The 60,948-nt window shown below is 49.2% G+C and overlaps 1 protein-coding gene across 1 annotated transcript; it reads right to left on the minus strand.

The window, feature by feature from the left end:
- Positions 1 to 35,368: 35,368 nt before the first annotated feature.
- LOC141107393 (transmembrane protein 182-like) lies at positions 35,369 to 60,719 on the minus strand. The gene is made up of 5 exons (XM_073598096.1): positions 60,439 to 60,719; positions 51,065 to 51,182; positions 47,800 to 47,898; positions 40,380 to 40,517; positions 35,369 to 35,907 (listed from the first exon to the last, which is right to left on the minus strand). Exons 1-5 carry the CDS (start codon positions 60,580 to 60,582, stop codon positions 35,678 to 35,680), a joined length of 729 nt encoding a protein of 242 aa, XP_073454197.1. The 5' UTR covers positions 60,583 to 60,719; the 3' UTR covers positions 35,369 to 35,677.
- Between the last annotated feature and the right edge of the window lie 229 nt (positions 60,720 to 60,948).

A 60,948-nucleotide genomic window follows, 5' to 3' on the forward strand; every position in this document is an offset into this window, starting at 1 on the left:
AGTTGTGTTTGTTGTGTGGTGTGGCCCCTCTCTCCGTATTCCACATATACAGTATACATGAGATTTGTTCTCGTATTGTGTATTTGGAATGTGAAGAATTGCCAGCGCACAGGAAAGTAATTGGGCTCCATTGTCTGACTCTGACAAAGTCTCCTTTTGTTGTTGACTATTTGAAATAAGGAGACCACTTACCGTAATGAACCCCATGGCTCCCCACCCCCGCGGGCCCAGATTCAATGCGGACTGACAGGACTTGTTGACCCCGGCTCGGGGCCCGTCGCTCCTAATGAAGTCGGGGAATTTGATGTTTGTGCAGCAATCAGTCGGCATTGTGAGCGGAGCGCCGCGCTCGCCTCTTCAGCTCTTTTGACAATCAGCGCGACGCCACTTAGTATCTGAAGTGTTAATCACGGGGGGAGGGAGACGCTTCTGCGGGATATTTGTCTTTAAAAGAAATTTTGTCATTTCTTAAATGTCATATTTGTTAGAGCGCCAATCCTAAAAATCAAGTGGCGCCAATTTCCTCATCATCTCTGGAGACGCCGCGCCGGCTGAGAGCCTTTCAATAAAGGAGATACGACGTTCGTTCACCGAGAGAACGAATCAACTTTTATATGGAGGGAAAGTTTTACTTCTGCGGAGATTCCGGGATGGAGATGATGGAAAGACTCCATCCCACCCTTCTGGAGATTGTCATTCTCATCCTCCACAGTCTACATCATCCTCATCCTCTGCATCATCCTCTACATCATCCTCATCCTCTACAGTCTACATCATTGTCTACATCATCCTCATCCTCTACAGTCTACATCATCCTCATCCTCTATATCATCCTCATCCTCTACATCAAACTCATCCTCTACATCATCCTCTACATCATCCTCATCCTCTACAGTCTACATCATCCTCTACATCATCCTCATCTTCTACAGTCTACATCATCCTCTAAATCTTCCTCATCTCCCACGTCATCCTCATCCTCTACATAATCCTCATCCCCTACATCATCCTCATCCTCCACAGTCTACATCATCCTCATCCTCTACATCATCCTCATCCTTTTCATCATCCTCATCCTCTACGTCATCCTCGTCCTCTACAGTCTACATCATCCTCTACAGTCTACATCATCCTCATCCTCTACATCATTCTCATCCTCTACAGCCTACATCATCCTCATCCCCTACATCATCCTCATCCTTTTCGTCATCCTCATCCTCTACGTCATCCTCATCCTCTACAGTCTACATCATCCTCTACGTCATCCTCATCCTCTACGTCATCCTCATCCTCTACAGTCTACATCATCCTCTACAGTCTACATCATCCTCATCCTCTACATCATTCTCATCCTCTACAGCCTACATCATCCTCATCCTCTACAGTCTACATCATTGTCTACATCATCCTCATCCTCTACATCATCCTCATCCTCTACGTCATCCTCATCCCCTACATCATCCTCTACGTCATCCTCATCCTCTAAAGTCTACATCATCCTCTACATCATCCTCCACAGTCTACATCATCCTCTATGTCATCCTCCTCCTCTACATCATCTTTACATCATCCTCTACATCATCCTCTACATTATCCTCATCCCCTACGTCATCCTCATCTTCTACATGATCCTCATCCTCTTCATCATCCTCATCCTCTATGTCATCCTCATCCTCTACATGTCTACATCATCCTCTACATCATCCTCTACATCATCACCCTCTACATCTTCCTCATCCTCTACATCATCCTCTACATCATCACCCTCTACATCTTCCTCATCCTTTACATCATCCTCATCTTCTACGTCATTCGTATCATCTACATCATCCTCATCCTCTGTGTCATCCTTTTCCCCTACATCATCCTCATCCTCTACATCATCCTCTACATCATCCTCACCCTCTACGCCATCCTCATCCTGTACGTCATCCTCATCCCCTACAGTCTACATCATCCTCATCCTCTACATCATCCTCATCCTCTACGTCATTCTCATCCTCAACATCATCCTCATCCTCAACATCATCCTCATCCTCTACGTCATCCTTATCCCCTACGTCATCCTCTACATAATCCTCATCCTCTAGTCTACACCATCCTCATCTGCTAGGTCATCCTCATCCTCTACATAATCCCCATCCACTACATCATCTTTATCCCCTACATTATCCACATCTGCTATGTCATCCTCATCCCCATGTCATTCTCATCCCCTACATCATCCTCATCCCCTATGTCATCCTCACCCTCTATATCATCATCTCCCACGCCGTCCCCATCCTCTACATCATTCTCATCCTCTACATCATCCTCATCTGCTACGTCATCCTCACCCTGTACATCATCCCTATCCCCTATGTCATCCTCATCTGCTATATCATCCTCATCCTCTACATAATCCTCATCTCCTACGCCATCCTCTACATCATCCTCATCCCCTACGTCATCCTCATCCCCTACGCCATCCTCTACATCATCCTCATCTGCTACGTCATCCTCATCCACTATGTCATCCTCATCCCTTACCATAGGGGTGCGCACAGGGTGTGCCAGGTGTGCCTGGGCACACCCTAATCACCCCATGTGGCACAGATTCCCCCTGTTTAGACTCCTGATATTTCACCAAAGCCCCCTAAAGGGACTTCTAAAAAAATGTTAAAAAAATAATTAATAAAATAAAATTGTAAAAAATATTAAAAAATAAAATTAAAGAAATAAAAAATACTGACACCAATCTCTGCCCTACTGACACAGTCTATTGCTCTTCTGACACTGTCTGTATATATACGCATGCACACAAACATGCATATGTGTTTGAGCTTTGGGGTGCACACCCTAATGCAATAGGCTGTGCACACCTATGTCCCCTACATAATCCCCATCCACTACATCATTCGCATCCTCTACATCATCCTCATCCTCTACATCATCTTCATCCCCTACGTCATCCTCATCCTCTACATAATCCCCATCCACTACATCATCCACATCCTCTACATCATCCTCATCCTCTACATCATCTTCATCCCCTACGTCATCCTCATCCTCTACATAATCCCCATCCACTACATCATCCACATCCTCTACATCATCCTCATCCTCTACATCACCTTCATCCCCTACGTCATCCTCATCCTCTACATAATCCCCATCCACTACATCATCCACATCCTCTACATCATCCTCATCCTCTACATCACCTTCATCCCCTACGTCATCCTCATCCTCTACATAATCCCCATCCACTACATTATCCGCATCCTCTACATCATCCTCATCCTCTACATCATCTTCATCCCCTACGTCATCCTCATCCTCTACATAATCCCCATCCACTACATAATTTTTATCCCCTACGTCATCCTCATCCTCTACATAATCCCCATCCACTACATCATCTTTATCCCCTACGTCATCCTCATCCTCTACATAATCCGCATCCTCTACATAATCCTCATCCACTACATCATCCTCATCCTCTACATAATCCTCATCCACTACGTCATCTTCATCCTCTACATAATCCTCATCCACTACGTCATCCTCATCTTTTAAGGAAACTACAGAGTATGGAATATGTAACATGAAGATATATTACTAAACTGCACTATACAGTCATAAATAACAATACTGACATACACACTACACTACACTACACTGTACTACACTACACTGTACTACACTACACTACTCTGTACTACACTACACTGTACTACACTACACTACTCTGTACTACACTACACTGTACTACACTACACTACACTACTCTGTACTACACTACACTGTACTACACTACACTACTCTGTACTACACTACACTACTCTGTACTACACTACACTGTACTACACTACACTACACTACACTACACTACTCTGTACTACACTACACTGTACTACACTACTCTGTACTACACTACACTACTCTGTACTACACTACACTGTACTACACTACACTACACTGTACTACACTACACTACTCTGTACTACACTACACTACTCTGTACTACACTACACTACACTACTCTGTACTACACTACACTGTACTACACTAAACTACTCTGTACTACACTACACTACTCTGTACTACACTACACTGTACTACACTACACTGTACTACACTACACTACACTACACTACTCTGTACTACACTACACTGTACTACACTACTCTGTACTACACTACACTGTACTACACTACACTGTACTACACTACACTACACTGTACTCCACTACACTACACTGTATTATACTACACTACACTACTCTGTACTACACTACACTGTACTACACTACACTACTCTGTACTACGCTACACTGTACTACACTACACTCTACTACACTACACTGTACTACACTACACTACTCTGTACTACACTACACTACTCTGTACTACACTACACTACACTACTCTGTACTACACTACACTACACTGTACTACACTACACTACTCTGTACTACACTACACAGTACTACACTACTCTGTACTACACTACTCTGTACTACACTACACTACTCTGTACTACACTACACAGTACTACACTACACTACACTACTCTGTACTACACTACACTGTACTACACTACACTACACTACACTACACTACACTACAGAGGCGTAACTAGAACCTTCAGGGCCCCGGTGCAAGAAACCATAAAGTACCCCCCCCCCCCCCCCGGTCTCCTGGCTGGAGCTCTTCACTCTGACCCTAATGGCAGAACGCCGGTACCTGGTCACAAGTGCAACCGCTGCGACCTCGTAGTTCCACCACTGGTGTCAACACTTTTTTATTTTATGTTCATTTATTTTACTATTTTTATTTATTTATTTACAATAGAAATGTTTAATTTTTTTTACAATTTTTATGAGCCCCGTTGGGGGGGGGGGTGCTTTAGTGAGATATGAGGGGTCTAAACAGACCTCTGATCTTCCACCTTTGAGACAGAGAAAGGAGATTGGAAACGCAGCCCTCAATCTCCATCTCTGCATCTTCAACTTCCCATTTATTCACACACTGAAGCATAGTAAGACCAATTTACTATGTTTTAGTAATGAATGGACATTGGTACGGATCACTGACTCTATTCATTCAGGCAAGGAAGGGGCCAGTAAATAACACATTTACCAGCCCCTTCCCCACTCCCCATCCTGACAGCATCCCCCCTGCAGAAGCCACTGGCAGAGCTGCGAGGGAGGGCGCGGGGGGGGGGGCCACAGCCCTCATTAAGACGCTGGATAAGAGGGGTGGCAGGGACGGCGGCATAAAAAAGAACCGATCCCCTCCCTCCTGCAGCCGCTGAATGCCTGCAGGAGGAAGAGGAGGAGAAGCAGGCATTCAGCGGCTGTAGGAGGGAGGGAATTGGTTCCACTTTATGCCTGGAGCATGGGGCTGGGTCGCAATTGCGACCCCTGTGACCCCTGTAGTTACACCCCTGCCCTTGACCCATCAATATTCCATAAAGTAAAGGGCAGCCATTGAATAGCTGCCCCAGTGTACAGCTCATCTCATGTCCACCTTCATGCTGGACAATCGATGTGTTGCACCCAAAGGAAGGAAGGATGGGGCTGGAGATCCAGACTTTAGGGGCAGCTCTCTGCCAGCCGGGGTATCTTTGGAGAACCCCGGAGTTGTCTAATGAACGTTGAAAGGATGAGAGTGCCACAGATCTAATCTGAGTCCAGTGTATCTTTATAGACAAGGTGGTTAGAAGAACATCAGGGGCTCCACACTTCATGTATTTTTTTTTTTTTTTAAATAACATTTGGTATTATTAGACATGTGCAATTCTTTCGTCCCGAATTAGTTTTTTAACGAAATTCGACAAATTCGTTAATTCGGAAATATCAGAATTACCGAAAACCTGTTTTAACGAAAATTCGTAATTCGAACACCCGAAAACTCGTAATTCGAAAACCCGACAAAGCGTAATTCGAAAATCCGAAAACCCGAAAATTCGAAAATCTGAAATAATAACTAATAATAATAATAACTATTACTAACTATTAAATTATAGGTATTGGAATTCCCTTTAAAATTTGGACGTAACGAATACGAATTTATCTGAAGTTACGAATTATCCGAAATAACGAATGCCGTATCTAAACGAATTGAACATAACAAATTAATAATAATAAACAACAATAATAATAATGTTACAGCAATGGCACGATGTTACAGGTAATACACTTCTTCAGGCAGAAGAGGGCGCTGTTCATCAACAATCGTCCTATAATATGTACTTACAGATTACAGAATGCTGGAGGAGAACTTCCCTGCATAGGTGCTCAACCTGTCGCCCTCCAGCTGTTGCGAAACTAGACATGTGCAATTCGTTTCTTCCTGAATTCGTTGTTCAACTAATTTAGACAAATTCTTTAAATCGGAAATATCCAAGTTTCAGAATTTTTCGAAATTTCCTAATTTTTCCGAATATTCGAAAATTCGAAAATAACGAAAATTCGGAAACCTGAAAATTAAAAAATCTGAAATAATTTGGCTGTTAGTGAACGTAGCGAATGCAAATCTATCCGAAGTTACAAATTATCCAAAATAACGAATGGAACCAAATTAATTATTAAATAATAATAATATTAATAAAAAGTTATTATTATTATTATTATTTACTAAAAATAACTTTTTATTATTATTAATTTATTCGGTTCCTTTCGTTTAGATGCGGCATTTGTTATTTCAAATAATTCGTAGCTTTGGATAAATTCATATTCGCTACGTTCACTAACAGCCAAATTTGAAAGGTAATTCCAATACCTATAATTTGTTAGTTATTGTTAGTTTTTGTTTTTTTTGTAATATTCAGATTTTCTAACTAACTAACAATATTTATTTTTATAATAAAATATAAATATATATAATATTTATATTTATATATAAATATAATATTTATAATTATTTTGGATAATTCGTAGCTTCGGATTAATTTGTATTCGTTAGTGAATGTAAAGAATACAAATTTATCCGCAGTTATAAATTATCCGAAATAACGAATGCTGCATCTAAATGAATGGAACAGAATTAATTAATAATAATAGTAATATTAATAAAGTTATTAGTAGTAAATAATAATAACTTTTTATTGATATTATTATTATTATTTATTATTAATTTATTTGGTTCCATTCGTTTCAATTCGGCATTCTTTATTTCGGATAATTCGTAACTTCGGATAAATTCGTATTCGTTGCATTCACTAACGAATACAAATTTATCCGACGCTATGAATTATCCGAAATAACGAATGCCGCATTGAAAAGAATTTAACCGAATTAATTAATAATAAATAATAATATTAACAAAGTTATTAATAGTAAATAATAATAATAACTTTTTATTATTAATATTTATTATTAATTAATTTGGTTCCATTCGTTTAGATGCGGCATTCGTTATTTCGAATAATTCATAACTGCGGATAAATTCGTATTCTTTACATTCACTAACAGCCAAATTTGAAAGGAAATTCCAATACCTATTACCATTACACCCCCACCACCACCACCAGCCTGAACCGGTGATATCCCATCCCCCACACCATTACACCCCCACCACCAGCCTGAACCGGTGATACCCCATCCCCCACACCATTACACCCCCACCACCACCACCAGCCTGAACCGGTGATATCCCATCCCCCACACCATTACACCCCCACCACCAGCCTGAACCGGTGATACCCCATCCCCCACACCATTACACCCCCACCACCACCACCAGCCTGAACCGGTGATATCCCATCCCCCACACCATTACACCCCCACCACCAGCCTGAACCGGTGATACCCCATCCCCCACACCATTACACCCCCACCAACGGCCTGAACAAGTGATATCCCATCCCCCACACCATTACACCCCCACCACCAACCTGAACCAGTGATATCCCATCCCCCACACCATTACACCCCACCACCAGCCTGAACCGGTGATACCCCATCCCCCACACCATTACACCCCCCACCACCAGCCTGAACCGGTGATACCCCATCCCCCACACCATTACACCCCCACCACCAACCTGAACCAGTGATATCCCATCCCCCACACCATTACACCCCACCACCAGCCTGAACCGGTGATACCCCATCCCCCACACCATTACACCCCCCACCACCAGCCTGAACCAGTGATATCCCATCCCCCACACCATTACACCCCCCACCACCAGCCTGAACCGGTGATACCCCATCCCCCACACCATTACACCCCTACCACCAACCTGAACCGGTGATACCCCATCCCCCACACCATTACACCCCCACCACCAGCCTGAACCGGTGATATCCCATCCCCCACACCATTACACCTCCACCACCAGCCTGAACCGGTGATACCCCATCCCCCACACCATTACACCCCTACCACCAACCTGAACCGGTGATACCCCATCCCCCACACCATTACACCCCCACCACCAGCCTGAACCGGTGATATCCCATCCCCCACACCATTACACCTCCACCACCAGCCTGAACCGGTGATACCCCATCCCCCACACCATTACACCCCCACCACCAGCCTGAACCGGTGATATCCCATCCCCCACACCATTACACCCCCACCACCAGCCTGAACCAGTGATATCCCATCCCCCACACCATTACACCCCCACCACCAGCCTGAACCGGTGATATCCCATCCCCCACACCATTACACCTCCACCACCAGCCTGAACCGGTGATACCCCATCCCCCACACCATTACACCCCCACCACCAGCCTGAACCGGTGATATCCCATCCCCCACACCATTACACCCCCACCACCAGCCTGAACCGGTGATACCCCATCCCCCACACCATTACACCCCTACCACCAACCTGAACCGGTGATACCCCATCCCCCACACCATTACACCCTCACCACCAGCCTGAACCGGTGATATCCCATCCCCCACACCATTACACCCCCACCACCAACCTGAACCGGTGATACCCCATCCCCCACACCATTACACCCCCACCACCAGCCTGAACCGGTGATACCCCATCCCCCACACCATTACACCCCCACCACCAGCCTGAACCGGTGATATCCCATCCCCCACACCATTACACCTCCACCACCAGCCTGAACCGGTGATACCCCATCCCCCACACCATTACACCCCTACCACCAACCTGAACCGGTGATACCCCATCCCCCACACCATTACACCCCCACCACCAGCCTGAACCGGTGATACCCCATCCCCCACACCATTACACCCCCACCACCAGCCTGAACCAGTGATATCCCATCCCCCACACCATTACACCCCCACCACCAGCCTGAACCGGTGATACCCCATCCCCCACACCATTACACCCCCCACCACCAGCCTGAACCAGTGATATCCCATCCCCCACACCATTACACCCCCCACAACCAGCCTGAACCAGTGATACCCCATCCCCCACACCATTACACCCCTACCACCAACCTGAACCGGTGATACCCCATCCCCCACACCATTACACCCCCACCACCAGCCTGAACCGGTGATATCCCATCCCCCACACCATTACACCCCCACCACCAGCCTGAACCGGTGATACCCCATCCCCCACACCATTACACCCCTACCACCAACCTGAACCGGTGATACCCCATCCCCCACACCATTACACCCCCACCACCAGCCTGAACCGGTGATATCCCATCCCCCACACCATTACACCCCCACCACCAGCCTGAACCGGTGATACCCCATCCCCCACACCATTACACCCCTACCACCAACCTGAACCGGTGATACCCCATCCCCCACACCATTACACCCCCACCACCAGCCTGAACTGGTGATACCCCATCCCCCACACCATTACACCCCCACCACCAGCCTGAACCGGTGATATCCCATCCCCCACACCATTACACCTCCACCACCAGCCTGAACCGGTGATACCCCATCCCCCACACCATTACACCCCTACCACCAACCTGAACCGGTGATACCCCATCCCCCACACCATTACACCCCCACCACCAGCCTGAACCGGTGATACCCCATCCCCCACACCATTACACCTCCACCACCAGCCTGAACCAGTGATATCCCATCCCCCACACCATTACACCCCCACCACCAGCCTGAACCGGTGATACCCCATCCCCCACACCATTACACCCCCCACCACCAGCCTGAACCAGTGATATCCCATCCCCCACACCATTACACCCCCCACCACCAGCCTGAACCGGTGATACCCCATCCCCCCCACCATTACACCCCCACCACCAGCCTGAACCAGTGATTTCCCATCCCCCACACCATTACACCCCCCACCACCAGCCTGAACCGGTGATACCCCATCCCCCACACCATTACACCCCTACCACCAACCTGAACCGGTGATACCCCATCCCCCACACCATTACACCCCCACCACCAGCCTGAACCGGTGATATCCCATCCCCCACACCATTACACCCCCACCACCAGCCTGAACCGGTGATACCCCATCCCCCACACCATTACACCCCTACCACCAACCTGAACCGGTGATACCCCATCCCCCACACCATTACACCCCCACCACCAGCCTGAACCGGTGATACCCCATCCCCCACACCATTACACCCCCACCACCAGCCTGAACCGGTGATATCCCATCCCCCACACCATTACACCTCCACCACCAGCCTGAACCGGTGATACCCCATCCCCCACACCATTACACCCCTACCACCAACCTGAACCGGTGATACCCCATCCCCCACACCATTACACCCCCACCACCAGCCTGAACCGGTGATACCCCATCCCCCACACCATTACACCCCCACCACCAGCCTGAACCAGTGATATCCCATCCCCCACACCATTACACCCCCACCACCAGCCTGAACCGGTGATACCCCATCCCCCACACCATTACACCCCCACCACCAGCCTGAACCAGTGATATCCCATCCCCCACACCATTACACCCCCCACCACCAGCCTGAACCGGTGATATCCCATCCCCCCACCATTACACCTCCACCACCAGCCTGAACCGGTGATACCCCATCCCCCACACCATTACACCCCCACCACCAGCCTGAACCGGTGATACCCCATCCCCCACACCATTACACCCCCACCACCAGCCTGAACCGGTGATACCCCATCCCCCACACCATTACACCCCCACCACCAGCCTAACCCGGTGATACCCCATCCCCCACACCATTACACCCCCACCACCAGCCAGAACTAGTGATACCCCATCCCCCACACCAATACACCCCCACCACCAGCCTGAACCAGTGATACCCCATCCCCCACACCATTACACCCCCACCACCAGCCTGAACCGGTGATACCCCATCCCCCACACCATTACACCCCCACCACCAGCCTGAACCGGTGATACCCCATCCCCCACACCATTACACCCCCCACCACCAGCCTGAACCGGTGATACCCCATCCCCCACACCATTACACCCCCACCACCAGCCTGAACCGGTGATACCCCATCCCCCACACCATTACACCCCCCACCACCAGCCTGAACCGGTGATACCCCATCCCCCACACCATTACACCCCCACCACCAGCCTGAACCGGTGATACCCCATCCCCCACACCATTACACCCCCCACCACCAGCCTGAACCGGTGATATCCCATCCCCCACACCATTACACCCCCACCACCAGCCTGAACCGGTGATACCCCATCCTCCACACCATTACACCCCCACCACCAGCCTGAACCGGTGATATCCCATCCCCCACACCATTACATCCTCACCACCAGCCTGAACCGGTGATATCCCATCCTCCACACCATTACACCCCCACCACCAGCCTGAACCGGTGATACCCCCTCCCCCACACCATTACACCCCCACCACCAGTCTGAACCGGTGATATCCCATCCTCCACACCATTACACCCCCACCACCAGCCTGAACCGGTGATATCCCATCCCCCACACCATTACACCCCCCACCACCAGCCTGAACCAGTGATATCCCATCCCCCATACCATTACACCCCCACCACCAGTCTGAACCGGTGATATCCCATCCCCCACACCATTACACCCCCACCACCAGCCTGAACCGGTGATACCCCCTCCCCCACACCATTACACCCCCACCACCAGGCTGAACCGGTGATACCCCATCCCCCACACCATTACACCCCCACCACCAGCCTGAACCGGTGATATCCCATCCTCCACACCATTACACCCCCACCACCAGCCTGAACCAGTGATACCCCATCCCCCACACCATTACACCCCCACCACCAGCCTGAACTAGTGATATCTCATCCCCCACACCATTACACCCCCACCACCAGCCTGAACCGGTGATATCCCATCCCCCACACCATTACACCCCCCACCACCAGCCTGAACCAGTGATATCCCATCCCCCATACCATTACACCCCCACCACCAGTCTGAACCGGTGATATCCCATCCCCCACACCATTACACCCCCACCACCAGCCTGAACCGGTGATACCCCCTCCCCCACACCATTACACCCCCACCACCAGGCTGAACCGGTGATACCCCATCCCCCACACCATTACACCCCCACCACCAGCCTGAACCGGTGATATCCCATCCTCCACACCATTACACCCCCACCACCAGCCTGAACCAGTGATACCCCATCCCCCACACCATTACACCCCCACCACCAGCCTGAACTAGTGATATCTCATCCCCCACACCATTACACCTCCACCACCAGCCTGAACCGGTGATATCCATCCCCCACACCATTACACCCCCACCACCAGCCTGAACCGGTGATACCCCATCCCCCACACCATTACACCCCCCACCACCAGCCTGAACCGGTGATATCCCATCCCCCACACCATTACACCCCCACCACCAGCCTGAACCGGTGATACCCCATCCCCCCCACCATTACACCCCCCACCACCAGCCTGAACCGGTGATACCCCATCCCCCACACCATTACACCCCCACCACCAGCCTGAACCGGAGACATCCCATCCCCCACACCATTACACCCCCACCACCAGCCTGAACCGGTGATATCCCATCCCCCACACCATTACACCCCCACCACCAGCCTGAACCGGTGATATCCCATCCCCCACACCATTACACCCCCACCACCAGCCTGAACCGGAGACATCCCATCCCCCACACCATTACACCCCCCACCACCAGCCTGAACCAGTGATATCCCATCCCCCACACCATTACACCCCCACCACCAGGCTGAACCGGTGATACCCCATCCCCCACACCATTACACCCCCACCACCAGCCTGAACCGGTGATATCCCATCCCCCACACCATTACACCCCCACCACCAGCCTGAACCGGTGATACCCCATCCCCCACACTATTACACCCCCACCACCAGCCTGAACCAGTGATATCCCATCCCCCACACCATTACACCCCCACCACCAGCCTGAACCGGTGATATCCCATCCCCCACACCATTACACCCCCACCACCAGCCTGAACCGGTGATATCCCATCCCCCACACCATTACACCCCCACCACCAGCCTGAACCGGTGATATCCCATCCCCCACACCATTACACCCCCACCACCAGGCTGAACCGGTGATACCCCATCCCCCACACCATTACACCCCCACCACCAGGCTGAACCGGTGATACCCCATCCCCCACACCATTACACCCCCACCACCAGCCTGAACCGGTGATACCCCATCCCCCACACCATTACACCCCCACCACCAGCCTGAACCGGTGATATCCCATCCCCCACACCATTACACCCCCACCACCAGGCTGAACCGGTGATACCCCATCCCCCACACCATTACACCCCCACCACCAGGCTGAACCGGTGATACCCCATCCCCCACACCATTACACCCCACCACCAGCCTGAACCGGTGATACCCCATCCCCCACACCATTACACCCCCACCACCAGCCTGAACCGGTGATACCCCATCCCCCACACCATTACACCCCCCACCACCAGCCTGAACCAGTGATATCCCATCCCCCACACCATTACACCCCCACCACCAGCCAGAACTAGTGATACCCCATCCCCCACACCATTACACCTCCACCACCAGCCTGAACCGGTGATATCCCATCCCCCACACCATTACACCCCCACCACCAGCCTGAACCCGGTGATACCCCATCCCCCACACCATTACACCCCCCACCACCAGCCTGAACCGATGATACCCCATCCCCCACACCATTACACCCCCCACCACCAGCCTGAACCGGTGATATCCCATCCCCCACACCATTACACCCTCACCACCAGCCTGAACCGGTGATATCCCATCCTCCACACCATTACACCCCCACCACCAGCCTGAACCGGTGATATCCCATCCCCCACACCATTACACCCTCACCACCAGCCTGAACCGGTGATATCCCATCCCCCACACCATTACACCCCCACCACCAGCCTGAACCAGTGATACCCCATCCCCCACACCATTACACCCCCACCACCAGCCAGAACTAGTGATACCCCATCCTCCACACCATTACACCCCCACCACCAGCCTGAACCGGTGATATCCCATCCCCCACACCATTACACCCCCACCACCAGCCTGAACCGGTGATACCTCATCCCCCACACCATTACACCCCCACCACCAGCCTGAACCAGTGATATCCCATCCCCCACACCATTACACCCCCACCACCAGCCTGAACCAGTGATATCCCATCCCCACACCATTACACCCCCCACCACCAGCCTGAACCAGTGATATCCCATCCCCCACACCATTACACCCCCACCACCAGCCTGAACCAGTGATATCCCATCCCCCACACCATTACACCTCCACCACCAGCCTGAACCGGTGATATCCCATCCCCACACCATTACACCCCCCACCACCAGCCTGAACCGGTGATACCCCATCCCCCACACCATTACACCTCCACCACCAGCCTGAACCGGTGATATCCCATCCCCACACCATTACACCCCCCACCACCAGCCTGAACCGGTGATATCCCATCCCCCACACCATTACACCTCCACCACCAGCCTGAACCGGTGATATCCCATCCCCACACCATTACACCCCCCACCACCAGCCTGAACCGGTGATACCCCATCCCCCACACCATTACACCCCCACCACCAGCCTGAACCGGTGATACCCCATCCCCCACACCATTACACCCCCCACCACCAGCCTGAACCGGTGATATCCCATCCCCCACACCATTACACCCCCACCACCAGCCTAACCCGGTGATACCCCATCCCCCACACCATTACACCCCCACCACCAGCCTGAACCGGTGATATCCCATCCCCCACACCATTACACCCCCACCACCAGCCTGAACCGGTGATACCCCCTCCCCCACACCATTACACCCCCACCACCAGCCTGAACCGGTGATACCCCATCCCCCCCACCATTACACCCCCCACCACCAGCCTGAACCGGTGATACCCCATCCCCCACACCATTACACCCCCACCACCAGCCTGAACCGGAGACATCCCATCCCCCACACCATTACACCCCCACCACCAGCCTGAACCGGTGATATCCCATCCCCCACACCATTACACCCCCACCACCAGTCTGAACCAGTGATATCCCATCCCCCACACCATTACACCCCCACCACCAGCCTGAACCGGTGATACCCCCTCCCCCACACCATTACACCCCCACCACCAGCCTGAACCGGTGATACCCCATCCCCCCCACCATTACACCCCCCACCACCAGCCTGAACCGGTGATACCCCATCCCCCACACCATTACACCCCCACCACCAGCCTGAACCGGAGACATCCCATCCCCCACACCATTACACTCTCACCACCAGCCTGAACCAGTGATATCCCATCCCCCACACCATTACACCCCCACCACCAGCCTGAACCAGTGATACCCCATCCCCCACACCATTACACCCCCACCACCAGCCTGAACCGGTGATATCCCATCCCCCACACCATTACACCCCCACCACCAGCCTGAACCGGTGATATCCCATCCCCCACACCATTACACCCCCACCACCAGCCTGAACTGGTGATACCCCATCCCCCACACCATTACACCCCCACCACCAGCCTGAACCGGTGATACCCCATCCCCCACACCATTACACCCCCACCACCAGGCTGAACCGGTGAGATCCCATCCCCCACACCATTACACCCCCACCACCAGCCTGAACCAGTGATACCCCATCCACCACACCATTACACCCCCACCACCAGCCTGAACTGGTGATATCCCATCCCCCCCACCATTACACCCCCACCACCAGGCTGAACCGGTGATACCCCATCCCCCACACCATTACACCCCCACCACCAGGCTGAACCGGTGATACCCCATCCCCCACACCATTACACCCCCACCACCAGCCTGAACCGGTGATATCCCATCCCCCACACCATTACACCCCCACCACCAGCCTGAACCAGTGATATCCCATCCCCCACGCCATTACACCCCCACCACCAGCCTGAACCGGTGATATCCCATCCCCCACACCATTACACCCCCACCACCAGCCTGAACCGGTGATATCCCATCCCCCACACCATTACACCCCCACCACCAGCCTGAACCGGTGATACCCCATCCCCCACACCATTACACCCCCACCACCAGGCTGAACCGGTGATACCCCATCCCCCACACCATTACACCCCCACCACCAGGCTGAACCGGTGATACCCCATCCCCCACACCATTACACCCCCACCACCAGCCAGAACTAGTGATACCCCATCCCCCACACCATTACACCCCCACCACCAGGCTGAACCGGTGATACCCCATCCCCCACACCATTACACCCCCACCACCAGCCAGAACTAGTGATACCCCATCCCCCACACCATTACACCCCCACCACCAGCCTGAACCGGTGATATCCCATCCCCCACACCATTACACCCCCACCACCAGCCTGAACCGGTGATACCCCATCCCCCACACCATTACACCCCCACCACCAGCCTGAACTGGTGATACCCCATCCTCCACACCATTACACCCCCACCACCAGCCTGAACCGGTGATACCCCATCCCCCACACCATTACACCCCCACCACCAGCCTGAACCGGTGATACCCCATCCCCCACACCATTACACCCCCACCACCAGCCTGAACTGGTGATACCCCATCCTCCACACCATTACACCCCCCACCACCAGCCTGAACCGGTGATACCCCATCCCCCACACCATTACACCCCCACCACCAGCCTGAACCGGTGATACCCCATCCCCCACACCATTACACCCCCACCACCAGGCTGAACCGGTGATACCCCATCCCCCACACCATTACACCCCCACCACCAGGCTGAACCGGTGATACCCCATCCCCCACACCATTACACCCCCACCACCAGCCAGAACTAGTGATACCCCATCCCCCACACCATTACACCCCCCACCACCAGCCTGAACCGGTGATACCCCATCCCCCACACCATTACACCCCCACCACCAGCCTGAACCGGTGATACCCCATCCCCCACACCATTACACCCCACCACCAGCCAGAACTAGTGATACCCCATCCCCCACACCATTACACCCCCACCACCAGCCTGAACCGGTGATATCCATCCCCCACACCATTACACCCCCCACCACCAGCCTGAACCGGTGATACCCCATCCCCCACACCATTACACCCCCCACCACCAGCCTGAACCGGTGATACCCCATCCCCCACACCATTACACCCCCACCACCAGCCTGAACCGGTGATATCCATCCCCCACACCATTACACCCCCCACCACCAGCCTGAACCGGAGACATCCCATCCCCCCCACCATTACACCCCCCACCACCAGCCTGAACCGGTGATACCCCATCCCCCACACCATTACACCCCCACCACCAGCCTGAACCGGAGACATCCCATCCCCCACACCATTACACCCCCACCACCAGCCTGAACCAGTGATATCCCATCCCCCACACCATTACACCCCCACCACCAGCCTGAACCGGTGATACCCCATCCTCCACACCATTACACCCCCACCACCAGCCTGAACCGGTGATACCCCATCCCCCACACCATTACACCCCACCACCAGCCTGAACCGGTGATACCCCATCCCCCACACCATTACACCCCCACCACCAGGCTGAACGGTGATATCCCATCCCCCACACCATTACACCCCCACCACCAGCCTGAACCGGTGATATCCCATCCCCCACACCATTACACCTCCACCACCAGCCTGAACCGGTGATACCCCATCCCCCACACCATTACACCCCCACCACCAGGCTGAACCGGTGATACCCCATCCCCCACACCATTACACCCCCACCACCAGCCTGAACCGGTGATATCCCATCCCCCACACCATTACACCCCCACCACCAGCCAGAACTAGTGATACCCCATCCCCCACACCATTACACCCCCACCACCAGCCAGAACCAGTGATATCCCATCCCCCACACCATTACACCCCACCACCAGCCTGAACCAGTGATATCCCATCCCCCACACCATTACACCCCCACCACCAGCCTGAACCGGTGATACCCCATCCCCCACACCATTACACCCCCCACCACCAGCCTGAACCAGGGATACCCCATCCCCCACACCATTACACCCCCACCACCAGGCTGAACCGGTGATATCCCATCCCCCACACCATTACACCCCCACCACCAGCCTGAACCGGTGATATCCCATCCCCCACACCATTACACCCCCACCACCAGGCTGAACCGGTGATACCCCATCCCCCACACCATTACACCCCCCACCACCAGCCTGAACCAGTGATACCCCATCCCCCACACCATTACACCCCCACCACCAGCCTGAACCGGTGATACCCCATCCCCCACACCATTACACCCCCCACCACCAGCCTGAACCAGTGATACCCCATCCCCCACACCATTACACCCCCACCACCAGGCTGAACCGGTGATATCCCATCCCCCACACCATTACACCCCCACCACCAGGCTGAACCGGTGATACCCCATCCCCCACACCATTACACCCCCACCACCAGGCTGAACCGGTGATACCCCATCCCCCACACCATTACACCCCCACCACCAGGCTGAACCGGTGATACCCCATCCCCCACACCATTACACCCCCACCACCAGCCTGAACCGGTGATATCCCATCCCCCACACCATTACACCCCCACCACCAGCCTGAACCAGTGATATCCCATCCCCCACGCCATTACACCCCCACCACCAGCCTGAACCGGTGATATCCCATCCCCCACACCATTACACCCCCACCACCAGGCTGAACCGGTGATATCCCATCCCCCACACCATTACACCCCCACCACCAGCCTGAACCGGTGATATCCCATCCCCCACACCATTACACCCCCACCACCAGCCAGAACTAGTGATACCCCATCCCCCACACCATTACACCCCCACCACCAGCCAGAACCAGTGATATCCCATCCCCCACACCATTACACCCCCACCACCAGCCTGAACCGGTGATACCCCATCCCCCACACCATTACACCCCCACCACCAGCCAGAACCAGTGATATCCCATCCCCCACACCATTACACCCCACCACCAGCCTGAACCGGTGATATCCCATCCCCTACACCATTACACCCCCACCACCAGCCTGAACCGGTGATACCCCATCCCCCACACCATTCTCCTCTGACCTCAACAAGGCATTTTCCTCCACACAACTGCCACTCACTGGATATTTTCTCTTTTTCCCACCATTCTCTGTAATCCTGAGAGATGGTTGTGTGTGAAAATCCCAGAAATACTCAGACCAGCCCGTCTGCCACCAACAACCATGCCACGTTCACAGTCACCGAGATCCCCTTTCTTCCCCCATTCTGATACTCGGTTTGAACTTCAGCAAGTCGCCTTCACCACGTCTATATGCCTAAATGCATTGAGTTTCTGCCGTGTGATTGGCTGATTAGCAATTTGTGTTACCGAGCAACGGAACAGGTGTACCTAATAAAGTGTCCGGCGGGTGTTTATTAGGCGGCTCTTCAAAAGTTTTCTTCATAGAGATTCTGCACACAATGTAGCAATTCCAGCGGTCCATATACTGTATATATATATTAATAAAGTGACCGGTCAGTGTGTATTTTATTATGTGTTAAGCTCAGTTCACTTCTCTACACGCCGGGAACACGCACACAATTGCTTTCCCAACATGCTGAGAAACGTGCTACACTTTAGCAGATGCTTGGGGAGGGGGAGGGGCCATCAATTGTTGATAGGCCGCCCACGCAATCTGAAGACGCCCGTTTTTTGCGCACCATGCGGTTTAGTGCATTTTTTTTTAAAAAAAGAGTCCTGGACTTCTTTTCTACGTTGTAGGGCCGTTCCTTCATTGAGACGATCGGCTTGCCCCACACACGCGCGTTGCGTTTTCAGGACCAATGCGAACGACGCGCAGGAAATGTGCCCGCGTTTGGCGGCACCTGTGGGTGTGAACCGAGCTTCATGGGGGCTTGGCGGTTATTCATTGAGAAATAATTCTGCTATTCATTAGAAACACATTTTTATTGTCGGACAGCTTTCCTTTTTTTCTGGGGGAACGCGGCGTCTCGGGTTTGAGAATCGGCGTTGAGCCGCCCCGCCGCGCTCAGACCGGTTGGCAGTCATTTAATGTTGGCGGTTTCCCCGGCTGCACAATGTATTAATTATCCGGTGTGAGCGAGTGTCTATCACCCGCTAATCATGTCAGGAGGTAATAACGCTGAGATAAGGGGGAGCGCCGCGGGCGCCGCGTGAGGCGGGACAGCAGAACAGAAGACTCGGCGCTCCGGAGACGGCCGTAATGACTCTTCCTGACATAAGTTTCTCTGCCACCTTCATCTGCGGAGAGAGGGGCTAATTATGATTAATTATAGCGGGCTGCCTGTCTCCGATGACCGCCATCGCACCACAGTGCCGCCGCGTTACCCCCCCCCCCCACCATCGCTTAACAAAGGCACAGCCATTCCCGGGCCAGGGGAGAAAACTGGAACTGGTCCCCAAATCTCCAATATGACATTTATATTTATTAGAAACACAAAGGGGACCCGTCTAATGCGGAATCCCAGAGACCGGCGGCTTTCAGCTCACTGAGGGTTTTTTTTAATTCTGTTCAGCCAGTCTTGTAATCCAAACAGCCCCGCCTGACAGCACAGCCAGGTCCTTGTTACAGATTGGACACTCATGTCATGGACCCTCCTCCTATTGGCTTGCTTGCTCTATGACAGCACCTGTGCGCTACAACACAACACCCGGATTGGCTCCTGGCATTGCCTCTTCTTCTCCTATTGGAGATTACAGGAGACTGGCATCTGAGTGCGGGACCTGTTCCCTTTCTATAGAAAATATTTATTATAATTATAACTATTTATATATATATGTGTGTGTGTTATTATAATATTTATTTATTTACTTTGAATAAATACTGTATACAGAGTAAGCAAGTTAAATGATAGGAGGTGTGTATATATATATTAAAAAAAAAAAAATTATATATATATAAAATGTGTGTGTATATGTATGTTATTATAATATTTATTTATTTACTTTGAATAAATACTGTATACACATACATCAAATTAAATGGTAGAGGTGTTAGTGCTTTTTTATTTTATTTTTTTGCACACATGGTAAAAAAAATATCTTAAAACCTAAAAAAAAAAAAAAAAAAAAAAAAAGCAAACATTCCAACAAACAATATTAAAGTGCCAAAATAAAAATATAAATTATGAACTAATATAAACATATTTTTATTTTATTTTTTTGTATATATATATATATATATATATATATATATATATATATATATACACACACACACACATACATATATACATATATATATATATATATATATATATATATATATATATATATATATATGTATATATATATATATATATATACATATATATATTATAATTTATTATATAATGTGTGTGTGTGTATATATATACAGTATCTGACAAAAGTAAGTACGCCCCTCAGTCACATTTGTGTAAATCTTTTCTTCTCTCTTTTCATGTGACAACACTGAAGAAATGACACTTGTCTACAATGTAAAGTAGTGAGTGTACAGCTTGTATAACAGTGTAAATTTACTGTCCCCTCAAAATAACTCAACACACAGCCATTAATGTCTAAACCGCTGGCAACAAAAGTCAGTACACCCCTAAGTGAAAATGTCCAAATTGGGCCCAAAAGTGTCATTATTTTGTGTGGCCGCCATTATTTTCCAGCACTGCCTTAACCCTCTTGGGCATGGAGGTCACCAGAGCTTCACAGGTTGCCTGGTGAGGGCGCCCAGGGCCGGCCCTACCATGGGTCCCACTGGGCTCATTGGACTGCCTCGGAGGGGAAGGGAGGGAGGGCGAGCGCCGCCAGATGACACAGAGCGGGGATAGACAGCACACTGGGGATGTCTATCATAGAAGCCAGTCCAGGAGGCGGGACTTCATAGGACATTGGTCGCACCGGGTATGCGGGATATCTCTGCTCTGTGTAATACGGTGGCTCTCCTCTCTCTAATCCCCATGCTCTGAACAGACTGCATTGATGGGCACTGGTGAGGTTGTATTGATGGGCACTAGTGAGGCTGAGCTGATGGGGACTAGTAAGGCTGCATTGATGGCCACTGATCAGGCTGCATTGATGGGCATTGGTGAGGCTGCACATTGATGGGCTTTGATCAGGCTGCATTGATGGGCACTGATTAGGCTGCATTGATGGACATTGATCAGGCTGCATTGATGGGCACTGGTGAGGCTGCATTGATGGGCATTGATCAGGCTGCATTGATGGGCACTGATCAGGCTGCATTGATGGGCACAGGTCAGGCTGCATTGATGGGCATTTATCGGCCTGCATTGATGGCCATTGATCAGGCTGCATTGATGGGTACTGATCAGGCTGTATTGATGGGCACTGGTGAGGCTGTTCTGATGGGCAGTGATCAGGCTGCATTGTTGGACACTGGTGAGGCTGCACTAATGGGCACTGGTGAGGCTGCTTTGGATGGACACTGATCAGGCTGCATTGATGGGCACAGGTCAGGCTGCATTGATGGGCATTGGTGAGACTGCATTGATGGGCATTGATCAGCCTGCATTGATGGCCATTGATCAGGCTGCATTCATGGGCACTGATGAGGCTGTGCCGATGGGGACTGGTGAGGCCACATTGATGGGCACTGATCAGGCTGCATTAATGGACATTGGTGAGACTGAGCGGATGGGCACTGATCAGGTTGCATTGTTGGACACTGGTTAGGCTGCATTGATGGGCACTGATGAGGCTTCACTGATGGGCACTGGTGATGGTGAGCTGATTCGGTGGTTCAATGGGCCACTTAAGTGGACTTGCCCTCGAGGCCTAAGGCTGCCAGCCCTCCCCTGGCTGGGGCCATATATATATGTAGTCACACACACATGCATGTGTGTTTAAGCTTTGGGGTGCACACCCTAATACAATAGGCTGCGCACACCTATGGTGCCCCAGGTCTATTAGGAACCAACACTAGTAGGGAGCATGTCAGTCTCTGGACTGGTTAATTGTGAGCAACTCAGAGAAAATGATTTGCACTTGTATATAGAGTAGGAGACCAGCAGGCAGCCCTAAAGCCCTGAGGAAAAGGGAAACATTAAACCCTGAAACGCGTTGGTTATGACTGCATCAATCAAACAGAGCATCTTGTTATTCAGAACCCTTCATCAATCTATTTCTACATAAGGTTGCACCTCTTTGGATTGGAATAGAGCCCTCTGGGCCGTAGCGTGTTGTGCAGATGAGCAGAAGATGGTCTCTGATTTGCTCCTGGGTCCTCTTCTTCCTCCCGTTCTTCCTTCTGTGGAAACCATCATCAGACTAGATCAACCAATCAGATACACTGGAATAGATACTAAGCCAAAAAAGAGGAAGGCGACACCTTTATCACTTTAAGCTCCTTGTAATAGAGGTGGGATAGGTGTGACCATCCCTGTACTGGTTAAATGAGGCCGACTCAGAGAAGAGGACCCAAACTTGTACATAGAGTAGGACACCTAGGCCCTGATGAAGGGGATTTCTTAAAACCCAAAATGTGTTGGCTATGATTGCATCAATTAAAACACTGCTGATTTAGAAACCATTTGTCCATCTATTCCTACATAAGGCTTCTCCCCTCTGGATTGAACTAGAATGGTCACTATTTGCTGTACCATATTTTATTTTAAGAAGTACATAATGCCTTTTTAGGCGCTACCGTGTTGTGCATGTGAGCTGCAACTCATGGCGGGTCCTGGTTTGTGCACAGATTCCCAGATTTTTTTTCTTTCTCTCATCCCCAGACTGGACCAACCAATCAGAACACTGAAAAAGTGTTCTGATTGCTGAGAGCAACAAGGATAAGTCATCGCTTGCTATAGAGCTGGCACCCGCCGGGTTCCTAAAAACGATGAGTCATCCCCACTGACAGCAACAAGGATGAGTCATTGGTTGTTATGGAGCTGGCACCCGCCGGGTTCCTAAAAACGATGAGTCATCCCCACTGACAGCAACAAGGATGAGTCATTGGTTGTTATGGAGCTGGCACCCGCCGGTTTCCTAACAACGATGAGTCATCCCCGCTGACACCAACCAGGATGAGTCATTGGTTGTTATGGAGCTGGCACCCGCCGGTTTCCTAACAACGATGAGTCATCCCCGCTGACACCAACCAGGATGAGTCATCGGTTGTTAGGAAACCAGCGGGTGCCAGCTACATAAAAACGATGAGTTCTCTCATCCCCAGACTGGACCAACCAATCAGAACACTGAAAAAGTTACTAGACCCAAAAAAATGAAAGCAGTTCCTCTTATAGATGTGTGAAAAAAATAAAGCTGCTTGTAATTCTCCATGTATACCTATTGGCATAGGCGTGTGCACAGGGTGTGCCCGGATGTGCCTGGGCACACCCTAATCACCCATGCGGTGCCAATTCCCCCTGCTCCCTGGCACCCCCTGTCTCCCCCTTGCAGTGCTGCCAGCTTCCCTCCTCTCCCGCCGGATGCTGTGGGGGGGGGGGGGATGTTTCAGGATGGAGAGTGGGGGAAGAGGCCGGTAAATATTTCATTTACCGATCCCCATCCTTTTCTGAATGAACACAGTGAGCGATTTGTACTGATTTGCTCCTGTGTTCATTCTTAACTGAAGCATAGTAAACAATACGTACTATGCTACAGTTAGTGAATGAACAGGAACAGTGAATGAACGGGACCCATTCATTGGCTGTCCAGTGCAGCTGAGGCTGCAGAGAAAGAGACTGTCCTCAGTCCCTTAAAGAGGACCTGTCATGCCCTATTCCTATTACAAGGGATGTTTACATTGTTCGTAATAGGAATAAAAGTGATAAAAAAAAAATTAAGGGAAAGTGTAAAAAAAAAAAATAAATAAATAAATAATAAAAAAAAGTTGAAAAGTGCCCCCGTCCCCGTGTGCTCGCGCACAGAAGCAAACGCATATGTACGTCGCGCACACATATCTAAACAGCGTTCAAACCCCACATGTGAGGTATCACCGCGAACATTAAAGCGAGAGCAATAATTCTATCCCAAGACCTTCTCCGTAACTCTAAACTGGTAACCTGTAAAAAAAAAAAAAACAAACATTTAAAGTATTGCCTATGGAGATTTTTAAGTATCGAAGTTTGGCGCCATTCCACGAGTGTGCACAATTGTAAAGCGTGGAATGGCGCCAAACTTCGATATATAAAAATTGGGCTCATTTTAGTTTTTTTTTTTTTTTTTTTTAATACATGAAAGTTTTATTCCCCAAAAAATACGCATTTGAAAAAATTGCTGCTCAAATACCATGTGACATAAAAAGCTGCAATGACCACAATTGGAGTCCCTCTGCTAAAAAAAAAAACAAAAAAACAAAACATATATAATGTTTGGGGATTCTTAGTAATTTTGTAGCAAAAAAAATTATGATTTTTTATATGTAGGAGAGGAGTGATAGAATTAGAATTGGCCCTGCATGGAAGCGATTAAAATCCATACCAGACCAAAGGGCCTGGTATTGATTTATTTTGGGGGGGGGGGTGGACGGGGGACACGCACGCTTTTGTTTTGTTTGTTTTTTTGTTTGTTTTTTTTGGCATGGGGTCCCCTTCAAAAACTGGAGGGGACCCCCACGCTGTTTTTTTTTTTTTATGGTGTGAACAGTGGCGCTTTTTAACTTTATTTTATTTTTTTATTTTTTTATTGTTTTATTTATTTAAAAAAACAAATTATTATTAAATGTATTTAATTTTTTATTTATTTTTTGATTGCTTTTATTCCTATTACGAACAATGTAAACATCCCTTGTAATAGGAATAGGGCACGACAGGTCCTTTTTTTTATGGAGAGATCTGGTGGTCTATAAAAGTGGGCAAGATCATCCAGTGCCCAGGGCAAAGATGGCAAATTGGGCTCCCTCCTTCCTTATGTGTGAATTAATGAGGAGGAGGGGGAGAGAGAGCACAGCCCGCACCTCCTCCCGCCTCTCTTCCTCCTCTCCTTGCCGCTTCCAGCGATGGGCTGACAGAAGTAGTGATGCCGCTGTCACTACTCATGTCAGCCTTATAGTAGAAGGAGCTTGCAGCGCCCCCCCCCCCCCCCCCATCCCTGCAATGCACGCTGCGCCCAGGGCAGCCGTCCCTTTTTGCCCACCCCTTGTCCCGGCCCTGGATGTGAGCTAGGGCCATTGGAATCCATGTTGCATTTTTGATGCAGATTAAAAAAGAGCTAGACTGCACCGCGGGGTGAATCAAGCCTTGAAGCCCCAAACTGTTGGGGTTTTTTTTTTGGGGGGGGGGTAATTGCTGGTATGTGTGAAAAATAGAAGCTGCTTGTAATCCTCCATGTAAACCCGGCGGTGTGATAAACTTCTCCATAAAAACAGAGTCACAGATCCGCATCCTTCCCGACTCCCACGTGTCAGTTTTATTTTCCTGCGAATGGCTTTATACAAGCCGGCTCTCTCCTAAATCCCCCCCCGTCGCCGGGCGCACGGCGGTCCCCTGAAAAATAAACATCCGTGAGATCTCCGAAATCCTTCCCTTTATCTCGCCGGCATTGCTACAGAGTAAACTAATGGAAAAAAAAAAAAAAGAGATAAATACCGGACAAAAAATAAATAAAAAATAAAGTGTCAGCTCTCTTGTCGAGAATCCTTGGCGTTGTTTGTTTCGCGGATTTCTGGGCCGGCTTTATGCGGCTCGGCGCCGAAAAAAAGGAAAAAAAGAGCCGCGGCGAAAACATCAGGCCCATTAGTTAAGAGACGGCCGTCTCTACTTTGACAGTTTGCGATAATAGAATTTAATTGTGGGGGGGGGGGAGCGGGCGAACAATTCCTTCCTGAATGTCATTCGCTGTGTTCAGACGGAGAATCGGGGACATTTCTAACAAAGGTTTTCAAACTTCTTTTGAAATCTGGAGGCTGCGGCATGCAGATAAGGCGAAAGGTTTGAGGATGCGCTATCGGAAATTTCAAGGTTTTTTTTTTTTTTTCTCCCCCCCTCTCTCTCTCTTCCCTCCATCTGCTTTTTCACATTAACCGGTAATTATCCAGAAAGGCATATAATAGCGGAGAAATGACAGCCGATGACAAAGGTTTCCCTGAGATATGTAAATTGTCAGTGATAGGCAAGGTGCGGCGGAGACCCTTTCCACCGCGCAATTATTTATGGCGCTTTCTAGGTGGCTATAGCGGCCTCCTCTGCATACCGTCCCCTTATCATATGCATTGCACATTAGCCCCGGGAACGCCGGCTCACATCCTACAGGAAATTGTCTCCTTTTAGACTTGCTTTGCGGTGGTAGTCAAGGTGCGCCATTTATCATCGCACTTCTTTTTTTAGATCTGAAATGAACTTAGAAAAATGACTGACAAAAAAAAAAAAGGGTCTGCAGAACGACGAGTGAAGTCTCTGCTGACTGGCGCACTATCGGCCTCGTTCAATAAAAGAGCGAGTGAAGCGCAAAAGTCAAAGGAACCAGACAGAAGCCATTTTGTTGAGGTCCGGCATCACCTGCACTTTACTGATTAGGACGTTTTCTCCTTGTGCCGCTTACTGAAAAGGCCCCAAATATTACCAGCAATATAAACACCGGGCTTTATAGAAGGTTTCCATATTTACATATATTGTTTAGATGCTTCATTTACAGATACAGACCCTCTTCTTGCTCCTCCCTCCTTTCTCCTGCTTCTCTATCCTCTCCCTTCCTTCCGTCTTCTCCTCTATCCTCTCTCTTCTTCTCTTCTCCTTCTCTATCCTCTCTCTTCTTCTCTTCTCCTTCTCTATCCTCTCTCTTCTTCTATTCTCCTTCTCTATCCTCTCCCTTCTTCTCTTCTCCTTCTCTATCCTCTCCCTTCCTTCCTTCTCCTTCTCTATCCTCTCCCTTCTTCTCTTCTCCTTCTCTATCCTCTCCCTTCTTCTCTTCTCCTTCTCTATCCTCTCCCTTCCTTCCTTCTCCTTCTCTATCCTCTCCCTTCTTCTCTTCTCCTTCTCTATCTTCTCCCTTCTTCTCTTCTCCCCTACACTATCCTCTCTCTTCTTCTATTCTCCTTCTCTATCCTCTCCCTTCTTCTCTTCTCCTTCTCTATCCTCTCCCTTCCTTCCTTCTCCTTCTCTATCCTCTCCCTTCTTCTCTTCTCCTTCTCTATCCTCTCCCTTCTTCTCTTCTCCTTCTCTATCCTCTCCCTTCTTCTCTTCTCCTTCTCTATCCTCTCCCTTCCTTCCTTCTCCTTCTCTATCCTCTCCCTTCTTCTCTTCTCCTTCTCTATCTTCTCCCTTCTTCTCTTCTCCTTCTCTATCCTCTCCCTTCTTCTCTTCTCCTTCTCTATCCTCTCCCTTCTTCTCTTCTCCTTCTCTATCTTCTCCCTTCTTCTCTTCTCCTCTATTCTCTCCCTTATTCTCTTCTCCTTCTCTATCCTCTCCCTTCTTCTCTTCTCCTTCTCTATCCTCTCCCTTCTTCTCTTCTCCTTCTCTATCTTCTCCCTTCTTCTCTTCTCCTCTATTCTCTCCCTTATTCTCTTCTCCTTCTCTATCCTCTCTCATCTTCTTATCTCCTTCTCTATCCTCTCCCTTCTTCTCTTCTCCTTCTCTATCCTCTCCCTTCCTTCTCCTTCTATCTTCTCCCTTCTTCTCTTCTCCTTCTCTATCCTCTCCCTTCCTTTCTTCTCCTTCTCTATCCTCTCCCTTCTTCTCTTCTCCTTCTCTATCCTCTCCCTTCTTCTCTTCTCCTTCTCTATCCTCTCCCTTCCTTCCTTTCTTCTCCTTCTCTATCCTCTCCCTTCTTCTCTTCTCCTTCTCTATCCTCTCCCTTATTCTCTTCTCCTTCTCTATCCTCTCCCTTCTTCTCTTCTCCTTCTCTATCCTCTCTCTTCTTTCCTTCTCCTTCTCTATCCTCTCCCTTCTTCTCTTCTCCTTCTCTATCCTCTCCCTTATTCTCTTCTCCTTCTCTATCCTCTCCCCTCCTCTCTTCTCCTTCTCTATCCTCTCCCTTCTTCTCTTCTCTATCTCCTCCCTTCTTCTCTTCTCCTTCTCTATCCTCTCCCTTCTTCTCTTCTCCTTCTCTATCCTCTCCCTTCTTCTCTTCTCCTTCTCTATCCTCTCCCTTCTTCTCTTCTCTATCTCCTCCCTACTTCTCTTCTATGTTGCGGTCATTCAGGTGATTATCTAATAGTTTTTTGAAACTATCGATGCCCCCCGCTGAGACCACCGCCTGTGGAAGGGAATTCCACATCCTTGCCGCTCTTACAGTAAAGAACCCTCTACAGTAAAGAACCCTCTGCGTATCTTTTCTACTAATTTTAATGAGTGGCCACGTGTCTTGTTAAACTCCCTTCCGCCAAAAAGTTTTCTCCCTGTTGTGGGGTCACCAGTATCTCTCCCCTTCCTCTTTTCTCCTTCTCTGTCCTCTCCCCTCCTTTATTCCCTCTCTCCTCTATCATCTCTCATCTTTTTTTTCTCTCTTCTCTCACCTCTTTTCCTCCATTCTCTGGACTCTCCCCATTTCTCCCCTCTCCCTACCTCTCTGTCCCTTCCCTTTCCTATATCATTTTCTTTATCCTTGCCATTCACCTCCCTCATCCCCTCTATTCTCTCCCACCCTCTCCTCTCCACTCTCCTCTATCCTCTCCCTTCCTCCTCTCCCCTTTCCTCTTCTCTATTCTTTCACCTATCCTTGTGTTTATTTATTTTTTTTTCTTGTCACCCTTCCATCTCTTCTCCTTTCCTCTCCACTCATCTCCCCTATCCTTTCTTCTTTTCCTCTCTTATCCTCTGCACTCTCCCCTATCCCTACATTCATTTATCTCCTACATTATTCACTCTCCTCTTGCCTCCTCTCCTTCACTTTCCACTATGTTCCTTTTTTATCTCACCTACTCTCCGCTGTGCTTTCCTCTTGTCCCTCTCTTCTCTCTCTTCTCTCTCTTCCTCTTCTCTCCTCTCCTCTCCTCTCCTCTCCTCTCCTCTCCTCCTCATTGGACAGTATGGGAATCTCATTGAAGCAGAACAGGTTAGTATAAGACTTGTGAGGGAGAAGCAGTTAAAGGATAACTGTCCTAAAAGTATAGTACATCCTCATATAAAATAATTGAGGTTGTGTATTACTAAAGTCCATCTCTGAGCAAAAATGTTGCCATCAGGCAGTCTCTGACCGACTTTTGTTTCATATGAACAGTCTCTGACAGCCCTTTGTTCCATGCAATCTCTGACCATTGTTTGTTCCATGGGAGCTTTTTTTCCAAACTGAAATCTTTCCTCGGTAATGGTGATGTGGATCGTTCTTCCACATAAAAGGAGACAATTGTCCTGCAAGTTTCTTAAGCTCCTGCTGGACGTTGGGCCCCAAAAGGTCTGCAGAGCTGTGCAGAGGCCCCTGTGCGGTCAAGGACTCCTCAGATTTGTTTCATCAAAAAGTACTTTATTTATAACAAGTGTAGGGATTACCATCAATGGATTTCATGGCAATGGGTTGTCCTCATCATCAGGGATTCGGGTTATGGTCTCGGAGAATGCTGAAGTCTAATAGTTTCTGCCATGAAGTTGCTGCTGGTGAAGGGAATTCATGTTTTTTTGTGTTCATTGGGTTTTTTCCTAAAGTCAGGGTTATTTCTGCCTGCTGCCTTGGCCAATCACTGAGGGATTTATTACAGTGATGTGACCAGAAGGGTCAGGACGTCAGGGTCAGGGTGAGGATGCTGTGATGATGTGGTCTTTTCCTGAGGTCTGAGCCTGGAACTCAGGAATCTAAGACTGCCTGTATTGGGGGGTCTGGAAAATTCAGAAGATGACAGCTTGTTAGAACACCTTCGAATGGGTCTTCTGTGCAGAAGATTTTCCAGGAGAGCTTAGGAAGGGGGGGGGGGGCTGCTGCTGGATAGACATTGCATGAAGACCCCATTACTCAGCTTTTGATTGAAGATACCCATAACTACTCTCCTAGAGTCAGAGTAAACATTCTTATTAGAAGGCTGCTAATGCAGGTTCTAGGGCCACCCAAAGTGGTTCTCAAAAGATCTATTGTAACTAGGAGGCTGCTGCTGTAATATCTGTTGTGATTGGGAGGCCGCTAATGAAGGATCTAGGACCACCAATAGAGGAATTTAAAGGATCTATTGTAATTAAAAGGCTGTTTCTAAAGGATCTAGGGCCACCAACAGAGGTATTCAAAGGATCTATTGTAATTTGGAGACTTCTACTGAAGGATCTAGGGCCACCTATAGAGGAACTCAAAGGATCTGTTGTAACTGAGAGGCTGCTTCTGAAGGATCTAAGGCCACCAACAGAGGTATTTAAAGGATCTATTGTAATTTGGAAGCTTCTACTGAAGCATTTAGGACAACCTATAGAGGCACTCATACCATCAATTGCAATTGAGAGGCTGCTTCAGATGGCTCTAGGGCCACCAATAAAGGTATTCAAATGATCTATTGTAATCTGGAGTCTTCTACTACAGGATCTGTGGGCCACCAATAGAGGAACTCAAAAGATCTGTTGGAATTGGGAGGCTTCTACTGGTGGATCTAAGGCCACTAATAAAGGCTTTCAAAGGATCTGTTGCAATTTGGAGGCTTCTACTGGCAGATCTAGGGCCACCAATAGAGGCATTTAAAGGATCTATTGTAATTGGGAGGCTTCTACTAAATTATCAAAGGGAACTATCAATTTTGTTATGAAGAGGCTGTTACTCAAGAGGTTGAGGATTCTGCTCATTTTCATTGTTGATCTAAGATAGCCTGGCAAATTTTGTTGACTTGGGCATCATGTGCCCCTAATCCTTTCTCCACAAGTTTATTAAGCAAATAAACCTACAGAACAAAGATGACTGAAGCCTAATTGTTGCCATTGGAGTATCAGTGTTGGTGGGTGCAGAGAGTGGGTCACCATTGGGAAGGGTAGAAGAACCAGTAAAATTCCAGCAGCCACTAAGGGGGTGGATGCTACACAGCTATCCAGGTTCCATGGCCTGCGTGGAGACAGAAGTCTTCTCAACAATCTTATATCCATGTTGCCTCACGCCAGTAGAGGGTCTCACAACCCTAGAGAGGTAAGTAACCACTCAACAGCCTCTTATCACATTCCAAATAATGTCCCCCAACCTGAGGAAATACTTCCATCTGACAGATCTCTCCTCCGCTCTCTTCTTCTCCTTCTCCTGTACTTTGTGGAGAAATCTCGTGTCTCTCTCTGATGGACGGGACAAAAATCTGTTCAGACTTTGGTCAGCGTTCCTGTACTAAATGACTGTACTAAATGACAGGCAAAGGTATACAGTGGACCTGTCAACGATTTTAGAGAAAGAGAAGAAATGAAGGAAGAGGATAGAGAAGAAGAAAAGGGGGGAAGAGACAGAGAGGGAGAAGAAAAGAGGAGAGAGGATAGAGAAGAAGAAAGAAGGGGAGATGATAAAGAAAAAGAAGAGAGGATGGAGATGGAGAAGAAAAGATGGTTAAGGATAGAGAAGGGAGAGGAAAGAGAAGGAAGGAGGGGGGGATAGAGAAGAAGAAAAGAGGATGGGAGAGGATAGAGATGGAGAAGAGAGGAGGGGAGAGGATAGAGAACGAGAAGAAAGGAGGCTTAAGGATAGAGAAGTAGAAGAAAAGAGGAAAGAGAATAGAGAAGGAGAAGAGAGTAGGGGAGAGGGTGGAGAAGAGAGGAGGGAAGAGGATAGCGAAGAGAGGAGGGGAGAGGATAGCAAAGAGAGGAGGGGAAAGGATAGAGAAGGAGAAGAGAGGAGGGGAGAGGATAGAGAAGGAGAAGAGAAGAGGGGAGAGGATAGAGAAGGAGAAGAGAAGAAGGGAGGGTATAGAGAAGGAGAAGAGAGGAGGGGAGAAAATATAGAAGGAGAAGAGAGGAGGGGAGAGGATAGAGGACGAGAAGAAAGGGGGGGAGAGGATAGCGAAGAGAGGAGAGGAGAGGATAGCGAAGAGAGGAGGGGAAAGGATAGCGAAGAGAGCAGGGGAGAGGATAGAGAAGAGAGGAGAGGAGAGGATAGAGAAGAAGAAGAGAGGAGGGGAGAGGATAGAGAAGGAGAAGAGAGGAGAGGAGAGAATAGAGAAGGAGAAGAGAGGAGAGGATAGAGAAGGAGAAGAGAAGAAGGGAGAGGATAGAGAAGGAGAAGAGAGGTGGGGAGAGAATATAGAAGGAGAAGAGAGGAGGGGAGAGGATAGAGGATGACAAAAAAGGGGGGGAGAGGATAGTGAAGGGAGGAGGGGAGAGGATAGAGAAGAGAGGAGTGGAGAGGATAGAGAAGAAGAAGAGAGGAGGGGAGAGGATAGAGAAGGAGAAGAGAGGAGGGGAGAGGATAGAGAAGAGAGGAGGGGAGAGGATAGAGAAGGAGAAGAGAGGAGGGGAGAGGATAGAGAAGGAGAAGAAAGGAGGGGAGAGGATAGAGAAGGAGAAGAGAGAAATGGAGAGGATAGAGAAGGAGAAGAGAGGAGGGGAGAGGATACTGAAGAGAGGAGGGGAGAGGATCGAGAAGAGAGGAGTGGAGAGGATAGAGAAGAAGAAGAGAGGATAGAGAAGGAGAAAAGAGAAGGGGAGAGGATAGGGAAGAGAGGAGGGGAGAGGATAGAGAACGAGAAGAGAAGAGGGCAGAGGATAGAGAAGAAGAGAAGAGGGGAAAGGATAGAGAAGAAGAGAGGAGGGGAGCGGATAGAAAAAAAGAGAGGAGGGGAGAGGATAGAGGAGAAGGGAGAAGGGGAGAGAATAGAGGAGAAGAGAGGAGGGGAGAGGATAGAGGAGAGAGGAGGGGAAAGAATAGAGGAGAAGAGAGGAGGGGAGAGGATAGAGAAGGAGAAGAGATGAGGGGGGAGGATAGAGAAGGAGAGAGGAGGGGAGAGGATAGGATAGAGAAGAAGAAGAGAGGAGGGGAGAGGATAGAGAAGGAGAAGAGAGGAGAGGAGAGGATAGAGAAGGAGAAGAGAGGATAGAGAAGGAGAGGAGAGGATAGAGGAGAAGGAAGAAGGAGAGAAACATTAGACAAGGAATGTTTTGCTGGGAAGCTTTTATAGCATGCTGGGCCTTGTAGTTCCCCAGCTGTCAATGTATAGAAAAGGTTTGCTGCCTCCACCGATGCTCTTCTCCTCCTCGGAGGGGGGTGACAGGTCCTCTTTGTGTTTTGTTACAATCCTTCATCTATAAAATGTGGCGTTTCACATTCCTCATTGGAGAATTTATGATGTGTTTGTGGAGCGGAGCGTGAGATTCAATCCATCATAATATTTTACTTTCGCGATTATTTGATCCGCTAAGTGCTGACACGGATTCATAAAAGACGCCTGAGATTTGATAGGTGAAATATCGCCTTTAATTAGCAATTATTCTGTGACGGATCGGGGACGTGACGTTCGTGTGTGGCAGCGGGCGATGGATGGGAATTCATTTCCATCTCTATGCGGTAACAAATGCGGGGCGTGATCGCTGTACGTCTTCCGCCAGAAGTGGCGCCCCGTGTGGGGCAGAGAGCGATCTCTCATGACTTCCAGTGCAGAGGATTTGTTTTCTGTCTCTTTACAGAAGAAATTAGAGATATCGATCAGCCGCAGAGATCAATGAGGCCGGATCTGATTATGGGGGAGGAGGGATACTTTATATTGGTCAACCTGCAGACTGTCACTTGTGTTCCTGCAGCTCACAGCACCGGTGCAGCAAGTCTCCTGATACTGCAGAACTACAAGTCCCAGCATTTCCTCCAAGGACACTCCCCTAACCCCAGAGACTTGCGACTAATAAAGTGGTAATCTGCACAGTACTACTTCTCTTGTCCTGTATGTCGGGTGTAATTCTCGGTATCTGTTCTTATTCTGTATGTATGGACTCTGCACAGGGGGCAGAGCAATGCATGCTGAGACATAAGAAGGAATTGTGATCTAAACCCAAAGAGCTGGCACTTTTATTGGAATACAGAATGATAGAAATAAATCACACAATCCTCACTCTCCCGCAGACACTTTACAGCGGCGTGCGATGGCGGCTCCCGGGCGCTTACGCCATATTTAATTCCCTGTGATAGGCCCCCCCCCCGCCAGGCCCGGCCGCCGCTATCTGACTCTTAATCAGCTCGGCACAGCTGGTGACTTCTGAATACGGACATAACAAAGTTCTCTTCTTCTCCGCGGCTCTGCGCCCGCCATCTACGAAAGACAAAAAAATCCGCAATCTTCAGCTCCGCCGCGCCGCCTATTTCTCTTCCACGTGAACGCTCCGGCCGACGCACAAGAAGAGGAGGCCGGAGAGCAGCACCAGGGGGGTCCCGGCGGTGGCGAACATGAACGACCATCCGTAATAGACGCGGACGTGAGAGTCCGGCGCGCAGAGCTCAGCGCGCTCCAACAGGATGTACCGCTCCAGGTCAGCGGCGAACTCCTTCCACAGGGCGAAGAGGGCGATCAGGAGCGCTAGCAGGACACCTGCAACCACAAAACACACACGTATCAGTACGAGGGCCGCCACATTCTACTCTTCACATTTAACCCCTTCAATACTGGCCACTCCCCTCCCCCTTCCTGCACCCCCAATACTGGTTACTCCCCTCCCCCTTCCTGCCCCCAATACTGGGCACTCTCCCTCCCTTCCTGCCCCCTATACTGGGCACTCTCCTCCCCCTTCCTGCCCCCCCCAATACCAGACATTCTCCCCCTTCTTGCCCCCAATACCAGGCACTTTCCTCCCCCTTCCTGCTCAACCAATACTGGGCACTCCCCTCCCCTTTCCTGGGCCCCCAATACTGGACATTCTCCCCTCCCCCTTCCACCCCCCCAATACCGGCAATCTCCTCCCCCTTCCTGCCCCCCAATACCGGGCACTTTCTTCCCCCTTCCTGCTCCCCCAATACTGGGCACTCCCCTTTCCTGGCCCCCCAATACCGGACATTCTCCTCTCCCCCTTCCACCCCCATACCGGCACTCTCCTCCCCTTCCTGCCCCCCAAAACCGGGCACTCCCCTCCCCCTTCCTGCCCCCCCAAAACCAGGCACTCCTCTCGTCCTTCCTGGCCCCACAATACCGGACATTCTCCCTCCCCCTTCCTGCCCCCCGTAATACCGGGCACTCTCCTCCCCCTTCCTGCCCCCCCCAATACCGGGCACTCTCCTCCCCTTCCTGCCCCCCCAATACCGGACACTCACCTCCCCTTCCTACCCACCCAATACCGGGCACTCCCCTCCCCCTTCCTGCCCCCCCAATACCGGGCACTCCCCTCCCCCTTCCTGCCCCCCCAATACCGGGCACTCCCCCCCCTTCCTGACCGCCCCAATACCGGGCACTCTCCTCACTTTCCTGCCCCCCCAATACCGGGCACTCTCCTTCCCTTCCTGCCCCCCCAATACCGGGCACTCTCCTCCTCTTCCTGCCCCCCAATACTGGGCACTCCCCTCCCCCTTCCTGCCCCCCCAATACCAGGCACTCTCCTCACTCTTCTGCTCCCCCAATACTGGGCACTCTCCTCCCCTTCCTGCCCCCCCAATACCAGCACTCCCCTCCCCCTTCCTACCCCCCCCAATACCGGGCACTCTCCTCCCCTTCCTGTCCCCCCAATACCGGGCACTACCCTCCCTCTTCATACAACACTGTGCCCATATGACATTTTTATCATTTTTTATTTTTTTTACACAAATAGATTCTTTTGGTGGCATTTAACCACTTAAGGACCGAGACTTTTTTTTGACACTTGTTGTTTACAAGTTAAAATAATTTTTTTTTTTTTTGCTACAAAATTACTTCGAACCCCCAAACACCCTAGAGAATAAAATGGCGGTCGTTGGCCTTATGTCACACCGTATTTGCGTAGCGGTCTTACAAGCGCAATTATTTTGGAAAAAATAAACTTTTTTGACTTAAAAAATAAAGTTAGTCCAATTTTATTTTTTTATATTGTGTTAGATAATGTTATGCCGAGTAAATTGATACACAAGATGTCACGCTTCAGCCGAGCAAGTGGGAGGGGCCATCTTTCCCTCACTCGGCTCCAGGTCTGTCAGGGGGAAGGACGCGATCGTCTCCGCCCCTCCCGGAGGCTCTGGTAAGCGGCGGAGACGACCGGATCGTGGCGGGAGGAGGGTCACCTCTCCCGCCCCCAATGAAAGTGACCTCGCGGCGAATCTGCCGCAGACACCACTTTTACCTTAAAGAGGACCGCCTGCCCTTGCTGAAAACACCGGGGATATGGCCGCTAGCTGTTGCCATAACAACGTATTTAGAGTCCAAGAACCGACGTACAGCTATGGTGGTTTGCAGCAAGTGGTTAATCATCACCGGGGTTTGGAGGTCTCTGTGCTGAGTTTTTACATCCGCACATCTGCTACGGCCATTTCCATGTATTAGTATTCTGATGTAAGGGGGGACTCTGATGTAAGGAGGACTCTGATGGGGACCCTGATGTAAGGGGGGACTCTGATGGGGACCCTGATGTAAGGAGGACTCTGGTGGGGACCCTGATGTAAGGGGGGACTCTGATGGGGACCCTGATGTAAGGGGGCATTCTGATGGAAACCCTGATGTAAGGAGGACTCTGGTGGGGACCCTGATGTAAGGGGGGACTCTGATGGGGACCCTGATGTAAGGGGGGACTCTGATGGGGACCCTGATGTAAGGGGGGACTCTGATGGGGACCCTGATGTAAGGGGGCACTCTAATGGGGACCCTGATGTAAGGAGGATTCTGATGGGAACCCTGATGTAAGGGGGACTCTGGTGGGGACCCTGATGTAAGGGGGGACTCTGATGGGGACCCTGATGTAAGGGGGGACTCTGATGGGGACCCTGATGTAAGGGGGGACTCTGATGGGGACCCTGATGTAAGGGGGGACTCTGATGGGGACCCTGATGTAAGGGGGGACTCTGATGGGGACCCTGATGTAAGGGGGGACTCTGATGTAAGGGGGGACTCTGATGTAGGGGGGGACTCTGATTGGGACCCTGATGTAAGGGGGGACTCTGATGGGGACCCTGATGTAAGGGGGGACTCTGATGTAAGAGGGGACTCTGATGGGGACCCTGATGTAAGGGGGGACTCTGATGGTGACCCTAATGTAAGGGGGGACTCTGATGGTAACCCTAATGTAAGGGGGGACTCTGATGGGGACCCTGATGTAAGGGGGACTCTAATGTAAGGGGGGACTCTGATGGGGACCCTGATGTAAGGGGGACTCTGATGGGGACCCTGATGTAAGGCGGGACTCTGATGGGGACCCTGATGTAAGGCGGGACTCTGATGGGGACCCTGATGTAAGGGGGGACTCTGATGGGGACCCTGATGTAAGGGGGGACTCTGATGGGGACCCTGATGTAAGGGGGGACTCTGATGTAAGGGGGGACTCTGATGGGGACCCTGATGTAAGGGGGGACTCTGATGGGGACCCTGATGTAAGGGGGGACTCTGATGGGGACCCTGACGTAAGGGGGAACTCTGATGGGGACCCTGATGTAAGGGGGCATTCTGATGGGGACCCTGATGTAAGGGGGGACTCTGATGGGGACCCTGATGTAAGGGGGACTCTAATGTAAGGGGGGACTCTGATGTAAGGGGGAACTCTGATGGGGACCCTGATGTAAGGTGGGACTCTAATGGGGACCCTGATGTAAGGGGGGATTCTGATGGGGACCCTGATGTAAGGGGGGACTCTGATGGGGACCCTGATGTAAGGGGGACTCTAATGTAAGGGGGGACTCTGATGGGGACCCTGATGTAAGGGGGGACTCTGATGGGGACCCTGATGTAAGGGGGACTCTAATGTAAGGGGGGACTCTGATGGGGACCCTGATGTAAGGGGGGACTCTGATGGGGACCCTGATGTAAGGGGGGACTCTGATGTAAGGGGGGACTCTGATGGGGACCCTGATGTAAGGGGGGACTCTGATGTAAGGGGGGACTCTGATGGGGACCCTGATGTAAGGGGGGACTCTGATGTAAGGGGGGACTCTGATGGGGACCCTGATGTAAGGGGGGACCCTGATGTAAGGGGGGACTCTGATGGGGACCCTGATGTAAGGGGGGACTCTGATGTAAGGGGGGACTCTGATGGGGACCCTGATGTAAGGGGGGACTCTGATGTAAGGGGGGACTCTGATGGGGACCCTGATGTAAGGGGGGACTCTGATGTAAGGGGGGACTCTGATGGGGACCCTGATGTAAGGGGGGACTCTGATGGGGACCCTGATGTAAGGGGGACTCTAATGTAAGGGGGGACTCTGATGGGGACCCTAATGTAAGGGGGGACTCTAATGTAAGGGGGGACTCTGATGTAAGGGGGGACTCTAATGTAAGAGGGGACTCTGATGGGGACCCTGATGTAAGGGGGACTCTAATGTAAGGGGGGACTCTGATGTAAGGGGGGACTCTGATGGGGACCCTGATGGAGTTTTTTTATAATTTATTCGATGTGGTCGTCATACTCACCCCCGGAATCTATTATAATACATAGAAATGGCCACAGCAGGTATGCGGATGTAAAAACTCAGCACAGAGCTCCTCCCCCTGGAGTGACTGACCTATCAGAATCCTCTGGGTGGGTCATCCCTCCGACATCCGCCAATCACTGACAGTTCAGTTCTGGGTGGAGTCAGTGCGAGATGGAGACGATTCATTGTAATTATTATACATTTCCCAAAATGTAAATCTAAAGTTTAAAGTTTTTATTTTGTTTCATTTTTTTTTGTGTGTGGAGATTTCCCTTCACTTCCTGCCTTAGAGGCACAACAGGAAGTGAGGGGACATTCGCCAAAACAGGTGTCACCACTGGAAGATTTCCCCTCTCTTCCTGTTTCCGGTGACAACTGTTACAATTCGGGATTTCCCCCCAATAGATACATTTCACTTGGTATTAAAACTCCCGAATCTGAACAATGACCCCCCCCTCCCCCACCCCCGCACAGCTGTCCTCTTACCAGAAGTGATGAAGAATCCTCCTCCTACTTTATAGAGTTGGACGGCGGCGAAGGGCACAGCGCACACCAGCAGGAGCCCGCCCACCAGGCTGGCGGCCACAGCGAGGACGATGAACGCCGTCCAGAAGCCTCTGTACACTGCCAACCAGAAGGAGAAGATTTCATTGTCTTATTTATTTTTTTTTTTTATGCAAACTTTATTAAAATGTATACAAAGTGACATTTCGTTAAGTTCAATTGACCGCAATGCGTTGCGTGAACGGGCCCTTAATTTGTCATAAATATACACTCACCAGCCACCAGACCTTGCTAGTAGCTTGCTGTACACTCACTACTTTACATTGTAGACAAGTGTCATTTCTTCAGTGTTGCCACATGAAAAGATAGAAGAAAAGATTTTCAAAAATGTGAGGGGTGTACTTACTTTTGTGAGATACTGTGTATAGGCTTCCTATAAGTAATGGCAGTAGAGTTCCACGTGGCAGATCTGTTATTCTTCGCTAGCTAGTTGGAGCTCGTTAACTGTAATCTGTTTGGTGGCAGAAGAAACCAAAGATTCCAAGTGGTGAAGGCCTAAGGCTGAGGTTCTCAACTCCTGTCCTTGGGACCCACCAACAGGCCAGAATTGCAAGATAAGTGAAATCCATCCCAGGTGATCTCACTTGCTGCTCAGTGATTGCAGTATTCCAGTCTGCATCTCCCCCCAAGGTAATACAGAAAACCTGGCCTGTTAGTGGGTCCTAAAGGACAGGAATTGAGAACCACTGGCCTAAGGCATCTGAGCCTAGTCTTCCAGCAATGCAGTGGTGTTCTTGGGTGGGGACGGCGTTCTGTAATGGTGGTAGTGACTAGATAAAGATTGAGGGGCTTGCTCCCTCGCCAACGATCCGAGGTCTTCTAGACAGGAACACGAGTGGCAACCTTCCGGCAATGGATCCTCTGTCTCGGCCTTCTGTAGTAGCTTTCTCCACACGTCCGCACCGATGGGTAGGCACTGTAAATGATGCTGGTGACAGGATGCCCCACAGCGGGTAGCAGGACTAGGCCTCTCAGGCCTCGTGGTGGAAGTAATGTTCCGTGTGGTAGGCCTTGACCTCTCTCGCAGTCACACAGAGAGGTCCGTCTTGCGTCAGGCCTAGAAGGAAGAGAGCGTGCGCCGGCTTCTAAGCTCCTTTTATTGTCCCTCCCAGCAACCTTCAGGCCACTGCAAGGGTCCCTGGGATTTGTAGTCTTTAGGGTACTTGGATGCATAGCAGTAGATTCAAAGAGGACTATCTGCCCCATAACTCACTCCATTGGCCCACAGGTATGAGGTCACTGGCGGCATGAATAATCATGGGGACAAACAATCTTTACAACACTGGAAGGTTCTATTGATCAATTTTGGTAATCCTGTGCCAATTGTAGCCTCAGTTTCCAGTTCTTAGCTGACAGGAGTGGCACCCGGTGGGGTCTTCAGCTGCTGTAGCCCATCTGCTTCAAGGTTGGATGTGTTGTGTGTTCGGAGATGGTATTCTGCATACCTTGGGTGAAACGAGGGGTTATTGGAGTTACTGTTGTCTTTCTATCATCTGGAACCAGTCTGCCCATTCTCCTCTGACCTCAACAAGGCATTTTCCTCCACACAACTGCCGCTTGCTGGATATTTTCTCTTTTTCCCACCATTCTCCAAGAGATGCTCAGAAATACTCAGACCAGCCCCGTCTGGCACCAACAACCATGCCACGTCACTTCAATCCCCTTTTTTCCCCCCATTCTGATGCTCGGGTTTGAAGTTCAGCAAGTCATCTTCACCACGTCTAGATGTCTAAATGCATTGAGTTGCTGCCGTGCGATTGGCTGATCAGCAATTTGTGTTGCCAAGCAACTGAAGAGTCGTACCTAATAAAGTGGCCGGTGAGTGTATATGTAGCCCCATTGTCCTAAACAAAAGCTAAAAAATAGTGAACATCCGACTGGGCCATAGAGGTTGCCAACATCCCTCAAGTACAATATAAAGAGGGTACCCTAAATAAGTGGGACTTTAACGGCAACAGCAAAAAAAATGAACAATTAAAAAGATTTATTGAAATTCAAACTATACAATATACTATATAGGTTCAAAAAAGAGCACAGTATACATAATACAAAAACCACTAAAAACATTGGTGTCGATGGTAGTGATACATATGGGTTGTCCAGACGACCCGACGCGTTTCGGGACTGTAAAGGCGTCCCTTCATGATCTTTAGAACTTTTCCACAATATCTTCATGGGATAGAATGCAATGCAGCAGTCCCAAATGCCAAAAATCGCCGTCCCACTCGCCAACCATTCAAAGCAGTGACATCCGAAATAATTACCCATCAAGCACCGCTGATCACTCAGTCCTCAGAGCTCCCTGAGTAGAGAACTGGTGACTGTCGGTCACCGGCTCTCTACTCTGCCCCGCCCCCAGCTCACTGGAGTGTTGGGGGTTGTAGGGAGCATCCGACTCAGGCTCTCAGCGGCTTGCTGAGAGGCTGTGCCAGGTTTCTCGACAGTGGTGGAGCTACTGCCATAGCTACTGCCATAGCCACCCACGCGGGCGCTATGGGGCCCGCAGCCGAGTGGGGCCCGGTAAGTCGGCGTGCAAGTGACTGGAGCGTGGTGGGTGAGCCACTGAGCTGCCCGTCCACTCGGCGCTCGTACAGTCACACTGACTGCGCGAGCGGATGCAGCTGGGCGGCTCGGTGGGCAGGTGTGAGAGTGGACAGGAAGCTGCCAGCTGGGAGGCTCGTGGGTGAACTAGCCAATCAGCGGGTGGCAGAGCAGAGAGATGACATCATCTCTCACTGCCCGGTGCCCGCCCCGCATCCCGGCAGTTCCGCCCTCTCTGCTGCCTGACTCAGACTAGGACACAGGAAGTGACAATCCCCATTCTTCACCTTAGCAGGAAAGTGACAATCCACAACTTGTGGCAAGTGACATTCCGCAACTTGTGGCAAGTGACATTCCGCAACTTGTGGCAAGTGACATTCCGCAACTTGTGGCAAGTGACAATCCGCAACTTGTGGCAAGTGACAATCCGCAACTTGTGGCAAGTGACATTCCGCAACTTGTGGCAAGTGACATTCCGCAACTTGTGGCAAGTGACAATCCGCAACTTGTGGCAAGTGACAATCCGCAACTTGTGGCAAGTGACATTCCGCAACTTGTGGCAAGTGACAATCTGCAACTTTTGGCAAGTGACATTCCGCAACTTGTGGCAAGTGACATTCCGCAACTTGTGGCAAGTGACAATCCGCAACTTGTGGCAAGTGACAATCCGCAACTTGTGGCAAGTGACAATCCGCAACTTGTGGCAAGTGACAATCCGCAACTTGTGGCAAGTGACATTCCGCAACTTGTGGCAAGTGACAATCCGCAACTTGTGGCAAGTGACAATCCGCAACTTGTGGCAAGTGACATTCCGCAACTTGTGGCAAGTGACAATCCGCAACTTGTGGCAAGTGACAATCCGCAACTTGTGGCAAGTGACAATCCGCAACTTGTGGCAAGTGACATTCCGCAACTTGTGGCAAGTGACATTCCGCAACTTGTGGCAAGTGACATTCCGCAACTTGTGGCAAGTGACATTCCGCAACTTGAGGCAAGTGACATTCCGCAACTTGAGGCAAGTGACATTCCGCAACTTGTGGCAAGTGACGTGGCAAGTGGGCAATCTGCAACTTGTGGCAGGCGATGTGCAAGTGACACGCTCAGGGCTCCCACTGATTCTGCATTATGGTGAGTTGAACTATTTCATTTTCTATAACAATGTAATAATAGAAATAATGCACCTCAATCATCCTGACACCATATCAACCATGGTGCCGGGATGATTGAAGCGTCAGCATCAGCCATTTCCCAAATAAATTGCCACCAAAAAACCCATATTTTCTGGCAGTGCCCCTCCCGAGACTAGACTCTGGATCCGCCCCTGCGGTGAGGAGGAGGAATGTAAGTTTACTGTTAAGCCTCCCGGGCCCTGCGAGTCCGGCCGTGTCCCGACACACGCAGCCGCATGCAGCAGGAGCAGAGTGGGTGGGGCAGAACACTTGAACGTGCTTGTGAAGGGACATAGTTTTCGGCACTGGGCCACTGTTCATCATGGCTGTCTTATTTCTCCCCTATTTGTCTTGTATTTACACAGAAGTTTAATCAGAACAGAAATTGGTTAGAAGACATGGAGGTCAGCAATGTGTGTCCTTCAGGGGCTGCATACAGTACACTGCATACTTTATTGTTCTAAATTAATATAAGCTGTTGCCTGAGTACTGTGCCAGGTGGGTGTGATAATCTGTTGTTCAATGGCATTAGTTCATTTTTTTTTGGGGGGGGGGCTGTTTGCAGGGGGGGGGGGCCCATACAACATTTTGCTATGGGGCCCTGTGATTTCTAGTTACGCCCCTGTCTCTCGGTTGTGGTTATGGGCGGATCCCGCTTCCCATCTGCTGAAAACGGGTCACTCTGCACTCCTGTGATCCACAGGAGAAGTACAGCCAAACGAGCTTTCCCCGTACTTCTCCTTTAACCGTCCTACAATAAAACCTAAAAAAGACAAAAGTGACGGGCGCCCAATGTTCTTTCTCTGTCCTCCCATTTTAGCCATGGCCTCTGGGGGGAAATGCTAGCCCGCTCCTGGCTTCTGGGGGTGATATCCTGCAAATGGGGTGTCAGAAGGGTGCTACATATAATATATATATATATCCACCCCCCCATTGATCTTTAGAGAACTGCAAACCTCCGTTCCTCCTGGCTTCATGTTGGAAATGAGTAGCAGAGATGCATCAATCGCCCAAAAGAGCGTTATCAGGGTCGGCATAGCAGGCCACAACACTAGGGGCCAATTTTAGACAGGGGCCAACTAATATACCTCCATGTCTTTGGAAAGTGGAAGGAAGCCCAAGGAGAACATGCAAACTCCATGTAGATGTTATCCAAGGACCTTCTCGAGGCTAATCACTAAGCCACTGTGCTGCCCAGACCTTTGAAGTGAAGCCAAGCAGCCCTTCCCTGCCTCTTCTTGCAGCAGATCACTCCTATAATTATATATATATATATATATATATATATATATATATATATATATATATATACAGCTGGTGGTTCCAGCCCACATGCCAGCAGAGAGCCGCTGATTCCTCGATAATTCCTGGAGCTCTTGTAAAAGAACTCTTAGGACTCAAGACTTCTCTTATACCCTTGACCATAAATTATAAGATTTCCCATCTAACATCTGCTATGATACTCAGATGAGGATCGGGATGTTCAGGGCTACTCTGTCTAGGGGTCTATAACTCCCCTGTGGAAAAACCCTCCATCCCAGGGAATTTCCAGCTCCGATCCTCTCCCGTCCTGAAGAGGGAAGGAAGGTGGTAATAGTGTGAGTGATGCAATGGAGGATGGATACATGAGGAGCAATGATGAGATCCGGCATTGGAGGGACAGTTGTGACTGCACCCCTCAAAGCCACCCTCTACCATCGGTTCTTGGAGAAACATCTACCCGTCTATGGCAGAATATAGCACCTTCATGGCTGGTCACAGAAAGCAATAGAATGGACCTCACTAGAAACAAACTATATACCTTGTAACATCTGTATAGAGAGGAGGTACCTTCCTACAACTACAGTCAAAACACGGGCCCCTGTGGCCACAAGAGTGCAACTAAATTACAATAAGTTCCAGCAACAATGGCATCTGAAAAACAACTAATAAAGTATCAATATCACAGATCAGCCCAGACTGTATATACTCCATACCCTATATGGCCAAAAGTCAGGGGACTCCTGACCATGACACCTATACCACCTGGTTAAACATCCAATTCTAAAACTGTGTTCATTGATATTGAATTGTCTCCACCATGGCCATTATTATGGAGTCCCCTCCTCCCCCTATAGCCATTAATATGGAGTTGCTTTCCTTGCGGCCATACCATCCTCTACTGTCCTGGGAAGACTTTCCACATGATTTTGGAGTGTTTTGGGGAACTTGTGGCCATTTGTGAGGTCAGGTACTGATGTTGGATGAGAAGACCTGGCTCACCATTGGCATTTCAATTCATCCCAAAGTTGTTTAGTAGGGATGAGGTCAAGGCTCTGTTCAGGATGAGGTCAAGGCTCTGTTCAGCAAACCCGAGATCCTCCACAATTGGTCACCCCATGTCTTTATGGAGCTGGTCCTAACTGGTCACATCATGTCTTAATGGAGCTGGTCCAAACTGATCACACCATGTCTTTATGGAGCTGGTCCAAACTGGTTACCCCATGTCTTTATGGAGCTGGTCCAAACTGGTCACCCCCATGTCTTTATGGAGCTGGTCTAAACTGGTCACCCCCATGTCTTTATGGAGCTGATCCAAACTGGTTACCCCATGTCTTTATGGAGCTGGTCCTAACTGGTTACCCCATGTCTTTATGGAGCTGGTCCAAACTGATCACACCATGTCTTTATGGAGCTGGTCCAAACTGGTTACCCCATGTCTTTATGGAGCTGGTCCAAACTGGTCACCCCCAATGTCTTTATGGAGCTGGTCTAAACTGGTCACCCCCATGTCTTTATGGAGCTGGTCTAAACTGGTCAAACCATGTCTTTATGGAGCTAGTCCAAACTGGTCATGCCATGTCTTGATGAAGCTGGTCTACACTGGTCACACCATGTCTTTATGCAACTGGTCCAAACTGGTAACACCATGTCTTTATGGAGCTGGTCCAAACTGGTCACACTGTGTCTTTATAGAGCTGGTCAAACCATGTCTTTATGGAGCTAGTCCAAACTGGTCACGCTATGTCTTGAATGAAATGGTCTAAACTGGTCAAACCATGTCTTTATGGAGCTGTACTTAACTGGTCACCCCATGTCTTTATGTAGCTGGTTCTAACTGATCACCCCATGTCTTTATGTAGCTGGTCCAAACGGTTATCCCATGTCTTTAAAGAGTTTAAAACATACAAAACAGAGCCTAATGAGCATACCCAGGCTTGCAAACATAACAGTAAATAAATTGTCCAATGTCTTTATGGAGCTGGTCCAAACTGGTCACCCCCGGTCTTTATGGAGCAGGTCCAAACTGGTCAAACCATGTCTTTATGAAGCTGGTCTTAACTGGTCACCCCATGTCTTTATGTAGCTGGTTCTAACTGGTCAGATCATGTCTTTATGGAGCTGGCTTTGTACATAGGTGCCCAGTCATGCTGGAACAGAAAAGGGTCTTCACTACACTGTTACCACAAGGTTGGAAGAGCACAATTGTCTACAATGTCTTTGTATGATGGAGGATTACCAGCCCTCTTCACTGGAGACACATGAACTCCATTACTCGAGGGGGGGTCACATAATATTTGGCATATAGTGTTTTTGGTATCAGCAGAGGACACAGTATAGTATATTGCCAATCTTGGTTTGTGGTCACTTACCTGCAGTGGGGTCATAGGAGGGATGCGGGACAGGCCCCTGGGCGATGGGCATAGGGAATAGGTAGCCCTCTATGCAGTGTTTGGGGTGTGCCTGGCTGGCTGGAAGAGAACAGATAATAAAGCTGAAATGAATTGATACATGATCCAATACATGACCCTGACTGACCACACCCAGAAAGAGATTTCCTATCCCATGTCAGCTGTCTCTAGAATGGCGGAGTCTGGATACAAACCTGAGTCACAATGATTCAGTTGGACTCTTGGGTATTTATCTGGGGTGTGTATAAAGTACAGAAGATCTACGGCTCTTACTAAAATGCAGGATATTATTTATAATAAATGAGGTGATGCTGAGATAAAACCAATAACTGAGTAAACGGGTGAGATAAAATCAATAGCTGGGGTAAACTACTAAAGAACAGTGAAGTGCAATCAGGAAAACATGAAGCCCTGTATACAAATATGGCTGCTCAATATGTGCAAAATTAATTTTAAAACCTATAAGCTTGTTTAAATAATCACTGACATCGATAAGGTTGTTTACACTATGCTCGTCACATCCATGTTATATAGCTGAAGAAATTATGGGAAAGCAGCAGAAGTCCCCCTGGTATATATTGATGGTAGAGCTTCAATACAGTCTGTTCAGGATCTCTAGAGATGTGGTTTCAGATAACAAGAAACAAATTGCAAGAAGAAACCAGGCCCAGAGGTCAAAGAGGCCTCTACTTCAGATACCAGGCCCAGGGGACAAAGAGGCCTCTACTTCAGCTACCTCCTCCCCAGACACCAGGCCCAGGAAACAAAGAGGTCTCTACTTCAGCTACCTCCTCCCAAGACACCAGGCCCAGGGGGCAAACAGGCTTTTACTTCAGCCACCTCCTCCCCAGACACCAGGCCCAGGGGACAAGGAGGCCTCTACTTCAGCTACCTCCTCCACAGACACCAGAACCAGGGGACAAGGAGGCCTTTACTTCAGCTACCTCCTCCCAAGACACCAGGCCCAGGGGGCAAAGAAGCCTCTACTTCAGCTACCTCCTCCCCAGACACCAGGCCCAGGGGACATGGAGGCCTCTACTTCAGCTACCTCCTCCCCCTCCTCCCCAGACACCAAACCCAGGGAACAAAGAGGTCTCTACTTCAGCTACCTCCTCCCAAGACACCAAACCCAGGGAACAAGGAGGCCTCTACTTCAGCTACCTCCTCCCCAGACACCATGCCCACGGGGCAAGGAGGGCTCTACTTTAGCTACCTCCTCCCCAGACACCAACCCAGGAAACAAAGAGGTCTCTACTTCAGCTACCTCCTCCCCAGACACCAGGCCCAGGGGACAAGAAGGCCTCTACTTCAGCTACCTCCTCTCCAGACACCAGGCCCAGGGGACAAGGAGGCCTCTACTTCAGCTACCTCCTCTCCAGACACCAGGCCCAGGGGACAAGGAGGCCTCTACTTCAGCTACCTCCTCTCCAGACACCAGGCCTATTGGGCAAAGAGGCCTCTACTTCAGCTACCTCCTCCCCAGACACCAGACCCAGGGGACAAGAAGGCCTCTACTTCAGCTATCTCCTCCCCTTCCTCCCCAGACACCAAACCCAGGGAACAAAGAGGTCTCTACTTCAGCTACCTCCTCTCCAGACAACAGGCCCAGGGGACAAGGAGGCCTCTACTTCAGCTACCTCCTCCCAAGACACCAGGCCTATTGGGCAAAGAGGCCTCTACTTCAGTTACCTCCTCCCCAGACACCAGGCCCAGGGGACAAGGAGGCCTCTACTGCAGCTATCTCCTCCCCCTCCTCCCCAGACACCAAACCCAGGGAACAAAGAGGTCTCTACTTCAGCTACCTCCTCCCAAGACACCAGGCCCAGGGGGTAAAGAAGCCTCTATTTCAGCTACCTTCTCCCCAGACACCAGGCCCAGGGGACAAGGAGGCCTCTACTTCAGCTACCTCCTCCCAAGACACCAGGCCTATTGGGCAAAGAGGCCTCTACTTCAGCTACCTCCTCCCCAGACACCAGGCCCAGGGGACAAGGAGGCCTCTACTTCAGCTACCTCCTCCCCAGACACCAGGCCCAGGGGACAAGGAGGCCTCTACTTCAGCTACCTCCTCCCAAGACACCAGGCCTATTGGGCAAAGAGGCCTCTACTTCAGCTAACTCCTCCCCAGACACCAGGCCCAGGGGACAAGGAGGCCTCTACTGCAGCTATCTCCTCCCCCTCCTCCCCAGACACCAAACCCAGGGAACAAAGAGGTCTCTACTTCAGCTACCTCCTCCCAAGACACCAGGCCCAGGGGGTAAAGAGGCCTCTACTTCAGCTACCTCCTCCCCAGACACCAGGCCCAGGGGGGCAAAGAGGCCTTTACGGGCAAAGAGGCCTCTACTTCAGCTACCTCCTGCCCAAACACCAAACCCAGGGAACAAAGAGGCCTCTACTTCAGCTACCTCCTCCCAAGACACCAGGACCTCCAACTTAGACAGTAGGCCTAGCAGGCAAAGGATTATGCAGCACTACATAAAGAGAAGCCTGGAAGGCTAAGGACCATTCTAGAAGGCCTTCTGAATGAAATATTTATCCCCTCCCCTAGCTCAAATCATTGGCAACAAACCTCCCCATGAGATAAATATTCATAACCCATAACATTGTATCTTCTTGGAGAGCATTCCCCAGGAGCAGGCAGAAGTAATCAATGCTCTAGTCTTAATGGCAAACCAACTGATGCAGAAAAAATGATAATCAGAGCTCAGGCTGTCTACCCACTAAATCTGGAATGGGGACAATACAATTTATGACATGGTCCCTACACTCCAGTTTAAAGCATGGTCCCTACACACCAGCTTAAGGCATAGTCCCTATACTCCAGTTTAAGGCATATTCCCTACACTTTAGCTTAAGGCATGGTCCCCACACTCCAACTTAAGGCATGGTCCCCACACTCCAGTTTATGGCATGGTCCCCACACTCCAGTTTATGGCATGGTTCCCACACTCCAGCTTAAGGCATGGTCCCCACACTCCAGTTTATGGCATGGTCCCTACACTCCAGCTTATGGCATGGTCCCTACATACCAGCTTAAGGCATGGTCCTGACATGAGCAACCAGAAGGGGCAATTCATGGCCTTGGGGTACTACAGGTCAGACACTGATATCTATTCATGACATGTGGATAATCCCAGAGGAATCCGGCCCCGGATACTTTGTATGGAGTATAATGAGAAATCGGGTGACACATTTATTGACAAGGAACTGAAATAAAATTGAAACTTACTGAACCAGAAGTTCCAGATGGTCTCCTGGAATTCCTCGCCGTTGAACCAACATCTCCAGAAGAATCCCTCATGGTGGAAGTAGAGGGGCGCCGGGCCGAGGTCCATCTGGGTGTCATTCTTCAAAGAAAAGGGAATTGCTTTATATATATGTTAAGGGGAATACAAAGACATTGAATTTCAAAAGAGCCAACTTCCCTAAACTACAAACCTTGCTAGAAGGCATAAATTGGGCTAAAATCTTAGGAACAAAGAACACGGAGGAGAGATGGGTTTCTTTAAGAATATATTAAATAAGGGCATTAGCCAATGTATCCCATTGGGTAATAAATTTAAAAGAGCGAACAAAAGTCCTGGATGGCTTAACTCCAATGTAAAAATGCATATAAAAGCAAAGGAGAAGGCCTTCAAAAATTACAAGGTTGAGGGATCATCATCAGCATTCAGACTTTATAAAGAATGCAACAAGAAATGTAAGGGTGCAATTAGGATGGCTAAGATAGAACATGAAAGACACATAGCGGAGGAGAGCAAAAAAAATCCCAAGAAATTCTTTAAGTATGTAAACAGTAAAAAAGGAGGACAGACCATATTGGCCCCATAAAGAATGAGGAAGGACATCTGGTTACAAAGGATGGGGAGATGGCGAAGGTATTGAATTTACTCTTCTCAGTCTTCACGAGTGAATCGGGGGGCTTCAGTAACCAAAACTGCAGTGTTTATCCTCATGACACATCACAGGAAGCACCTCCATGGTTAACAGAGGACGGAATTAAAATTAGACTTGGGAAACTTAACATTAATAAATCACCGGGACCAGATGGCTTGCACCTGAGGGTACTTAGGGAACTCAGTCAAGTAATGGCCAGACCATTGTTTACTAAATAAATTCACACACATAGGATGGACTTGATTGTCTTATATACTACTAACTATGTAATGCGTAGGGCGTGAGTTTCTGTTGGAGAGATTTTCTTTCACTTCTTGTCCAAAAGACACAACAGGAAGCGAAAAGGAAATCTCTACAAAGTTGTCACCAGAACTAGCTTCCCCATCATAAAGATTTCCCCTCTGTTCCTGTTCTGGTGACAACTGTAACATATTGGATTTCCCGTCACTTTCCATCCCAGTGACAGTGGCGACCAGGACGATCGCAGAGAGCGATTCCCCCCTCCCCCAGCACAGACATCATTAACCACTTGCCGACCACAATTAATCTATAAACGTCGCGGTTTGCAAGTGGTTTACCGGGATCGTGGCTGAAGATATCATCATAACCCCGGCATAGTTTTTTCAGCAGGCGGCCAACTTTCTCATTAAAACCGATCCTAGCCGATCATGAGAAGCTCGCCGGTGTCTCTCGGGCTTACCGTTTCCGCCGGTTCACTCGAGAAACGATCCGACAGTGCGGCTTTCTGGTCACAGAGCAGAGGCGATCAAAGAGTAAACACTCGTTGATCACCTCTATGACCTTGGAGGACCGGAGCGACGGCATGACATCACTTCTGGCCCAGGCTGAAAAAAAAAAATATATATATATATATATATTTTTTTTTTTTTGTTTTTTTTGTTTTTTTTAAGCTAAAGTTCAAAAATTTTTGCTTTTAAAGGATAAAGGAGAGATTTTGGGGTCTTATTGACCCCCCCAGATGTCTATATAAAAAGAGGACCTGTCATCCCTTATTTCTATTACAAGGGGATGTTTACATTCTTTGTAATGGGAATAAAATTGATCAGAAAAAATTAAACAGACAGTGTAAAAATAAAAAGTAAAATAAATAATAATAAAAAAAATAAACAGACAGTGTAAAAGTAAAATGAATAATAATAACAAAATAAATAAACAGACAATGTAAAAATAAAAAATAAAATGAATAATAATAAAAAACAAATTAGACAGTGTAAAAATAAAAAGTAAAATAAATAATAATAATAAATTACAGACAGTGTAAAAATTTAAAGTAAAATAAATAATAATAAAAAATAATAAAACAGTGTAAAATTAAAAAGTAAAATAAATAATAATAAAAAACATTAAAATGACCCCCATCCCTCCGTGCTCAGGTGCAGAATCGAACACATACATCATCTGTGTTTACTCTTTTTATATCATAATCACAACAGAAACTACCCAAATGACCCTGATCAAAAGTTTACATACCCCAGTTCTTAATAGCGTGTATTGCCCCCTTTAACATCAATGACAGCTTGAAGTCTTTTGTGGTATTTGTGGATGAGGCTCTTTATCTTCTCAGATGGTAAAGCTGCCCATTCCTCTTTGTAAAAAGCCTCCAGTTCCTGTAAATTCTTGGGTTGTCTTGGATGAACTTCACGTTTGAGATCCCCCCAGAGGGGCTCAATGATATTGAGGTCAGGAGACTGAGATGGCCACTCCAGAACCTTCACTTTATTCTGCTGTAGCCAATGACAGGTGGACTTGGCCTTGTGTTTTGGATCATTGTCATGTTGGAATGTCCAAGTACGTCCCACGTGCAGCTTCCTGGCTGATGAATGCAAATGTTCCTCCAGTATTTGTTGATAACATACTGCATTCATCTTGCCAACAATTTTGACCAAATTTCCTGTGCCTTTGTAGCTCACACATCCCCAAAACATCAGCGATTCACCACCGTGTTTCACAGTAGGGATGGTGGACCTTTCATCATAGGCCTTGTTGACTCCTCTCCAAATGTAGCGTTTATGGTTGTGGACAAAAAGCTCAATTTCTGGTCTCATCACTCCAAATGACTTTGTGGCAGAAGGTTTGAGGCTTGTCTCTGTGCTGTTTGGCGTATTGTAAGTGGGATACTTTCTGACATTTGTGTAGTAATGACTTTCTTCTGGCGCTTCGACCATGCAACCCATCTTTCTTCAAGTGCCTCCTTATTGTGAATCTTGAAACAGCCACACCACGTTTTCAGAGAGTCCTGTATTTCACCTGAAGTTATTTGTGGGTTTTTCTTTGCATCCCGAACAATTTTCCTGGCAGTTGTGGCTGAAATTTTAGTTGGTCTACCTGACCGTGGTTTGGTTTCAACAGAACCCCTCATTTTCCACTTCTTGATCAGAGTTTGGACACTGCTGATTGGCATTCTCAATTCCTTGGATATCTTTTTATATCCCTTTCCTGTTTTATACAGTTCAACTACCTTTTCCCACAGATCCTTTGACAATTCTTTTGCTCTCCCCATGACTCAGAATCCAGAAACATCAGTGCAGCACTGGATGAAAGATGCAAGGGTCTGTCAGGAGTCCAGAAACTTATTGACCTTTTATACACACACTAATTACAAACAGATCACAGGTGAGGATGGTTACCTTTAATAGCCATTAAAACCCCTTTGTGTCAACTTGTGTGCATGTTATCAGGCCAAAATCACCAGGGTATGTAAACTTTTGATCAGTGTCATTTGGGTAGTTTCTGTTGTGATTATGATATAAAAAGAGTAAACACAGATGATTGATAATAAATGGCTTCAGCTAAACACTAACCATGAGTGAGAGAAAAGATTTTGTGTTATCATTCATATTCTCTGAAAAAATGGCCAAGAAATCATAAATTTTGCCAGGGTATGTAAACTTATGAGCACAAATGTACGTTAGTCACACATGCATTAGTAAACGGTGTTCGCACCACACATGTGAGGTATCACCGCGATCGTTAGAGCGAGAGCAATAATTCTAGCATTAGACTTCTACTGTAACTCTAAATTGGTAACCTACAGAGGGGTTTAAACCGTTGCCGATGGAGATTTTTATGTATCGAAGCTTGTCGCTTTATGTCCACTTCAAACCCAAATTGTTCCGTAAGTTCCCCCCAGTTGAAGGTCACCTGATCTGTATCAGATACATTGATTGATATCTTTATATAGATGAGTATGATTACTGGTCTATCTTTGTATATACGGTGCGTTGGGTGATGCATGTGTTATAACGCAGTTGTCACGTATGTGGCCGGCTTCTCTGACATCCACCAAACATAGAAACAGATCTCAGCAGAGGAACATTTTTGGGCCAAAACACACTTTTCTAAAAAGCACATTAAACCGCATCACACGGGCAGCAGAGGGGCGCTAAAAACAGGTGAATAGGGATTGGTTGCAATTATTCTGGAGTACCTCCCACCTGTGTGACACAAAATAATGATGTCATATTGTACTGTATAGGGATTGGTCAGAATTACTCCGGGGTACCTCCCACCTGTGTGACACACATTATATTATATGAGGATCGGAGATGTTAGTCTGACCTCATACAGAAGACAATGTGAACATCAGACAAGATTCCACGTTCTCGGATCATACTGATGGGGGGGGAGTGAGATCAGTGACAAATATTGCTCAGCGCGCTGGGCAATTCCCACAGTCTATAACAATGTATTATTTCCAATGAGCTGTGTACACAGGCCACACAGGGGAAGTGACATCACTACGATCTCTGCTGGGAAGTGACGTCACTGCGATCTCTGCTGGGAAGTGACGTCACTGTGATCTCTGCTAGGAAGTGACGTCACTGCGATCTCTGCTGGGAAGTGACGTCACTGCGATCTCTGCGGGGAAGTGACATCACTGCAATCTATGCGGGGAAGTGACGTCACTGCGATCTCTGCAGGGAAGTGACATCACTGCGATCTCTGCGGGGAAGTGACATCACTGCGATCTCTGCTGGGAAGTGACGTCACTGCAATCTCTGCGGGGAAGTGACGTCACTGCAATCTATCCGGGGAAGTGACGTCACTGCGATCTCTGCGGGGAAGTGACATCACTGCGATCTCTGCTGGGAAGTGACGTCACTGCGATCTCTGCTGGGAAGTGACATCACTGCGATCTCTGCTGGGAAGTAACATCACTGCCGATCTGCGGGGAAGTGACATCACTGCGATCTCTGCGGGGAAGTGACGTCACTGCAATCTCTGCGGGGAAGTGACATCACTGCAATCTATGCGGGGAAGTGACGTCACTGCGATCTCTGCGGGGAAGTGACATCACTGCTATCTCTGCTGGGAAGTGACGTCACTGCGATCTCTGCTGGGAAGTGACGTCACTGCGATCTCTGCTGGGAAGTGATGTCACTGCGATCTCTGCGGGGAAGTGACATCACTGCGATCTCTGCGGGGAAGTGACGTCACTGCAATCTCTGCGGGGAAGTGACATCACTGCAATCTATGCGGGGAAGTGACGTCACTGCGATCTCTGCGGGGAAGTGACATCACTGCTATCTCTGCTGGGAAGGGACGTCACTGCGATCTCTGCTGGGAAGTGACATCACTGCGATCTCTGCTGGGAAGTGACACCACTGCCGATCTGCGGGGAAGTGACATCACTGCAATCTATGCGGGGAAGTGACGTCACTGCGATCTCTGCAGGGAAGTGACATCACTGCGATCTCTGCGGGGAAGTGACATCACTGCGATCTCTGCTGGGAAGTGACGTCACTGCAATCTCTGCGGGGAAGTGACGTCACTGCAATCTATGCGGGGAAGTGACGTCACTGCGATCTCTGCGGGGAAGTGACATCACTGCGATCTCTGCTGGGAAGTGACGTCACTGCGATCTCTGCTGGGAAGTGACATCACTGCGATCTCTGCTGGGAAGTAACATCACTGCCGATCTGCGGGGAAGTGACATCACTGCAATCTATGCGGGGAAGTGACGTCACTGCGATCTCTGCGGGGAAGTGACATCACTGCGATCTCTGCTGGGAAGTGACATCACTGCGATCTCTGCTGGGAAGTGACATCACTGTGATCTCTCCTGGGAAGTGACATCACTGCCGATCTGCGGGGAAGTGACATCACTGCAATCTATGCGGGGAAGTGACGTCACTGTGATCTCTGCAGGGAAGTGACATCACTGCGATCTCTGCTGGGAAGTGACATCACTGCGATCTCTGCTGGGAAGTGACGTCACTGCGATCTCTGCTGGGAAGTGACATCACTGCGATCTCTGCTGGGAAGTGACGTCACTGCGATCTCTGCGGGGAAGTGACATCACTGCAATCTCGGCGGGGAAGTGATGTCACTGCAATCTATGCGGGGAAGTGACGTCACTGTGATCTCTGCTGGGAAGTGACGTCACTGCGATCTCTGCTGGGAAGTGACATCACTGCCATCTCTGCTGGGAAGTGACATCACTGCCGATCTGCGGGGAAGTGACATCACTGCGATCTCTGCTGGGAAGTGACATCACTGCGATCTCTGCTGGGAAGTGACATCACTGCGATCTCTGCTGGGAAGTGACGTCGCTGCGATCTCTGCTGGGAAGTGACATCACTGCGATCTCTGCGGGGAAGTGACATCACTGCGATCTCTGCTGGGAAGTGACGTCACTGCGATCTCTGCGGGGAAGTGACATCACTGCGATCTCTGCTGGGAAGTGACGTCACTGCGATCTCTGCTGGGAAGTGACATCACTGCCATCTCTGCGGGGAAGTGACATCACTGTGATCTCTGCGGGGAAGTGACATCACTGCCATCTCTGCTGGGAAGTGACATCGCTGCAATCTCTGCGGGGAAGTGACATCACTACGATCTCTGCTGGGAAGTGACATCACTGCGATCTCTGCGCGGGAAGTGACGTCACTGCGATCTCTGCGCGGGAAGTGACGTCACTGCAATCTTTGCGGGAAGTGACGTCACTGCGATCTCTGCGGGGAAGTGACATCACTGCGATCTCTGCGGGGAAGTGACGTCACTGCGATCTCTGCGGGGAAGTGACATCACTGCGATCTCTGCTGGGAAGTGACGTCACTGCGATCTCTGTGGGGAAGTGACATCACTGCGATCTCTGCTGGGAAGTGACATCACTGTGATCTCTGCTGGGAAGTGACATCACTGCCGATCTGTGGGGAAGTGACATCACTGCAATCTATGCGGGGAAGTGACGTCACTGTGATCTCTGCTGGGAAGTGACATCACTGCGATCTCTGCTGGGAAGTGACATCACTGCGATCTCTGCTGGGAAGTGACGTCACTGCGATCTCTGCGGGGAAGTGACATCACTGCGATCTCTGCGGGGAAGTGACATCACTGCGATCTCTGCTGGGAGGTGACGTCACTGCGATCTCTGCAGGGAAGTGACATCACTGCGATCTCTGCTGGGAAGTTACGTCATTGCGATCGTAAATTCGAAAATTCGTAAATTTGTAGATTCGAAAATTTAAAAATTCATAGATTCATAAATTCGAAAATTCGGGAATTCGAAAATTTGAAAATCTGAAATAATAATAACTATTAAATTATAAGTATTGGAATTTCCTTTCAAGTTTGGCTGTTAGTGAACAAATACGAATTTATCCGAAGTTATGAATTATCCGAAATAACAAACGCCGCATCTAAACGAATGGAACGTAACAAATTAATAATAATAAATAATAATAATAAAAACTTTTTATGAAATAGTTAAGTTATTTTTAGTTAGAAAAACCAAAAATTCGAAAGAATGACTAACTAATAATAACTTAACCATAACTAAATTATAGATATTGGAATTTCCTTTCATATTTGGCTGTTAGTGAACGTAACGAATACGAATTTATCCGAAGTTACGAATTATCCGAAATGACGAATGCCGCATCTAAACAAATGGAACAGAGCTAATTAATAATAAATAGTAATAAAAAGATTTTATTATTATTATTTATTATTATTATTAATTAGTTCCATTCCATTTGTTTAGATGCGGCATTCGTCATTTCGGATAATTCGTAACTTCGGATAAATTCGTATTCGTTACGTTCAATAACAGCCAAATTTGAAAGGAAGTTCCAATACCTAGAATTTAATAGTTAGTTATTATTTAGAATTTTCGGATTTTCGTTCTTATTTTCGGATTTTCTATTTTTTTTGGAATTTTTGGATCTTCGAATTTACGAATTTATGAAGTGACGAATTGCCATCATAACGAATGACCCAAACAAAAAAAAAAAAGCAAATAAGTAGTAAACTATAACCAAGTGTGTGACTGTCTGCTGGCCCCACTCCTTGTAGATAGCAAGAACAAGGTTTAAGTTAAATCTACAATCGATAGCGTTGTTTTTTTTTTTTTTTTGTTTTTTTTTTTGTTTTTTTTTTTTTTTCTGTCTCCCCTTTTTTTTTTTTTTTCCTCTCATCTAGGTTACTACCTATCTAAGTCCAAATATTTGCATGTTATAGCTCCTTTATCAGCACCTATATGCAACACATTTTTTTTTTTTTGCATGTTCTAAATACGCACCTAAGTGTATACATACCATAGCTTGAAGATGTATCTTTGTAATAATCTTTTTGTTACCTTTTTGTAACTGTTAAAAATTGAATAAAACTTGAAGTATAAAAAAAAAAGCAAATGAAACGAAAACAAACACATTTTTCGTCAGTGCACACGTCTACTGCTTAGATTTTTGCCTCCCCCCCTCCCCCTCATCAACACAATAATGATATAAAAAAAAAAAAAAAGATTACCCTTTCATTACACACCTAATTTTAGATTGAGTGATGTCATCACCGGGTCTCTGTGCTTCTATATGCAATGCAGGCAGATCGTGGCTGGTGGGAGGAGCCCTACATAACTTCCTGAATACATCACAGCACTGCGCCTCAGTACTCCTCTCAAGAGTCGTGATGCAATGTGGGAGGAGTTATGCAAATATCAAAATGCCTTGATAGGTGGATGGTAGTCTGGGGGAGTGGGAGTGTCCTAGGCAGGCTGCATTTGCATAGGTAACGCCCACGTGTGATGCTGTGCCTCCATGATTGAAAGAACTGAAATCCAAAGAATGAAAGGGGCGGGGCCAGGGACAGTCAGGCAGGGGGAGAGGGAGGAAAGGGCTAGATGACGCTGGACCTCCTCCAGCCAGGAAAAGAGGCGGGGCTCTACCTTCTAATGCACATGGTGAGAAGCTCACAGTGTGCGGTGAAATCAGAGGAAGCCTTTTCAGTCCAGGAGAGGAGGCGGTACACCTGTGCAAGACTGAAGGGGGAGGGGCTGGAGGGAGGAGTGAAGACGATCTGAGAAATGATACAATTTGTGACAATGTGTTTATTTGCTGTGACTTCCTGTCCTGGTGACAACCCCTCCATTTTGTGTATTGGTGTCACAGAGACAGGAAGTGAGGGAAGATGTCCCACCAATGGTGTCACAGAGACAGGAAGCGAGGGAAGATGTCCCCCCAATGGTGTCACAGAGACAGGAAGCGAGGGAAGATGTCCCCCCAATGGTGTCACAGAGACAGGAAGCGAGGGAAGATGTCGCCCCAATGGTGTCGCTGACAGAAATTGTAGATCAGATGGAAGTGGCGAGGAGGACGATGTGCGCGGTGTGACGCTCAGACTTTGTCATTCGATATTGCGTCTCTCTAGGATGAAATAGAAGCCCCTGCCCCCCTCCGATCTCTTTACCTCTCCCGGGGTGATTGGCCCCTCTCGGCCCCCACAGTTCTCAGTCGCCAGCAGCCAATAGTCCGTCCCGAACGCAACGAGGAACAGGAGGACCCCGACTCCTCCGATCAATCCGGCGATCAGTGCGGCGATCCCGACCTTCATCCTGCCAGCCAGCGAGGAGACTGAGAGACCCGAGAGGGACAGATGCTGGGGGGGCGCGGGCCGGGAACACGGGGCCGCTGCTATTTTGGGCTGCAGCTGCAACTTAATGACGGGTGTGAGTTTCTGCGAGCCGCAGAACAGACTATTCTCAGCACATGACCTTCCCAACCGCAACAGTTGTGGCTGGACGCAGGAATGTCACCAAACACTGGAGAGCCCCCCGACCAGGGGGGACACCGAGGGGAGACGGGGAGAGACGGGAAGAGAGAGAGACGGGGAGAGAGAGAGACGGGGGAGAGAGAGAGAGACGGGGGAGAAAGAGAGACGGGGGAGAGAGAGAGACGGGGGAGAGAGAGAGAGACGGGG

The sequence above is a fragment of the Aquarana catesbeiana genome, linkage group LG09 (assembly GCF_042186555.1).
Source record: "Aquarana catesbeiana isolate 2022-GZ linkage group LG09, ASM4218655v1, whole genome shotgun sequence".
Taxonomy (NCBI): domain Eukaryota; kingdom Metazoa; phylum Chordata; class Amphibia; order Anura; family Ranidae; genus Aquarana; species Aquarana catesbeiana.

What these genes read in the sequence shown, in the direction of transcription:
- LOC141107393 (XM_073598096.1), bottom strand. Translation starts at nt 60,582, where the DNA reads ATGAAGGTCGGGATCGCCGCACTGATCGCCGGATTGATCGGAGGAGTC. An exon ending in CATCTGGAACTTCTGGTTCA is followed by an intron (nt 47,899 to 51,064) that starts GTAAGTTTCAAT and finishes GTTCTCTTCCAG; the next exon opens with CCAGCCAGGCACACCCCAAA. An exon ending in CTCCTATGACCCCACTGCAG is followed by an intron (nt 40,518 to 47,799) that starts GTAAGTGACCAC and finishes TCTGGTTGGCAG; the next exon opens with TGTACAGAGGCTTCTGGACG.